Raw genomic sequence first — 72,089 nt, forward strand, 5'->3', positions numbered from 1 at the left:
AAACAGAATAACATCTTTAAAACAGCACAGGAGCCTCAAGCAGCCCTGGAGGTCACCTAGTGCAAATGTCCCTGGGAACAAGCCATACATCACAGAGTCCGCCATGATGCATGAGGTAGGAATCCAGGCCTAAAGCTCCGTGCCTAGGGCCTTCAGCAGGTCCTGTGCGTACATGCACTCCCAGAAGAGATGGTATGTCATCTCATCCATGGTGACCCCTCTTGGGCAGGACTTGTATCAGTTGAGTCCTCTTGCCTGCATGAAGGCTCTCATGGGAAATCCTCTTTAAATGGCCATCCAGGCGATGTCTTTGTGCTGGTTTGTCAGGTGCTTAGATGTGACATTTCCCCACAAGTGGTCCGTTGTGGCAGAGGGGAGGGCGATGATCGGCTCGCTGATATTCCTTTCATGTATCTTGCCTTGGACAAACCTTGGGCTCCATGTGGCGGGGGCAGCAGCCTCGAACCTGAGCTCCTTCACAAACTTCTCCACTTTCTTGTAGAACCACGGGGTCTTCCAGTTGTACGGGATGGCGCTCACCCACTCTGCCCATCCGAGGCGCATCCACATTGGCAACAGGAAGAAACGTACCATCAGAAAGCTGACATGGCTCTCATGTTCGGTCCTCAGGGTGTTCCTCACGGAGTGACAAACGAAGATTCCCCTCAGGATGGTGGCAATGTCTGGCACTCCCTTGCGTCCCTTGTCATGGGCCTTGAACATCACCGCCCTCTTCGCTCTGTCCACCTTCGAGCTCCAGATGAAGTAGAAGATCATTTTCATAATGGCCTTGGCTGCGCGGTCTGCACAGGCCCCACTTGAGCGACATACGTGAGCACTGGCAGGGTCTCGTTCCACAGGACCAAAGACATCCTTTCAATTGTTAGCTTCTGGAGGCTCTAGAGTCCCAGCTTCTGCCTCGTCTTCTCCAGTCTTTCTTCCCATGTCTTCTCCGCTGCACCTTCTCTGCCAAACCAGACTCCAAGGATATTGACCATAAAGGAAATCACACTCCCAGCTGTAAAATGAAAGCACCAGCTATGAAAGATTTTAAATGCCTAAGATAAAGCTGGGGAGGGGATGATTTTAGGGTCCTCCCCAACTTAGGATGAGGACCGAGAAGTTGATTTGAAAAACAAGAGAATGTGATGCTGAACATTTTGGTGGTGGTCCCATCATCCTAGGACCCCCCTCAGGCAAAGATATGGGCAACATCCTTTTTTAATAAAAGGCCCTTGTGACGGGGCGGTTCGAAAGACCGAGGGACAGACCCCTGAGTCAGACTGGTGGACAGTGGCCCCGCTTTTACCTGCTTCTGTCCCTTCTCTGCAGCAGCCCAATCCGTATCTCTGGGAGGACTGGCTAGAAGAAGATGACGATAACCATTGGCAACATGAGGAATTGGGACCTGGTGCCTTTAACTGGGAGGATACTTGTGGTGAGGACCCGCCCTAGCCCGCGTCACTACCCGAACCACATCAAAAGGAGGAGGGACCCCGGAACCGACGGACGGCGTTTCCCAGGAAGAGAGAGTGCTACATTGCGGAGAGAGGAGTTGGAGAGGATCGAGCGAGGAAGCGGAGAAGTACGAGACGGACGCGAAGTGGTAACCTAGAGGTGACCCGGAGAAGCCAGGAGGCCACCGACTTCACGAGTCGCCCCGCCACGCTCCCGTGGGAGGAGCGTGGCTCCAACAGGTACGGGGCAAAGTAGCGGGTTTGGTGGGACGGCGTGTCCAACCTTTGGAGTAACCAGTACATTGTGTAAAGCCCCCTTTATAGTCTCGTAAATACCCCCCTCCTCGTGAGCACTAGCGAATCACTTATACCAAGGGTTTAAAGCACTTGTGCACTTGGTTTCCCTCACACCGGGCCCGAAGTCTCCAGAGCCCAAACCTTTCCTAACCCGACCATATTTATTTTCCTTCTCTCCTGGTACCCGTACCTGACAGAGAACTGTTCCACTCGTCTAAAGACATCCTGGATCCTCTAAGGAAGCCCGCAACAGACCCGGCAGCCTTTGCCCGAGAACGAATCACCAGCAGAAAAAGGAGATCCTATATAAAAATAAAACCCTCTTTGAAATCTGTACTAAAAGCTTCCGACTCCATCTCTTCGGCCCCGGCTACCCCTGTACAGCCCTGCAAAGCATTATGGGGCGAGTTTCTGTGGTGCAGTGAATTTTAGAGCAGCGACTCTCCCACTGTTCTGGGGCAAGCAGTAAAGAGGTTTTTCTTTGTTTTTTCCCTATTTTGCTACAGCTTAAAGTCTCGGTTTAATTTTTCTTCGGGGTGCTTTAACAATATTAAAGCAAAAAAGGATTGCAGATTAAGTGATTTGTCCAGAATTACAAGATGTTAAACCAGCACCGCAACTGGAACCTGGTTCTTGTGCTCCAAGTTCGGCAACACTGGCCGTTATGCCTATGCATCATGCCCCCGTGCGCTGAACGCACTCCCTTCCCTCCTCGTTTGGCATGTTATCGTCGCATCCAGCGTTTTCACCATCGAGCTGCATGTTTTCCTCACTACACTCCACTCAAGCTACCTTGCTTTGGCCAATTCGCACCACCCGTGTTTGTACTCACCGCACTCGGCGTCTTCCTCGGCACTTCCACAAACACCAGTGGAAATTGCTCTTGACCTCGATACACACTATGCAGGTTCTTTCAACCACCGCTTTATTATCATTAAACCTGAATGTTGCCCTGATTCTTACCGGCTAAATCACGGTACTCGCGTTTTCATCTCCCACACCCGGCAATGTGTCCTTTATATGACCTGCAAACAAAGGACTTTATGATTGACATGCTGTACGACTTCCTGTTTGTAATTCCCTATTATAACCACCCATCTCTCCCGCCCCTTTTTTCCCCCTTCTTTCCCCCATTTCTTTATGTGTTAAGTATATTGTTGGTGTTGTACATATTGTTATCTCAGGCTTACAGTATCACTGTCCTGATGATGATCCCAGTTACCTATTGAATGGGATCGAAACGTCGTCGACCTTAAAAACAGCGTGCACAAAAATAATTGTATTTTAATGTATCACGTCTTTTGCTACATATCATGCTTGTCGCTTTATGTATAATTATGAACAAGCAACCTTTCTGTTTCGCCTGAATGTTTTGAATTTTGCTTTGGTTTCCTCATGATTTTTTATGTTTATATTGTTACCTTGTCACCTTTTCACACCTGTTTCTGTATTGCCTTGGATACAGGACTGTATCCGACTGGACATTGCAACTGTCCCGTGACAGAAAATTAATTTATTTGTATTAAATTCTCTATCCGGCTGGATAGATCATATAGATTCGACTGTGTTCTATATTTATCGTCTGTTTTTTAATTGGTTGCTTTAACAAGGACCATTGTTCTATACATTTTTCTAGGTCACTTAGCGTCACTTTTATTCTGGAGGTAGGAACATGGATGATCAATTTACATTTTTATAGGGTTGATTCGTGATGATGATGGTGTCTGGAGGTAGAAAATATAACTGAACTTTTATAGATGCTTCATAATATCTTCAGGGTGATGAAAGTATAGATCTGAAAAAAATGATCTGCCTGGGAATGAGCTACTTGCCTAGTACTACATCAAGTAACTTAGATGACACTGAAAAGTTCATCATATCTGTTTCGCTGAATGAATGAGCGCTGCATTGAACAGTGCATCTGATACATTTTGATAAGAAGTAGAGATCAAGGGCTCGATTTGATGAATTTTGATGGGTTAGATGAAGGAGAGAAGGGAAGTGGTTGTGTTATCAGAAAGAGAGTTACAGGTTCGTCGGGCATTGCATGAAAATGCTTGATTTGCAGATATGAATATTTTTGTACTGCAAATTTCCAAATTTAAGCTTCATTTACATCTAGTCTAAGACACTTAGGGCATCATTAGGATGGCAGGGGGGCCATCCTCGTGGTAAAAGGGACCGCCGACCATAAGGGCGGTGGTCCCATGGGGGCAATTAGGATGCGCCCACAACAGTGGCGGGTGCATCCTGTATTTTTAACATTGCGGCGGTCGATGCTGAAATCACCGCCCGCCGCAATGCTAAAAATACATGTTGTGTTTTCCAAAACATAACGTGACAGGCACCGCGCGGTGCTTGCCATGTTGTTCTTTGAAAAGGCAGGGGGGACCCATAGGTACCCCCATGTGTACCCCCCAACCCCCGGAGTCCATGGGGCCCGCAACGGGCCCCCCGGTCGACATGTCAACTGGGCGGAAAAGCGGCAGACGGTCTTTCCGTCCGCCGCGGACCCCCCAGCCATTATAATATGGCGGGGGGTCTTTTCTACAGGCATGGCAGGTGGATTGCCCCCGCCGGGCCAGCGTTGACTACCGCCGGCTCGGCGGGGGCAATCCGCCCGCCATCCAAATGGGGCCTATACTCTCAAACAGGAGATGTTACTTGGTGGTGGTAAGCCCTGTGCTTAAAAAGGGCTTCCTCTCCTTATCATATTTTGCAACAACTAAGTGTAACTTAGATAATTGCTAAAAACTTGTCCCACTAATTCTGGATGCAATATTACTTTCTCTTTCCAATAAGCTTGGAAGGTGCTTGAAAGATGATACCAGAAAAACAGAAATTAAACAAATTCTTGAGAGAATAAATCTCTGCCTTTTTCAGGTTAACGTTTCATCCATGTTTTCATGCAGTCATCCCACTTGAACAAAGACAAAGAACTACATCTGCTTACAAAATGTGACACCCGACAGCCCTTTCAGTGTCACAGTGATGGCTGTCAGCAGCTCTTATGGCCGCTATCATCATTTTTTTGGGAAATGGAAGGGGTGAATTTTACATTAGGTATTACAGAAATGTAAATACAGCCCCCCCCCCCCCCCCTCCAAAGTGGAATGGGAAGTCAATGTTGGCTCAGGTACATGGTAAAAAAAAGCGGCAGTGTTGGGTTCTTTTTTTTTTTATCAGTGAACACGTGTGGGGCCTAAATAAGCAGGGGGTGGAGTGAAGGCGTTTGCTTCATGCAACAGGGAGAGGGGGTGAGGGGGTGTTCCGATGGCTGCAGGCCCGAGTGCATGTGAGGGTTAAGTGCAGCCCTGGAAACAGATGACCTCACGCAGCCTCAGTTTCTTTATCCAACTTCGCTTCCAACTTATTAAAGAGCACACCCATGTTTGCTGAGGTCTGTTTTCTTTCAGCGATGAAACAAGGTAGTAATTAGGTTCCGCCTCTTTAAGAAAAGATGTTTTCCATCCCAATGATAGTCAGGTACAAGTGATAACACTGTTAAATGTAGTGCCTCGTAAATCCTGGGGGGAAAGCTACCAAATAAATGTAGGCAATAAGAGTGATCAACAATAAATTAAGTCCAGGGGACAAGGAATGTACAGCATTATTTTTAACTGCACTGCCCCATCAGGTTTCCATTACCCAGCGTGTCCCACACACCTGGACTTTATTAGAGTGGAACATGAGCTGAACAGTCCCTGGGAGAGGCCACTGAACGGGCTCAGAATAAAACAATGTACAAGTTTAATAGTGGTAACCGACTGCATTTTTCTTAACTCTGCTTTGCTCAAAAATAGAGCTCCAAGATCTGCAGGCAGCTGGGGTAAGTGAAGGCAGCAGGGCTACACCACTGGGATGAACAAAAACTGGACTGCGGACGAGGATGGCTGGACCGTCCAGAGGGCCCATAATCCATGCCAGCGCTGTGTGGTCTCCAGATTCCCCCTGGCTTCCAAAGCAGAAGCCCTGTTTAGCACATTTGTTTTGGGTTCATGTCTTAAAATGTTGTGGAAAAAGAATGTCCAATGGGGCTCATATTTATAGATTTATTTAGCGTAGCTTATCACCCGCGAGAGTATATAAGAGCTATCCATAGGCACGGGGACATTAAGCAATGTGCCCAGAATCACAGGATGTTGCGCCGACGCCGAGATTCAAACCTGGATCCCCAGCTCTCACAGCGGCAGCCCTGGCCTTTGCATCACATCCTCTCCCATCATCCCATCTGCCACTGAGTAGCCTCACCTCATCTTGACCACCCTCAACTCCCAGATCAAGTGACAATTCCAAAACACACATGTATACCCTGCTGCGAACATACGGTCAAGGCCATGAAACATTCACATATTAGGGGTAACCAACAACTCTACAACCCAATACCAATGGCAAAAGCCAGCATCCCTCCAGGAAGAGGGGATTCAGAGTTTAATCTGCACAACATTGCAACATACAATTGCAAAGCACTTACATAAACTAAATCCTATGGTCTGATGGTGTGGGACAGGGTTGGAAATATTTCCTTTTCTAGATCCTGATAAACATTATGGATCCAGTTACATACATTTCCCTAGTTGTTGTAACTTGCACAACACTGCTGAGCAGCATTGCACTTCGAATTGGGATAGTATGCTATCTACTATATTGTGGCATCTCTTTTTATGCATTGGTTATTGCTGGTTATTGCTGTTTTACTTCAGCCTGGTGGTGTGACTGGTGCAGCCGCACTTGACACTGAACTCAGGCAGGAAGGGTAGAGGGCGCCATGTTTCGAAAAAACTTATAGGTTTTAAAGAACCTGCTGAAGAGTTCCTTGCATGTCCAGCAGTTTTCTGACAAAAATCAAAATGTCAAGATAACTGTAATGATTAATGTACCTATTGGAGAGAGATTGGAGTTGTGTTTTGTGCCAGTTGTGACTTTTCATAAATTAGCACAGAGGGTTAATGTGCCTACTGCAAGAACATGTACCCTGCAGATCACAGAACTGTATTTTATGTGGATAGCTTAGTGGGTTATTGCTTTTGTCACAGAGATCTTCTTGTTATTGTGCAGCTTACAAATTACAATCCTAATACAGCTCAGTGACCTATGAAATGTCATCGAACAGCTGCATGCAAACTGCATGGCATAGGTTAGAACGTAATGCTTTTTCCCAGTCTTAGAAATGCATTCTTATCAGTAAAGCCAACCCCAAACACTGTGGTACGTTTTAAATCCTGAGCTTGTGCTTCTCTGGACCAAACAGTATTAAAATATACTGCCTACTAGCATGGATGACACGTGATTCCTGCACCTTGTAATCCTAATCGTTCTATGTAACATTTCCTGTAGACTGATTTACACATGCTTGACTCATTGTCTCTATAATGCGTGGGTGATGTAAAGTGTTTTGACACCCTACACTGGCATCAGTATAGCTATTAAAAAACATGAAATGCATGTGAGAAAGGGGCTATGGAGGGATGAAGGGAATTGTTGTAGGGTGGTAGTGATTAAATCCGTGGAAGAGGAGATCATGGGGGGGGGGGTTGTCACACCTGGCGACGCAAGCTCTAAAACATGGCCCTGTGCTTCAATAAAAAAACAATGTGCACAACGGTATGGGGAGAAATGTTAATTCATAATGAAATTTAAATATAGTTCTTTTATTCGATGTCCCATGTTAAGCGTTTTAACTTTCCACCCTGTGTTTCTTTTTTTCTATTTACCATTAAATATGTAGGAAGTCTGTAATAAGGGTCTCTGGCCAATCTATTTTTATAATAATGCTGTTAATGTGTTTCACATCTCTAAGGAGAATAATGCCAGATGTATGTGACCATAGCTTTCTCCTGAAAAACATAAGGCAACGCACAGATGATTTCTAACATGACTGATTCTTGTAAAATCTCTGGCTACAGTTTCCTCTGTAGTGCTATGGTGCACTTGAACTCGTTGAAATGTCAGTACTTTTTAAAGTCTCTACAGGTTCGCCCAATCATCTTTCTGTCAACATTCTGGGACTGTAGCTGTACAACCATTACCCTATTTTCTTAACATTTTCTCATATTGCCTTCAAGTCCTTTAACCACTCTTCTCTTTAATCTGTTACCTTTAGATCTCAGACTTAAGTTATAGCTTCTATATTCTACTAACACAAGTGCTTATTGAGGGTGTTGGTCTTTTTAGGTCTAGCTACAGACTGCTTTTACCTGTCTGCCAGGGCAGCATCATATGACAACAAGAAAGGCTAATGCAGATATGGGCTTTCAGTATTGATTTGCACATGTATGCATTTTCATCATAGTTAAATACGGTGCAGAAATACGGGATAAACATGAACATTTCCAGGCGCTATGCTTCCCCGCACATCAATTATCCCCCAGTGTGCTTGTGCATAATATAACATGAAACTCTAGCATTCATCATACTTCCAGCAACCCCCGCTTCCCCCATGTGTTCACACACTACCATCCAAACTAAAACATTGTCTAGACTCAAGACACCCGACCTTTTAACCCCACAATGGCCTACATTAGAATTCCTTCCTTGAATACCAAAAGTCTCTCCCACCCTGTCAAACAGAAAACAATATCAGACTACTGTAATAAACTGAGGGGGGTGTCATACCCATACAAGAAACTCATATCGAGTCAATTAAAGATGCCAGATTCTATTGCCCCTGGGTCGCTGATACCCTAATGTCACCAGCCAATGCCAAGAAAAATGGGGTCCAGATGAGAAAAAATAATGCCTTGGGATAAAAAACCACACCATAGTAGGTTGAAGAGATACTTCAATTAACTCTTCCTCTAGATACTAATCTCTGGAAAATCTTGCTATTTAAAAAGAATCAATAGCCAAAGGTTATTCCAAACAACTTTCAAATACTCTTGATTGCAAAGTACTTCTCAGTATTTATTATTACTTTTTTCTTTCCAGCTATTTGCGTTTTAATAAAGACACAAAAAGAATATGTTACTCTTATTTTCACATATATACAAACATTTACATTACATGAACATATATATACACAATATTTACACACAAACACCCAAAGTGTATGATTTACTTTTTGTTTCTCGTTGCCCTAGAAAAATGGGGTCATCACCTTAATTGCAAAAGAGGATAACTGTCCTTTCACACAGACATGATAACTAGAGACTCTGGCTAATCACAAGGATACTATCGGGGAACAACGAGTTTAGGGTGATACACATTTCTGCATCCAATGATAACTCTGTCTCATTCTGGCAAGACCTAGATAAACGCATCTCAGAAATCCCTGATAATGTCAGAGTCATTTTGGGGGTGACTTCAACCTCACTATGATTGGTGTACTTGACAGAATGTCGGTATACAAATTACGGGGCATCAGATCTCACAAACAGATGAGACTCTGCTGCAAAAACAATAATCTAACTGACATATGGAGACTATTCAACTCAAATGGTAGCGAATACACCTTTTATTCAGCAACACACCACTCCTTCACAAGAATTGACTGCATTTTTATAGATAAATCCTTAATCTCGACAACACAAAACCCTAAGATTGAACCTATACTAATTAGTGACCATGCCTGTGTCTCACTTGACCTTTTGACCACAGACTCATCCCTCCCTCCCTCCCAAACATTGGCACCTCAATGAGGCAATCCTAGAAGAAGAACCTTCTAACATCCAAATCAAGGAGACAATCCAGGAATTTCTAGTAGAGAACAACGAAGGGGATAACTCAGATGCAGTTAAATGGGACGCAATGAAAGCATCTCTAAGGGGAACTTTGTTATCACTAACGGCTAAGAGGAATAGAACCTTAATTCCATCAAGGCTGAGACTAGATCACTAAAGGTATCAATCGGATATTCCACAACGACATCCCCAAACTGCTCAAAGTACAATATGAATTCAACCAAAATACTAAGCATATATGCACAGAAATGGGTAGAAAAGGTAAATGCAAAACAATCTACCTCTAGCAACAAGGCTGTTTAAAATACTCTAAAAACAAAACTAGAACTTTTGCCATTAGGAATAACTCAGGCCTCACAATAACCTCTCACAGGGAGATCCTAGAAGTATTCCACAACTAATACTCCGATATTTACACCACAAACAAACAAACTAGCCCACTTGACTGCATATCATATTTGGACTCTTCTTCTTTTCCTTTGGATTCCTCATCAAACAGAGCCCTACTTAATGTCCCAATTTCCCCAGATAAAATCCAAGCAGCAATTAAATCACTTACCCTTGGCACAGCCCCTCGCCCCAACGGGTACCCTTTATCCTTCTACAAAATTTCCCCTCCACCCTTACTGAACCACTTTTTGCCTTATTTCAATCGTTTTCCTCTACTGGCAGTATCTCTGGCTCAGCCTCCGAGTCCACAAAAGGGAAAGACACACTTGATGTCAAAAATTACAGGCTGATATCACTAATTATAAACAACAACTAGCCTGACCCACAGTACACCTGATACTAAAAATGCAACACTTGAAGGGTTTCCAATACTTTCCAATTCCCTAGAGTGTATTCCCTATCTCTACTCAGAGTGTCGTGGTGTATAAAATTTAGAATGTCATAAAACCATCATAAAGCATATCCCACCCAGAAGTGACCAGAAAAAGTGTGGGAATGGAGAGAGAGCACCTCACGGTAGTAACACCAAGGGGGCAGCTGGCTGGTACTCGCCGGCATACCCACTTATCATCATAGGTTGCTCTCTCTCCATGCAGAAAAAGAAAATGTGTGTATTCTTTTGAAGAAATCTCAAAGCCAGTGAAGTAAGAAAAGATAGTAAAACTCAAATATAAATGAACTATCAGTGCCTAATATCTTTGCAAGTGCCCATTGGACCCCTGTGAGAATATAGAAGTATAATTCTCACCATTAAAAACCGGTGAAGCTTACTGGCTCAACTTAACCTTATTAGGTGCTGTAAGCTTCCCCAATTAAAAATGGTTTTGGTCAAACCATAATCAATTCTCGAAAGCCAACATGTTTCGTTGCTGAACCGTCATGCAACTTCTTGAGGGCTGTTGGGGTTCCAAATATCAACTTCACGTGAGATTCACCAATCGGTTACGACGTCTCCTCGTACCTGCAACCGTCTTAAACTGGCACACGCATCCTCCGATCACGTGCCCCTGGGGTGACTGCCCAATGTCTAGTGCCCCCAGCCGCGCCCCACCGGCGTGTGTGAAGCTCCGTCTGTGAAATCACTAATTAACATTGACTGCAAGATCAATACCAACATTCCGGCACAGAGACTGTAGAAAGTACTGCAAAAACTCAATGCCCCAACACAGACAGGTTTCCTGAAGGGTAGGCTGGCCGACGACAACATCCACATCTTCTGCCATGCCCTTGAAAATGCTTGTTATGCAACTTCAACCGACATGCCTTTGACACTCAAAGTGGAAAAAGCTTTAGATAATGTTTCTTGGACTTTCCTACACTAAACACTACGCAAATTCAATCTAGGCGAGAACTTTATCCGCACGGCGATGGCCCTCTATGGTACCTAAACAGCAAAAGTCAGAATAAACGCCCAACTGTCCAACCCATTTCCATTAGCCCAAGGCACAAGGCAAGGCTGTCCCGTATACCCCTCCTATTCTTATTAGCTATTGAACCCCTCTTATACTGCCTAACGGCAAACAGCAACTTCAGTGGAATTTACATTCACTCGGGCAAACACCTAGTTGCAGCCTATGCCTGATGATGTTTTGATTTTCACTGAAGGCGCTGATGAAGGCATACCACTAATCATGACCAAAATCAATGACTACTCAAAAGTATCTTTCTATATCCTAAAGCGTTAAAAAACAGAAATCTTCCACATGAACATCCTCTACTGTTCTGGGCAATTTGAGCCTGAAATAGCAATCGGAAGCGCTCAAATACTAAGGTATTTGGTTTGGCAAAGACCTCCACGAAACCATAGCGATCAATGAAAACAAAACACTATCCAAAATGAATGACCTTCTATCATCATGGTCTCCCAAACTATTAACCTGGTAGAGCAGGGTTGACACGTCAAAAATAATGATTGCGCCACTTGTCAACTTAATTTCAAGCATGTTGCCTAAAATCTATCCACTCAATTCTTCAAGTCTGCAGACAAAGCCAATATAAAATTTATTTGGCAAGGAAAGAGGGCTAAAATAGCAGGCCCTACCCTAAAATGAAGCAAAAATAGGGGGGGGGGGCTTTAATATACCTGACTTCCATATATATCAACAATCCTTCTTAGCAGCACAAGGCAACTGGTGGTTTAGTGAACCCTCTGACTCCTCACTCCCCCGGCTGCAAATTGAGAAACACTTACTCTGCCCGTTCCCACTACAATCAACCCTAATGATCCATGGTATCAAAAAAGAACCTATCTCCCACTCCTACCCCATAATAGGTGACACAGTAGCAGCACTCTGACGCATTGACAAAACACTTCCTAATCGGCTTGCTGACTGTATTATGGCTTCCTTACGGCACAACCATAAATCACCACCCCCTTTTGTACCACAACCATAAATTCAAGATAGATGGCAAAACCCTATTTTTGAAAACATAGGCAAAAAAAGGTACTAATTGCATTGTCGATCTGTGCTTTACGTTAAACCTCATTACCTTTACTGACTTGAGTTTGCTCTACAACCTCTTACCAATTGAGTTTTATAACTTCTTAAAACTTAAAATATCAACCAGGTTCCTCCCGAAACCCCACAAACCAGACTAGCCTGTCCTTTTGGGGAAACTTAAAAGAATAGGTCACATCACATCCCACAGCTACAAACTTTTAGAACACCAAAACTCAGAACTCACCGTAAAAAGGCTTTGAAAAATGGTCTACCCAAATCCCCGAAACCCTGCCTTCACATTTTCCAGGTCCTACTTGGCATAGAATCTGGCATTCCCCCTTCCAATCATAAATTACACCATTGATTGCTCATTCTAGACTCTTAGGGCCATAAGTAGGTAGCCCAATACCGGTTGGTAACGGTGAAATTCGTTACATTTCACTGTTACCGACCGGTATTTAGGCATTTGAGATGTAGGGAGGATTCGGTATTAAGGAATCGGTAAATACCGATTCCTTAATACCGATTCCTTATGGCCTTGCATTTAAGGAATTGGTAATACCGATTCCTTAAATGCAATGTAGGTAGCACATAAAACAGTGCACCTCATCCTTAAGGAATCGCTATTTACCACCAACTCCAAGTTGGTGGTAAATAGTGATTTCCTTTCAAAAAGCACTTTTTTGCTTTTTGAAATGTGCCATGTGGCACACATCCATGCCCATAGGGCATGCATGTGTGCCACATGTGCACACATGCACATCTCAGGGGTGCAACAGGGTCTCCTTTGGACACCCTGGCACCCTTGAAATACCTGCCGGTATTACCGATTCGGTAATACCGAATCGGTAATACAGAATGTCTTCACATTCATTCCTATGGGCCTCCATGCCCATAGGAATGAATGGGTAGGTATTCATTATTACCAAATCTCAATTACCGATTCAGTAATAAGGAATATTAAGAATTTGGTATTTTTTACCGAATTCTTACCTACATCTGAAATACCGATTCCTAAATACCGAATCAGTAAAATGCGGTATTTAGGAATCGGTATTTCCAAGTTACCTACATCTAGCCCTTAGACTCTAATCTATTCTCAAATGCCACTGGACTGCCTCTAGGCTCCACAAACTGGGGGTATGTCAATCTGACAAACATTGGCGTTATGAGGATTCTACCGGATCAACCAAGCATATGTTTCTAACTTGCAAAATGGTCCAACCTCTATGGGCCAAGATAAAAAAAAAGATATCCAGAGCATCTTCAACATTCACTCCACCCCAACTCTACTGACAGCAGGGCTTGGTCTTGCCACACATCACCTTATCCCACCAACACTCACTTTTACTCCACCTTATACTAGCTCTCTGCACCAAAACAATCCTGATGGACTGGAAATCGACTACAGAAATTTCCTAAGAGAGATGGTGAAACACCCTATGTGCCACTAGAGGTGGCGACAATAACATGTCCAAAAATGCACACAAGGCTTATGGGACTCACTTGGCCTTTACCTTCAGAAGGTCGACCCCCATGTAAGGACAAATACCGTATGCACATACCCTGGACCTTGCTGACCTGCTTCCTCCGAATCCCTTATGGTTTTGACTACAAATCAGGGGACCACACCTTCCCTTCCTCTCCCCCTTTCTCGACTCCTTTCTTTTCTCTCTATCCTTGAGTTCTTCTTCACTTGCACATTCTACCAATTCACTCTATAATCAGCATATGTACCCCAATAGATTGCACATGTGCCCAACTTCTTCAATGCCACCCCATGAACCCCCAATAATTAGCCCGTAATTTCCACCTTTGTTATTATTAAAATACCCTGCAAAACCACATCTCACGAATTGCAATGCTACTCTACAACAATTTTAGGCATCACACAATGGAACTAATTAATGCCAGGCTATGTAAATTAGTTGTTGATCCAAAACTGTAACCAAACTCTGCCATGTTACATACCTTGTAGTGGCCAAGCGTCCTTTACTTTGATTCTGTTTACTGCTTATCTGCCTCTTTTTTATCTATTCCTTAAGAATAAAACAATAAAATGAACACAAAAAATAATTTCAAAATATTGAAATATTGGAAAAGAATTTTGCTTATTACTGATGCTCAAAGACCCTATTGAAAGACCCCCAACTGATACACAATGTTTTACGGGAGGTGGATGAACTCTTTGGAATGAATAGTGATTGGGCTTCCACTCTGCAGATCTGATTCCCATGCTGTATGTGGGATAACATGTATCCCACATACAGCATCCCAAAAATTGACAAAAATAGATACCCTATACTAAAGAGAGCACTGTAGTGATACATATTGGGGCCGATTCCGATCCGGTAAAATGCGCTCCGAATCGTCGTACGGAGAGTTTTTCCCCCATACGAATCGTACCCGTAGACGTCCCGTACGTACGACGAAGTACGATCCGTACCAGGTGCCAAACTCCGTACGAGTCGTACAGGACTCCGTACGACTCAAATCTCCGTACGAGTCTGTAAGCGTGGGAGGGGTACTAGGAGCAGTTTCCGGTATCGGAACAGGGGTTACAGCAGTAAGAGGCTGACCAGTGTACTTCTTTAAACTGGGTTTTATTTTTATGGTACGACGTGTTCTATACGTAAGTCTCTCCCTCGCAAACACTGAGTTATCCGTGTTGTTGGTCTTCTTGGTCTTTCTAGTGTCCCGGGTTACTGGTCTCCCTCCTGGATCGTCTCTCACCGCCGTGAGGTCTCAGGACTCCGGTCATAGAAAGAGAAGAAGGAGAAAGGGACGCCGTTAGCTACTACTGTCCTTATCGCGTTTGCCCAAAAGGAACCCGGTGTTTGTGCAGGGACACCCGTACTAACTAACGTGCTCTGAGGAGGGAGGATACGTGTGAGGTACAGGGGTACGGGAAACAGGGTAGCAGGTACGGGTAGCGGAAAGAGGGGGGGAAAAGATGTGGTCAGACGCGCACAGACTTAAGAATCTTTTACGCTAGCAATAGGGGGACCCTTCCCCAACCAGCCCGCCAAACGCCGGCGTACCTGGCTAAGCCATACTCCTCCCTCGGGAGTATGGCACGGCGGAGCGTGAAAACGTTGGCCTCCTGGCTTTCCTCCACAGTCGGTCCCTTCGGTTTCTCTGTCCTCAGCTCGCGTCTCCGTTCTCCTCGCCTCGCCTGCGCCGGTCCTTCCTGTCCCGGTGTCGTCACACGCCGTGTAGAGGACTTCCCCCGTATTCATCCATCCGGGAGAGGAGACGTCATCAGGAGGCGGGGATTCCTCTTCGTTGCAATACGCCCACTTAAAGGAGCCCGAGGACGCTTCTTCGCTCTCCTCCTCCTGAAGCTCCCATGCATCCCTCGTTCTTCCAGTCTGTAGAGTAGAAGGGGAAATACCATCAGGTGTCCACCAGTCCTCCCGGCCACCCTTCCCGACCTTGTTACAGAGTCTCACTCGGAACCGGCTGTACGCGACATCACTACGGTTCGCGGCTGGTTTTTACGACCCAGCAAGTACGATTCGTGTCGGGTACGCGCCGTACGACCCTTTTCCTACGGGAGCCGAAAACAGTCGTAAACGCAGAGTTCGCGCCGAAAAAGGTACGGAACGCCCCCCCCGGGTACGGCACGTACCCCCCATCATCGCAGGGGTACGCGCCGTACCCCTGTGATCATGCGGGGTACGCGCCGTACACCCAGCGTACATGGGATACGCACCGTACCCCATGTACGGTGGGTGTACGGCATGTACCCCATGTACGCTGGATGTACGGCACGTACCCGCATGATCACAGGGGTACGGCGCGTACCCCTGCGATCATGGGGGGTACGCGCCATACGGTGTGTAGGTGATCGTGCGCTTTTCCGTACGAATCGACGTGTACCGTACGAATCGCGTCCGAGGCCGGCCGATCGGGATCGGAATCGTCCGGTCGTACGGCGTCCGTACGAGTCGTACGGAAACGGCTCCGGATACGATTCGTACGGACGGGGATTTTACCGGATCGGAATCGGCCCCATTGTGTTTAACTTTGAAGTTCGATAAAATGCTTTCATCTTTAGAAAGTGCCTATTCCGTGAAAACGCGTTGGGTGTAGCAATTGAGATCATAAAAAGCAAATATGTGGAGGAATTACAATAATAAAAATGAACTGATTTATGAAGTTTAAGAAAGAAAAAATATTCCAGTTTCACAAATTTGCGTCTTTCATTTTTTTTTTCCAAATCATCTCATGAATGCTGGCCTTTGATGGCATTTTGCACGGTGTTTTGCATTGTGGAAATCATTCTACAGTGCTTAAGATGGGGTGACAGTTGGCTGTATTCGAAGCCTTTGCTGGAGGTCCTGGGCTGTACAAAAGAAATCTTTTAGTCAAGTCATCAAAGATGTTTTTCTCATTGGTCGTATAAACCTTTGATAGCTAACGTGAAGCAGTGAAACTGAGAAAGCATCAACAATATAATTTTAACATGTGACTCCATAATGAGGACCAAAAATCGCTAAATATTATTTAAATATTTTATTTGTTTAACCAATCAATCGAGTAAAGAGGCATGCCAAATACAAATACAATAAGTACAATTAGTACAATAGGCAAAGTGAAATATCTCAGTTGGTTTAGACGCAATAGAATGAGATACCAAATTTCGACAGCCACAATAAAACAATAACAAATAAAAGTGAACAGATGTTCCATAAAGAAATGTCCCTTCTCTACTCATGAGTCAAATATTTATTCATCTATCAAGGGTCTCTAATTCAGTAGCATAGAAGAAGAAGGTGTCAGCATGATCAGACTTAAGTAGAAGTCTAAAGGAACAGGAAATAATTGCTTAGCATAAGGCCTCACATTTGCAAGATTAGGGCAAGCAGACAGGCGTGTACTTCTCTAGGTCTAAAGGGATCTCTCCTAACTCAAACTCCGGGAACACCAATATAAAAGTAACAGGAGATTTGGAAACGTCTCATCTCCCTCACACCACCAAGAACCAATCAGAGCACAATTGAATGTATCTGCAACATAGCTTTGTATTCCCAACGCATTGAACTGAGGCTGTTGTTCTCAGCCTTGAACATCTTGCCATCCTTGTACACGATGAACAGAAAGCTTCTTTCGACCATTGTTCTTCCATGTTCACTGCCAAGTCTCTTTCAAGCCTCTCTACCAGTCTTCTAATACAGACAATACACCTTTCTCAAACTAAATAAATAATACACCTGCAAGCAAAGAAAAGTATGCTGGCAAGGAAAATATATTTCAACTGAGGCCTGTTGTCAGGTTAACTTAAATTAACATTTAATATGCACTTCCAATACATGGTTATACATGCAAATGTGTAACTTTAAAAGGACTGCAACCGTGAGCAAAATAATACATTTTTACATGTGCAAGTATAACTTGAAGTGTTAGTGTAAAACATGAATAAACCATACATGATTCATGTTTAAACTGAAAATGAGTGCACATGCATATACATCTCTAGATTCTACAGTGAATACATTTCAGAAGTGCATTTAATGTTTCACACATGTTAATAAAGTAAAGACACACAGTGAGCATACCATCAGATGCATGTTTATAATTGCATTTCTGTGATTTGTAAAGGCGGGGTCTAAATTGCCCTGCTCCAATCCCCCCTCTGATGGTGAATTTATTCATTACAATCAACATATGAATCTTATCAGATGAGACCAAATCAGAACCTCAAGGCTTTCATCATTTCTCGTCTGGAGTTCTCCAAGAACTTCATTTCATCATAACATCTACAATGACTTTCCTCTAGCTCCACATCTTTTCTCTTTCTCTTATTTCCCTCCTTTCCTGTACCTCCTTCTTCATGTACTTGTATTCCTTAAAAATTACAAACAGACATTGTGCACACAAAGCAATTATCACAAGGGGTGTCAGAATGGTACCAAATATTCCACTTCCAAGGTTTCCAAACCATTTGCCTACTTCAGAAAATCCATTACCAAGTGCTTCCTAAGCACCTGTAGCTTCTGACGTCTGTAAATCCCCCTTTACGTCTGTAATGTTTTTAATATATTTCTTAAATTCTTCACTCTTGTCCACTATATAGGTGCAGCATTGCTGAATTTTCAGCATCTTGCAGACTCTACCCTCCTTTGCGTGAAGGATGTCTAAAGCAAGGCGATTCTGCATTACCGTGGACATTACAGTTATAATTTCAGTGTCCACAGCTAACAATGAACTTGCAGTCCTAGTAGATAACTCATCAACTATAGTGGACAACTTTCTAATTTTGAAATCATTCAAAACTACTCCTACTGAAAGAATCAAAGCACTAAATATGTTTCCAACTATTTCAGTACCACTACTGCTCCATTTGGTTCTAGTATGGGACCTCCATACAGGATCATCTAAATGCTCTATATGATAAAAACTTCAGGAAGGCTATTGGCAAGTAACATGAGCCAAACCAACCTCAGGGTAATGTAAAATATGCATGGCCTCCACATACATAAAAAACTCCAGGAATGACGGGATCTTGACCTCCCATGAATAATGGTAATTTTCCCCCCATATTCAAAAATGTGATCACAGTCACTTTTGTATAGTGAATTTAGTCTGAATTATGGATTTGCGCATATGTAACACAAAATTTCTTCTTATGATTCCAATCTAAAGTTAGTTCAGCCATAGTTCCTGAATCTTGAAGCTCTACATCTTCTTTAGCCCACTTGTCTCTATACTGTTGGTCTTTCCCATCTTTCCAATTTTTAGTATCAATTACTCTTCTCCTACCTATAATCAAATCTAAAAATGTATTTTCAACATCTGTCAAAAAACAAGTCAGGTTGTTCTTCTGAGCATAAGCAGTATCTAATGTCATTGTGGGTTTAAAGAAACAATCAGATGTATCCATCTCTGTGACACTGGGGCGACAATTTAAATGCTTAAACATGGAGACTTCTGAAATAACTAAATCATATTTAAAAAAATTATACTGAAAATGATCAATCCATACAATAGGTTAAACTGAAGGCTACAAATAACACCATAGGTAGGGGAAATGTGATGATAAGTGATACCCTCTGCAGCTGATGCAGGTAACTGCATACAGATATAGCAGCCCTTTGCATCTATAGTATCAATGTATTTGAGGAAAAGTCTCCTCTTGACAAATCTTTATGCAGTGTCGTAAAATCAAATGTATGAAAGCTATTGTCATTGCAAATTGGGATTTTACGGGGTAGGTCTAGATCTAATCTCAACTGAATTGGAAAGTGTAGGTGACTATAATACTACGCAAAACAATTAATGCTACAATCACAGCTATGAATACACCTACTAATATGAACCTAAATCTATTAGAATTACTAGTTTCCACAACTTCTCTAAAATCAGACTATTGGGCAAAATATACAGCAAGCATATTTCTTCTGTATTCCATACATAAAAGCAAAGGTGCACAACACAATTCAATCAAAACACGGGTTTTTGCAGCAAAAACCTGTGTTTTGATTGTACACCCTTTTAGAATAAAGAAAATCACAACCAAGAAAATCTACGTCTGTGATTATTAGAATTGTAGTTTAAGAATTGTGTTGTGCACCTTTGCTTTTATGTATGGATTACTTAAGTTCTTTGATGAACTAGCACTGTGACAGTGGGTGTCAGCCAGTGTGCACACACTTCACCCATACAAACTATTGGGGGCAACTTACAATAGGGAGTGACTTGGGTTAGGTGCTATGAGTCAGGAAGGTTCCACTGTCTCCCTCTCGTTTTGAAAATATTTCTTCTGTATGTTGCTATTCATGCAGAGGGTAAACAAAGACCATACATTATGTGATGACATTATTTACAAAGTCTTTATGAGTCTCCCTAGCCCTACTCTGTCTTCTTCCAAATTACACCCTTAAGCTCCTTCTGCAGTTGTAGGCCTAGGGAATCTTCTTAATTCTTTTTAACAAAGTCTATTTAATTGTCTCTGGTAAAAGAGCAGATCAGAATTCAGTAAGAGATCATGCCAATGACAAATCACATCAGTATATTCAGCGGTAATTCAAATACAAGATACAGCCACAAGCTTTAGTTCACTGAGGTTCCACTGGAATTACTGTGTTATCCTTCAAATTCCAAAGTTCTCTCTCTCTGTCATATGCAGCAAAGTATGTTCATTCAGGGGATGAATACCTCTGACAGCATTCCATAGCTCTTTTGGTACTGTGGTGTATAGATGTTTTGTCTTCACCGTCATTTAGACCAGAATCCTCAGTGTTGTCTGGGATAGTGTGGTTCACATGTTCTGCAGGCAGACTCGGTATCTCTCTCCTGCCTTCTCTTCCAACAGTCTGTAGCTCCCACTCACCTTGTCACAGCAACTAGGCCCTTTAACAGGGTCTGAATCTGACTCAGTCAGCACCACAGGACAAGACTCTTCAGTCTCAACCTCAACTGTTGGCTCATTAATATCCACCTCAAGCCGAGCATGTGCTGTTTCAAGTTCTTGCTAATTTTCTGTGACTCACTCAACCTCCTAACACTACCTTTTAGTTCTAGCTTGCATTTCTGTGAGAGGTATTGTTACATCATCAAGGGGACACTCAATCTGTGAGTGTGGGCCACATGGATCCAGTTGGGGAGACCTCCACACTTAACAGCAGTGTTTGTGATGAGTATGAGCTGGTAAAGAAGACACCATTGTGGTTCCAGACACGTTTTCCAAAACGTTTTCTTCACCATTACCGAGTTACCGGGACTGAGATCATGAGACTTCTCCTATTGTGGTGAGACGGTGTCGCAATCACGTGTAATGCAGGGCAGATTAAGGGTCGATCCTCTACACACTACAAGTCCCAGAAGGCCAAAGGACATAGCAGAGCAGTCAGGAAACCCTTTGTTGTGGCCCGCCATCTATATAATTAGTTCCGGGGCAAGGGGCCGGTGCTTGAAAATCTGGCCCTTTTCTTGAGTGCAAGCGGACACTTTCCTTCCCGCTAGGATTTTGGGTTTATTTCTTCATTCCATGCATGCTGAGAGGACTTCAAAAGACCCCCGCGGTTCCTTCACGGGAGCGCTAGTGTTTCTGTTTCTGCGCTCCGCTATCCACCCTCGGCAGGATTCATTGTTTGGCGGCGGTGGCAGTTCAAACCCTTTTTTTGAACCCGTGTGACGTTCCTGGATAACGCGAACAGCTGTGCTTCTTAGGAAATTAACCAGCGAAGACGCGGGGGTGCCGAACAGAGCTGCGCTGCTTCAGGCGGAACTAGAGTCTCCTGGCTAGGGGATTTCAGGTACCTTTTTTTGTCCAATCCAGTATATTAGGAAGCGCTTCCTAGGGATTTTTCTGCTTCGGGAGTACTTTAAAGCGCTCTGGTATTATTTCTCCTATATTCTCTACAAGGTACGTTTTGTAGACGATGCATGTTTTGTTCCTATCCCTGGTGAAGACAACCAATAGGAGGAACTTGGCGAGCAGTGCTTTTTTACTGTTCTAAATCTAGTGCAAACTATAATACACTTCCAGGACTACGTGGTGAAACCGCTATCACTAACTGTGCTGAAACAGTTTAGTGATAGTAATTCCTGACCAGTGATTTGGAGGGTTCCTGTATTTCTGGCAGTTGCTTTTCATTCCCTGCGATGTCTTGCTTACCTGCTGGTAATTCCTGTTTGATTGGCATTCCGCTGTTGACTTTTATTGTTTATTTCTGTTCTATGCCTAGACTGTGTGTAATTGTCTTCTGTTCTATTTTTACATACAGTGTATCTGATTACCTAACTAGACCAGACCTAGGAAGAAAGAAGGCCCAGCAGGATTTATTATTTTGTCCCCTTCCCTTTTCCCTTGGGTGTTATTTTTCCTAAGTGTGTGTAGTCGCACTGGGAGGGGTAGCGCTCAGGCGAAGAGGGAGGATTCTCTACACGACATCATTCCCGCTGGCTGCCAGGCAGAGGTTAGTGGCAGTTCAATCGCTCTTGCGCTGCTGACATCCCCGACAGACGGTAGCAGCTCCAACTTGATGAGACACAGAATGCATAACACACATCAGCTAGTCCTTTGCAGTAATCAAGAATCATGTCATCTGTAACGATCACAAGTGCATTTGCAGATACAGCTGGCAGTCTCATTGCTCTACCCATGGTGATCTGTCCTTCGCTCAGGAATGCTGTGAAGACTCATTAACACAAGGGGCAAAGTATCTGGACATTTCAGAGATGTTGAAGCACAGACTTTGGCCTATCTGGATTTTATAGTGTCATGTATTTGCTCAACTATGCCTGAAGCCTTAGGCCGGTAACTGCAATGTTGTCTTTGCTACACTTGTAATACTGCACACAACATTTTCAGGACCTCAATATTGAAATAAGTCCCTTGGTCTGACTCCAGTGAAGTTGGTAAACCAAACCTCGGTATGAGCTCCCGCAACAACAATTTAGCTGCTCTGAGACTATCATTTCTTCTGCTAGGGTAAGCTTCAACCCAACGTGAGAAGATAGACACAATCACCCGGACACATAGGCATCTTCATGAAGTCCACTTGCATCCTGCTGAATGGCCCACCTGATCTTCCTTTGTGGCTCAGTGGCTCTGCAGTCCTATTCCATACGTTCATCTGTTGGCACACAAGACATCTGTGGCACAATCCTTCAGTGATAAGTCTAAATCGGGGGTTAAACAAATTCTGTCAAAAAAATCTGACCATTGCATCCAACCCAACATGTATGGAAACATGAAAATGTATTGCCATTGGAGACAGCAAACTATCTGGGAATACAGGTCTTCCGTCTGCTGAAACCCCTATGTCATCATCTCTTTTGACACAACCTGCACTGACCCAAATCTACTGTTATGCCTCTGGTATTTCCTCCTGTCACATTTTCCCTTCCTCCCAAGTATCAGCTGTTGTTAGCTAAAGGTTGTAATTGGTCTCATCTTCAGACTTATTTACATATTCATTATTGAATGTTGGGGCCCCTTGGGCATAATATCTTACAACCTCATCAGCATTTTGGTTGCCAACTGTCACATAGTCATTGCCGCTGAAATAGGCAGAACATTTTACAACTGCAATATTGGTAGGCAATGGCAATGCTTTCAACAATCTCATGACATGTGCACCATTACAGACTGGAGATTCTATTGAAGTCATGAATCCCCTCTGTGGCCATAGCTGACCAAAGACATGAACAGCACCAAAGCCAGACTGACGATCAGTGAAAATCGTCACTTTCAGCTGTTCAGAAACACAGCATGCCCTTGTATGAGCGAACAATTCAGCCAATTCAGCCAATTCAGACACTCCTTGAAGCCAGGAGGCTTCAACTAATCCTGTGACTGTATAGACTGCATTGGCAACTCTTAGGGTTCCTTCATCATCTCTCAGGCTGGACCCATGAACAAACAATATGAGATCAGACTCAGTCAGTGGTTCATCTTGTATATCTATTCTTGGGTTGGTGCATAGTTCAGTGACATTGAGAGAGTATTGCTCTACTTCTCTTTCATCACCCTCAATTTCAGGTAGTGATAAAAAGGCTGCAGGATTCAACTTAGCACATCTTTTAAGTGACAGTTTCTCAGCTGCAAGACAAATCTGTTCATACTTATTCAAACGGGTCAGATGTTGATTGTGTGTACGAGTCAACAACATATACACTGAATGGGGCACAAATATAGTAAGGGGATGAGCCATGACAATACTTTCACACCGTTCTCTGCTGACACCAACCACTGCCACTGCTTTAAGGCATCCAGGCAGCACTGCTGCTATAGCATCAAGGACCACAGAAAAATAAACCACAGGTCTTCGAGCATTTCCATGCATTTGTGTAAGCAATGAGAGAGTCCAGACTTCCCACTCACTGCAGAAAAGAGCAAATGTTTTGTTATAATCAGTCATTCTCAGTGCCTTTCTCTCAGTTCTAGGATGCCAATCAAGAAATCCTTATCCCAGGGTACCAAATCCTAAACATCATTGTGTGTCATCCTCTGTAACGGTTTGGCCACTAGGGAAAAATTGTGTATCCACTGATGACAGTAGCTCATCATTCCTCAAAACATCCTGCCTTCTCTCTGAGTGGTTGGTGGATTCATTTTCAGAATGGCCGAGATTCTTTCTTGCGACCCCATCCTTGCTCCCTTCTCAATGTGATGTCCAAGATACAGAACTTATTTTTTGACAATACTGCAACTTACTCTGGACACTTTATGTCCATTCTCAGCCAAATGATTCATCAATGCAACTGTGTTCCGTTTACAAGCTTCCTGTGTATCTGATGCGACCAGGAGGTTATCAATGTACTGCATTAGGACTAAATGACAGGGCATTTTATAAGGATACCAGATTCTTTTTAAGGATCTGATTAACAATTGAAGGACTTTCTGTATACCCCTATGGGGCTATGCACCTCACCAAAGGATGGTTCTGGATCCGGAAGTCGAAAAGGTGCTGACAGTCCTCGTGTTGGGGAAAAGAAAAAATGCCTAACACAAATTAATCACAGTGAACCACTCATCCTAAAATACAATTTGACATAAAATCACAGCAGGATTTAGTACCACAGGACAACAGGGAACAATCATGTCATTAATCTTTCTTAAATCTTGGACTGTGTGATACTTACCGCTAGGCTACTGCAAGCCCATAATGCATGAGATACATGGACTCCCCATTATCTCTTTCAACATGCCTTGTTGTATCATTGACTCAGCCACTGGTGTAATACCAGCAATCGTTTCGGGAGTCAAATTGTATTGAGGGGTGCACGGTACTCAGCATTGGGCTTAAAATTAATATGGAGAGGCTCAACTCCTTTTATGCGACCTATGTCCTTTCCTGATATGTTCCAAACTTCAGGTTTCAAAGTATCTCTGAGATCTGGTATTAAATCATCATTTGTCTTCAAAGGGTACAATCCAATGTTTGGACCTTGACTCACCAATTCAAAATCGACGTCCTCATTATGGGTCTGGAACTCCACACCGTTTGGCATTCAATAAATGGTGCAATTTAACTTGCACAACAAAGAACGTACTAAAAGAATACAGGACTAGAATCGACCACCATGAACTGCTGGTTCTCTTCAAAGGACCTTATTTTACCAGGCACTTCTTGTGGTACTGGATTTGTCATTTATTTATCTGCAACTCCTACAACGTGGATTCTTTTTCCCGAGAGGGGTAGGTTTGGAACTTCCACTGTTCTAACAGTGAAACGGGTAGCACTGCCATCAATCAAGAATGATACTGGGTGGCCATTCAGCTCTATGAATGAACCACTCTGGTCTACCTCTAAGACTGCACCAAGCATGGAATCAGCCTCCCCCTCGGACACTGTCATAGTGACTTATCTGTGCCATAACCTGGAGTGTGTCAAACACAGGAAACTGCTGAAATGGGTTTTGGTTCTGGAAGGAATTCTGATGAAAATTCAGGACCTGAGTAGAATTAAATCTGGGACCATTTGTATTTTGCTCTGGAATCGGGGCTTGAGGAACATACATCACTGGAACTTGTTATAAATTAAGGCTTTGCATTCTTTGTCTCAGCACATTTTGTTGTTGCACAGAGTTATTAACCTGTGTCTGTACAAGCCCTGAATGTTGAACTTGATTCTCATTCATTACTCTGTTGGGATTAAGATGAGCTTCCCTCTTCCAGTACCCAAGCTTGTTACAATAATCTCAAGGATTAGATTTCTTTAATGTAGCAACATCAATTCCAGTACTCGGGTCAATCAGGACACCTTGTCCTTCACCCTCTTGTGGATGACCATTTCCACCTTGCATCATAGGAACTCTATGCAGATATACACCTTGCATAACTCCAAACATTTTGTATATAATGTTGACTCTAACTTCCTCTCTATGCTGCTTTCATCTGGACCAGCATCAACTTCTTCGTCACCTGCTTCTGGTCAATTTCCAATTCATCACTGAAATATTTTGCGTACCTCAAAATATCATCAGTTGACTTATTCTGCAACAAGTTAAATGGTGTTGAATCACCACACTAACTTCAGGTCTCAATTCCTTCACAAACTAGGACACAAAACTTCCCTTATTTTTGGATTTAAGATTCTTCATTCTACTCTGCTGCTTAAACACTTGCAACAATCTCTCATAACAATAATGCACCATCTCCTTAGGCAATTGAGTTATTCTGTCAATCTTAACCCAATCCATGTTTTTTTTGTTTTTTGGGGGAGTTTTATGTAGCGCGAACTAGACCCAAGAAATCGGGTATCAGAGCGCTTTACATAGCACCAGTTTTGTTACACAATGACACATTAAATTTCTTAGGCAGGGGGAGATAAAGTGATTTGCCCAGAATCACAGGATGTTGAGCGTCGTAGCCGAGACTAAAACCCTGTTCCCCAGCTTTAACGGTGACGGCTCTAGCCGTAAGGCTACATCCTCTCTCCAATGTCTTTCAACTGTATCTTTCCTTTCAAAAAGGTAATCACATGTTTGTACTTTTTCATAACCAAAGGCAAAGGGCATGAGAAATCGGATTTCTCTGTGGCTCCTTCTCTGGCCACTGTACAGCTACTTTACATTCTGCCACACATTACTCTGTACCACAATGTAGAAAAGGGTGTTCAAAGCTATCCTGAATACCTGTGAAATCTTCACAAATCGATCAATCTGGGTGTACCACTCCATTGGCTTATCTCTTAATTTGGGGAATTCATTGGTGAATGACGCAAGATCACTTCTACTCCACAGTACATCAACATAACCTCCACCAGGCACTTCGCCATCTACCAAAGATGGAGGCAGATCTCTGTTTATTTTCTTTGGTTCCTTTGACTAATTTGCAATTTCATTCCTGATGTGCTCATACTGTTTATGTCATTTTCATCAAAACATACAGGGTAACTTTTCTGCAAGCATTTGGTCCTACTTAAATCTGCATCATACATTCAAGCTAATTCAGGCAGCTTATCATGAGCTTGTCCTGCACGTTTAGTGACTACTTTGCACATGTATATAGGTTTGTTGTCTTGATAGGTATTCAATCTGGTAGAATCAAGATTTCCTGAAATCATCTCATCCAATTCTAACTCTAATTTGACCACATCTATAGCATTCTCCCTTCCTGGACTTTGGATGTCTCTGCTCAATCTTGAACTCCCAGCTTCTCATGGAGACTCATTAAAAAACCGAATCAAATTGCCAAGTTCTCGTGAATTAACACCATTTTGGATTCTAGAAATATTGGGTGTAACCACTTCCTGAGGTCTACTGCTTATAATACACCGAGCTGAATTCCAAATGGACAATTGAGAGTTTTGCGATCTCTGTGAGAGCTCCCCTACAGGGGAATATCCTGTCTGATTTAATATTGATAATACAGGAGCAACATATGGTGAAGTCACAATATTCTAGACCAAAGGAGTTCTTCTCGTGCTTCCCCATCCAGGAGCAACAGGAACAGTAGTTGACATATTTATTCCAGTAGGAACCATCAAAGGATGTGTTGTGGCTCCTGAAATCTCGGGTTTAACCAAAGAAACTGCAGCACCAATAGTAAACAGAACAGTTACTGTATCTGGGGCATTAGAAACATTAGCGTGAGCAGGTGCACACATTCCTGAACTCTCTCCCACAGGGTTCTTACTCATATTAACTGTGGCAGTGACTCCTTCTGAGCTTCCACCGGTAACAACATCACTCATTCCTTCAGGTTGGGTCTCAATATAAGGAAGTGGATGTGCTGACAACAACACATTCAAGAAGACATCACTAGAATCACTATGACTATCTTCGCTTGTTCATTCTGCACTCTCTACTTTATCCTACTTTTTAATTGTCTTTTTCTCCTTCTGAGGTTCCTCACTCATCAAATCATGGTATAAATCTGCTCCTTCAATCATGTCAGTTCTCCATTTTTGCTATTCTGCATCCCATCTAGTTTCGGCACAGGTGTGTACTGCCTTTCTGACTCTAACCCGATATTTCTATTTCTCTTTGAAATGAGCTACATGCTTCAAGGCATTAACGGCCACATGTACAAAAGTTTGAAATAGCGAGCTCCTATTTGCGATTTTTTGCAAATCTCAATTAGGAAATCGCTATTTCAAATGTATGAAACTCTTGAATTTCATTTGCAAATACCAGTGGGTTGCAAATAGACCTACCTCATGAATATTAATGAGGTAGGTCTTGGTTGGGAATCGCTAAAATCTCAGGGATGGTGGCCTGCTGGTGTCAGCAGACCACCATGTCTGTGATTTCTTTTCAATAAAGCAATCTTTTTTTTTTTAAATGCAGTCTGTTTTCCTTAAAGAAAAATGGGATGTTTTCCAAAAACAAAAATTAAAAGTTTTCTTTTCATTTTTTATAAGCAGGCAGTGGTCCAGGGGACCACTGCCGGCTCTTAAAACACGCTTTTACAAACATTCACAAAGGTAAAGGGGTCCCTGGGGGACACCTTAATATTTGCAAATGGGCTACCATTAAATTAAATTTGGTGCTAAAATGCAAATCTTTTGAGACCGCATTTCAGTTGCAAAACATGCATACATATCAATGCAATCTGGTATTAGGAAGGGATGCCCTAAACACACCCCTTCCTAATGCCGAATTGCAAACCCAAATTGGGATTTCGTAACAGGATACCAAATCGCTCTTAGAGTTTGATGCATGTCAAAATGCCTTTTTGCATTCACAAACTAAAGACCTCAAAAAGGCCTCATACATGTGCCCCTAAGTGCCTTGTACTAGGCTGGTCTAATCAGTGGCTTCATCTCAACAATTCTCTTTTCTAATTTGTAATAATTCTCAAATTAAATATGCCATAGCGTGGAAACATTAATGCGCCCTCTTTTTCAGTAATCTTATGCCATTGACTCAACCAAAGGCACGTGTGGAGTCCCACATTTATGGTCACAAAATAACCTTCCGTGCCTTCTGGCGGTGCCTCTTCTCCTTAACTAACAGGGACTCTTACAGCTCCCCTAAACAGATCTCCTATAGCCTTGAAAATTTTTATTTTTCAGAAAGATTATCAACGATTACAAGTACAATTTTCATCTCAAACCAGGGACTAATTTCTTTACCCACAGTTTTTGTTCAGCCCGAACAACCAATCGCAGTGTGACACTCAGTGACGTACCAACCAATCACAGCGCAGTACAAAAGCCAATTGCCCAGTCTCAGCATGGCACACTAAGACGTAGTTCTCACTCCTAGCATTGGTTTACCCTCCTTTACAGTTTTCACAAGCACACTCTTTTCTCAACATAAATATCCACATTTGTAAAGCGCACAATCACCCGTTAGGGTCTCTAGGCGCTGGGGGCCGTCGGGAAGATTAAGCAAGCTATTGCCCAGAGTCACATGGTGCTGGGCTAATCTGCCGCCGGTGCCGGGGATCGAACCGTGATCCCCAGATTCCGAAGTCAGTCGCCCTGGCCGCGGCGCCACACCTCTTCCATAAACCAAACAAAAACAAAAAGTAAAGCGATTTCAACAAATAACTTTTTTCTGCTCCATGAAAGAAATCAAAGTATTCAATCAAGCATGAAATTGTCTTAAGAGATACTTTCCAACCCACTCAAACACACACTCGAGTGAAACCTTGATCAGAGGGAATCTCCCAGATTAGTGCAGCTTCTCCATTGTGCAACAGGATCCACTACACCAACAACCCCTTACTCTCACACAAAAATGCATGTCCCTATCTCAATTGTGCAGCTGACGACACCTCATGACTAGCACCATAAAACTTAGCAGACTAATTACATTACAGTGTATTCCACACTTTATATCTATATCCCAGGATCTTAGGTTACATCGAACCTTATAGCAACTTCAAAAGCCTAGCATTAAAGACTTTCACATCTGTACCACAACTAAATCATCATCTCATCACACCACACAATCTCAGCTAAATACCACAAGCTTGATATCAACAATTACAATGCACAATTCTATTAATACTCACTCCTCTTCTGTTACAACTTTTTTCCGAATTGCTGGCACGCCTCTGATCCTCTTAATCTGGACGTGCAATTTAAAGGTTAGGGCTCAGGTTGAACACGTCTAGAATTTCTCCAAGATATACACCAACTCCGTTTGCTTTGGTAGCTAACCATCCGACACGCTACCATCCTGGGACTTACAAATATAATGTCTTAGTTGAGATTTTTTACCCATTGGTCGTATCATTTGATAGCTGACATGTAGTATTGCAAGGGAGAAAACATCAACAATATAAGTTTAACTTGTGAAGCCCATGTGACTCCACAATGAGGACCAAGAATAACTATATATGACGTAAGAATTTTATTTGGATTAACAATCAATCCAGTAAATAGGCATGCCACGTGCAAATTCAATAAGTACATTAGTACAATAGGCAAAGTGAAATATCTCAGTTGGTTGAGATGCAAAAGAGTATGGTGCTGAATTGTGACAGCCAAAATTATACAATATCAAAAGTGAACAAGTGTTCCATAAAGAAACTTCCCATCTCTACTCATAAACATGAGCCAAATATGGGTCTCTAATTCAGGAGCATAGAAGAAGGTGTCAGCATGATCAGACTCTAGTAGAAGTCTAAAGTAAATATGTGGTTAGCATAAATCCTCACACTTGCAAGAATAGGGCAAGCTGAGAGGTCTCTACCTCTCTAAGTCTAAAGGGAATCTCTCTTAACTCAAACCATTTGAACACCAATATTAAAGGAACAGAAAATTCAAAAAACCCTCACACCAACAGGAGCCAATAAGAGCACCACTTGATTGTATCTGCAACATAGCGCTGAATTTCGAATGCATCAAATTGAGGCTGCTGGTCTCAGCCTGGAACATATTGCCATAAACAGTTCTTTGAGTAAGTACTCCTCCATATTTATTCAAAAAGGGCAAGAAAGAGGAAGAAAATTCAGATCCTTTTTTGAGACAGTTAATTATGTTCATTTTCTATGCATCTTCTTTGGAGAGTGCAAGTGATTCAAAAACTCTCATAGAAACAAAGGATGTCAGCCGACACGTGTTTGGCCCGTTGGGTCAATTCGACCTGGGCTTTTTCAAGGAGGAAACAATATTGATAAGTCATAGTTATATGATGTTGTATCGAAATGATAAGAGTCACCAGAGACCCAGTGAAGAGTCACTTCAGGATAGTCCGGTAAAATCCCAAACGTGTCGTGATATTCGTACACCCCAGTGCAGTGAGGTTCCTTGTGCAAAGTGTGGTAGTTTGTGAGGGATTAAAAACAAGGAAACGAGAAGAAGGTGTGAAAGAAAGAAGAGAAAAGACATGAGAGAAAGAGAAAAGAGAAGGAGAAGGAAGAGAAATAAATGAGAACGAAAAGATGGGCAGGCCCACTGTGATACGGCAGGCAGCTTTAAACAGGAATATTTTAAAGCAAGTAAGAATGATGGAATAAGAATGCCATTCAGAATGTGACAACTATAGAATTGTTTATCACATCAACTAACGTTCAAACCAAAAAAGACCAAAGAGAGAATATGGCAAATTACGATAATAGAGGAGAAAGCAGAAATGTCACACTGGAAGAAATATTTGACCCCACAGGTGCAGGCACATCACGACAACTGAATACTACCAACCCCCAATCCTCAAAAAGTACCTTTCAAGCGCTAGAGAAAGCGTTAAAAAAGGAAACATCAAAATGGTGGGAAGGAACCTCACTTAAAAAATACCTGGAGCATAATCTGATACCTAGGGGACTTAGAATCCTCATCTTCCCCCCAATGGAGACAACTGCCCCTGAAAAATTACAACTATGGGAGGACAACTTGCGAACAGCATCAAACAACATGCTACAACAACTGACTGATATAGATCAGGAAGAGTATGAAAAACATAAAATGGAAGTTGATACTTTATCCAAAAGAATAGAAGAAGCCAACTGGGGTGACATAACATCAAAAGATTATGGGATATTAAACTCAGTCTTGGATGATTATGAGGAGGACATCATACAAAGGAAAAAACGGAAGTTCAGACGAGATATGAAAGATTACCATCTTGACACAGTTTACACCTTGGCGAAAAAATATGACAAAATCAAAACTACTGCTCCACCAACTCAATCAAATAACTCATCAGAAACTGTTCCATCTTCAGAGGCAGAATCCGCAGGAGACTCTGCCACAACTATGAGCACAAGACCAAAAGTCAATTTTCACGAGGAAGTACGAAGACACCGTCTGGGAAACGCACAAGACAATCAGACCAGACCACCAGGTACAAACACACCAAATCAAAATACTATGTGAGTACAAACAAGAGCCAGGAAGAAGGAGTTAACCAAGCCAACATCCCAGGAACAGAAATAACCTCGAATACACTAGTGATTAATCTTTCAAATAAAACCTTGACGGAAACACATCACCAGATATTGAATAAAGGGCTGTCATTCTGTCCAACGACACATTGGGATTTGGTACAGACCAAAATTGACTTGTTCAAGTTCACAAGGAAACTGAAACTCCGGTCTTTCTTTTCTGACCAAACACAAAGGCCAAGAACAGGGGAGAATCCCCTAGCTACAAGTGACCTTTCTATGCAAGACTTAGAGCACATCAATCTACTCACACATCTATCAATGGATGGGGCCACAGAGGGGTTGGAATCCCTGACCACAACGACAGAAGAACTTGGAATAGATATCTATCATTGTAAATCGACTTCTTTAAAGAAAAAATCGAACTTCACACGAATACTGCCATCTGTAAATACAATTGACATCTTTTTCTCTGCTGTAATCAAGGATCTAGAGCTCGAACACCAAAAATACCTGACTAAATAAAAATACTTGACAAAGAACATCACATGGAGGGAAAGGAAAGCCCTGACGGAACTTCAGAATGACCTCTCTCTGTCAGACTATCAAAGGATACTTCTTGCGTAGCTGCACAGGAACAGAGATGCTAGCTCCCGAATCCACCCAGGGCAATTACCCAGAGCTTAGTACTCAAGTCTCTGAATAAATACCTCAGGGGGGAGGGGGAAATTGGATAAAATAATAAACAACAAAAGAAGAGACTTTCTTGGCTGGTTCCTATCGTCAGTCCGACCTGCAGACCGCTACTTTCCTTGAACCTTGAAGGAAAAAATAACCAGTAGTCTCAACTCTAAAACCCTTCTCTTCCTATTCTACCCACTCCTCCTGACTTACACCTACCATTTACTTCCAAGAGTTTCACCTTCTCTTCTGTGCCTTTTTCTGACATGTAGTGACAGCGTTTCTCTTTTATGACTTCTCCTGTAATACAGAAAACATTCTCTCCTTATTAATGTGTTTCTATTCTACAATTCTACCCTTAATTCTGATTCCCTCTATTATTCACTGTTCAATCTGTCCATTAGTTTCCTTCTCCTAGATGCCTTTTTAAGTTTTCTCTGTCTTCTATTTCCTGTAAGAATTGTAATTACACCAGGGGGATTATTATTGTAATTTATCCTCTCTACCTCTTAGTTATTATATTCTATTAACTCTAACTTACGTTTTCCTCTAGCCTGTTCTCTTGTAAATATCGAGGTCATCATGTATTCTTTGTTTATCTTTTCTTCTCTTTACTTTCAGATTATGAGGAGGCTGAATTCCTACTCCTTAATGCTATGAGGCGTTAATTTCTAGTCTTAACTATTTACACGGTAAGCTCAACTGTATGATTAAGTCTGCTCAGCTTTCTTTCAACAATATCAAGGCTTTAAATTGCTTTTTCACTTATCGTTTTTCTTCTCTTTTCTTCCTCAGGTATTTTTGCATGCGTGCGTTTCCGTTGACGTGCTCGCCGCTCTTCTTCTCCTGACGAGATGCAGCTGTTTCGTATTCGTCGAGGTGAGTTCTATGGGCTTAGCTCTCTTAGACACGGAGTCTCTTCAGACAAGCGTTTCCTACAGAAAACGCTCCAGGGTCATTTCTTAGCCATGAAAACACTCCGCCGGATTCAAACGCGGTCGTTTCTAAATTAAGCTACGAAGGGCAACTTCCTCATAACGGGACTACTAAAATGAAGGGAAGTTGTAATTTTTAAACTATGGCCTTATCTTTGTTTTTACGGACTATGACGAGACACTACCTAGCCGGGCAAATTCTCTGGTGAAGTGCGCAGATCTTGGTCAGCGCGCGCTCCTAACAGGCTCGGCTGGTGATGAGCCCAAAAACACAAGACCGCAAACGTGGACTCCAGACTGGCGGCCAGCCTGGCGGCCATCTTGGAGTTCCGCGTTCTCACTCTTTCGGTCAATGAACTTCCAGTTTGCTGCTGAGTTGGATTCTGGTTCCTCAGGTGGGCTATTACGGCTAATTGAGAACCTGGGGTCCTGATAGTACCCCCCAACAAGGTATGTCCTCTCCGTCTTGGTTTTGAAGGATGCCGTTGATGAAAGGATTTGATCAATCTCGGAGCATGGACGTCCTCCTCTCGCTCCCAAGACCGTTCTTCCGGACCATAACCCTTCCAGCCCACTAAATAGAACAGTTGCCCCCCCTTGAGCATTTCGAGTCCAATATTTCCTTAACTTCATACTCTGTTCCCGTTTCTAGGTTCAGAGGTTTCGGGGGTAGTGTTTTTCACAGGTTTTATGGAGCGTTCTTCAACAATGAAATATGAAAAACTGGGTGAATCTTAAGTCTTGATGGTAAGACGTGTCGATAAGTCACCTGGTTAATCTTTTTCTCTACTGGATAAGGACCTATGAACCGCGGTTGGAATTTTCAATCTTAGATTCTTGGTGTTTAACCAGACCTCGTCTCCTTCTACCAAGATTGGACCTTCTCGCCTCTTTTTGTCTGCATAAGCCTTGTACCTTTCCTTTGCTACCTTCAAGCTTGCAGTTGCCTGTTGGTGTACCTGCTCTAGGTGAGACACTACATCTCTAACTGCTGGGACTGTGATGTCAGTTTGTCTGGGGGTGGAATTTGGATGTCTCCCATAATTCATGTAGAAGGGAGAGAAACCCGTGGACACATTCATGGCATTATTGTAAGCAAACTCTGCTGCCCATAAATATTCTGACCAGTTTCCATCCTGCTTCAAAAGGAACAGTCTTAAATATTGTTCCAACTCTTGGTTAACTCTTTCGGTTTGACTATCAGTCTCTGGATGGTAACTGGTAGAAAATCTCACTTCGGTTCCTAAACTTTCCATAAAAGATTTCCAAAAATGAAAAATGAACTGTGGACCTCTGTCAGAAATCACGACTTTAGGAATTCCATGAATCTTGACTATTTCTGTACTAAAGTGTGTGGCTAGCTGTTTAGCTGAAGGAAGCCCTCATAATGCTGTGAAATGTGCCATTTATGAGAGAGAATCCACTACCACTAATATTGTATCATAGTCCTGACTGAGTGGCAAATCTACAATGAGGTCTAAGGTAATTGTGTGCCAAGGATAAGGTGGTGTTGGCAAAGGCTGTAACAATCCCTTCGGGGCCTGCCGTTCAGATTTTCCCTGAGCGCAAATCTCCCAAGTCTTAACGTATTCCTCAATGTCTTTAACCATCCCTGGCCACCAGTAGTGACGCTTAATCAGCTCCATGGTCTTGGCTTCTCTTTTGTGCCCCACCAATTTTGTATCGTGACATTCTTGCATGACTTGTTGCTGCAACTCCTTAGTAGGGATGTACAAATGATAGTAAGGAAGTTGATGAATAATTTCTCTACCTTCCTTATCCTCGATCCACTCTTGCATGGCCTCAGGACTCATCACTTCAGAAATGCCCTTTTCCAAACAGACCGAAGTAGTGACACCTATTTTCTTCTCCTCTGGAATGATTGATTGATTTTCTAAAGGCATCTTTTGATTCTCTGTGTCGATTCTAGACAAGGCGTCTGCTTTTCCATTCTGTGTTCCTGGTCGATAGGTAATTACAAAGTCATAATCAGCGAAATACAGTGACCATCGCAGCTGTCTTGGGGTCAATATTCTGGCTGTTTTTAGAAATTTTAGGTTTCGATGGTCCGTAAATACTGTCACCTGATGCTGGGCTCCCATGAGATGATGCCTCCATTCATTAAAGGCGTCCTTTATCGCCAACAGCTCCTTCTTGGTGATGGTATAGTTACATTCCGCCGGAGACAGTTTTCTAGATCGGTAAGCTACTGGATGCAATTGTCCAGTGATCTTATTCCGTTGGGACAAGACTCCACCAACTGCTTGGTCAGAAGCATCAGTTTCAACATAAAAGGGTTTGGTTGGGTCAGCATGTTGAAGTATCGGAGCCGACGTGAAATCTTGCTTCAACAAATTGAACGCCTTCTCAGTTTCTTCGGTCCATTCAAACTGAATTCCCTTCTTAAGCAGTTTCGTGAGTGGCATAATCTTGTGAGAGAACTCATTGATAAATCTTCGGTAAAGGTTTGCGAAGCCTATGAAACTCTGAACTTCCTTGACACTCACTGGAGATTTCCAATTAACCACTGCTTCAATTTTTCGCTGATCCATCAGTATGCCAGTTGGAGAGATGACGAAACCAAAAAATTCCACTTGGGTAACATTAAATGCACACTTTTCCAACTTAACAAACAACCGGTTATCTCGCAATTTCTGCAGGACTCCACGGACTTGATCCTGATGTCTCTCCTTGCAGAATAAATAAGAATATCATCAATATAGACGATAGCACACTGATCAATATATTCCTTTAGTACATCGTTGATGAAATGTTGAAATGCTGCCGGGGCGTTGCAGAGGCCGTAATGCATAACCTGGTATTCGAACAATCCAAATCGTGTTCTGAAGGCCGTCTTCCATTCGTCGCCTTCTCGCATTCTGACCAAATGGTACGCTACCCTCAGGTCAAGTTTGGTATAGATCTGAGACCCTTTTACTTGGTCTAATAACACAGATATAAGAGGCAACGGGTACCTGGTCTTCTTGGTAATTCGATTGATTGCTCTATAGTCTATACAGGGCCGCAAATCTCCCTCCTTCTTTGGTACAAAAAATAAAGGTGACGAGACCGGAGATTGCGAGGGCCGGATGAATCCATTTGCAAAGTATTTGTCCAGATATTCCTTTAAGTGGTTATGTTCCTTTTCAGTTACTGCAAACTCCCGACTGCAGGGCAGATTGGAGCCAGGCTCTATCTCGATTTTACAGTCATATGCCCTGTGTGGGGGTAGCCGTTCCGCTTCCACCTCATTGAACACGTCCTGGAATTCCGCATATTCGGCTGGGCTTTCTGGTGCATTTATCACACAAATTGATCCTCCGTTGTGGCACAACAAATGGGCTTGGTTGACTTCTTGCATCTTTTCTTTGTTTCCAAAACAGTTTTCCATACAATACTTGGAATCCATTTTTATAGTTCTGTTACTCCAATTGATTGTTGGATTATGCTCGATGAGCCAGGGCAGACCAAGGATTAACTCGAACTGGGGGGCGTCAATTAGGTTAAACTGGATTCTTTCTTCATGACCATTGTTTGAGATAAGATGGATGACTTCAGTATGGCTCACGATTGGACCTGAAGATAGATTGGTTCCATCCACTGCTCTCACGGGTTCACTCTTGTTCTTCATTATAGCTTGTATTCCCACTTTTCGTGCAAATTTTAAATCACAAAAGTTTCCCGTGGCTCCAGAGTCTATCATTACCGAAACTCCAGTCAAGGTTAAGCGTCTGAACCTAATTTCCATTGATAAACTTAAGTGAGGAGCCGCAGACTGTAGAGTGTTGGCCACTCTATGTTCATCAGGAGTCTTTTCTAAGATCGCACCCACCTGTTCAACTCCTCCAACAGGTGGTGCCATTAGTTTTCCTTCGGCTTGTAACTGGTTTTTGGTTTCTTGGGACAATTTCTGACAAAATGACCCCCCGCTCCACAATACATGCACAAGTTACTACTCCGCCTCTTCTCCTTCTCTTCTTTTGACAGCGGTCCACGTATTGTTCCGATTTGCATGGGTTCTATTCCCAAGGATCCTTCATTACCTCGACTATTTTCTGATTTGACGCGATCAAATCTTGGAACTGATGGTCTGAAATCCTTTCTTTTTTCTCCTTTCCTTTCTCCCTGCCGAAAGTCTATTTCTAACACAAGATCCAGCAATGCCGAAATTTCGGTGGGTCGGTTAGGAATTCCAGCCAAGGCATTTTTTAGCTCGTCCTTCAATCCCCTGTAGAAGACTGCTGCCCGCTTACTCTCTGGCCAATCAGTTTCCACAACTAGCTTATTGAATTGTGCCAAGTACGAGACCAGGTCTCGATTTCCCTGTTTCAAATCTAGCAATTCATTGTCGACCACTTGAGATATTCTCCTCCTATCAAAAATCCGTAGAAATTCTTTGTTAAAAATTCTCGTAATTTCTTAGAATCGGGTCGTTCCTGGTTATGAGCGGCAAGGACCAAGCCGCTGCGTCACCGCTCAAATAGGATAAGGCAAAAGCGACCTTGGATTGCGCATCAGGAAAAATTGAAGGGCGGCACATGTAATGTAAAAGAACATTGGGTGATGAATATTTGAGCCTTCTGGGGATCCCCACTAAATGGCTCTGGGGCCGCTAAGGGAATAACCGGGGACAAGGAATGGATCACTTGGGTGGTCATTCTATTTGCACTCTCGGTTAAAGGATTTTGAGCATCCTGTCCTGAACCAAAAGGTTGTCTAAATCTCTGTACTAAATCTGCGGTTTCTTTTCTGGAATTCACTATCTCCATTTTTAAGTTTAGATTTTCCTCCCAAACTGCACTTAACTCCTTCTGGATTGTATCTAAAATTACTCCTAACCCTTGCAGGTCTATTCCTTCTGCCATCTCTGTTCGGGTGCAAGGTGCGACTTGGGCACTTCACTCTGTCAGACTATGAAAGGATACTTCTTGCGTAGCTGCACAGGAACAGAGATGCTAGCTCCCGAATCCACCCAGGGCAATTACCCAGAGCTTTTACTCAAGTCTCTGAATAAATACCTCAGGGGGAAGGGGGAAATTGGATAAAATAATAAACAACAAAAGAAGAGACTTTCTTGGCTTGTTCCTATCGTCAGTCCGACCTGCAGACCGCTACTTTCCTTGAACCCTGAAGGAAAAAATAACCATTAGTCTCAACTCTAAAACCCTTCACTTCCTATTCTACCCACTCCTCCTGACTTACACCTACCATTTACTTCCAAGAGTTTAACCCTCTCTTCTGTGCCTTTTTCTGACATGTAGTGACAGAGTTTCTCTTTTATGACTTCTCCTGTAATACAGAAAACATTCTCTCCTTATTATTAATGTGTTTCTATTCTACAATTCTACCCTTAATTCTGATTCCCTCTATTACTCACTGTTTAATCTGTCCATTAGTTTCCTTCTCCTAGATGCCTTTTTTAGTTTTCTCTGTCTTCTATTTCCTGTAAGAATTGTAATTACACCAGGGGGATTATTATTGTAATTTATCCTCTCTACCTCTTAGTTATTATATTCTATTAACTCTAACTTACGTTTTCCTCTAACCTGTCATCATGTGTTCTTTGTTTATCTTTTCTTCTCTTTACTTTCAGATTATGAGGAGGCTGAATTCCTACTCCTTAATGCTATGAGGCGTTAATTTCTAGTCTTAACTATTTACACGGTAAGCTCAACTGTATGATTAAGTCTGCTCAGCTTTCTTTCAACAATATCAAGGCTTTACATTGCTTTTTCACTTATCGTTTTTCTTCTCTTTTCTTCCTCAGGTATTTCGGCATGCGTGCGATTCCGTTGACATGCTAGCCGCTCTTCCTCTCCTGACGAGAAGCAGCTGTTTCGTATTCGTCGAGGTGAGTTCTACGGGCTTAGCTCTCTTAGACACGGAGTCTCTTCAGACAAGCGTTTCCTACAGAAAACGCTCCAGGGTCATTTCTTAGCCATGAAAACACTCCGCCGGATTCATACCCGGTCGTTTCTAAATTAAGCTACGAAGGGCAACTTCCTCATAACGGGACTACTAAAACAAAGGGAAGTTGTAATTTTTAAACTATGGCCTTATCTTTGTTTTTACGGACTATGACGTGACACTACTTAACAGGGCAAATTCTCTGGTGAAGTGCGCAGATCTTGGTCAGCGCGCGCTCCTAACAGGCTCGGCTGGTGATGAGCCCAAAAACACTAGACCGCAAACGTGGACTCCAGACTGGCGGCCAGATTGGCGGCCATCTTGGAGTTCCGCGTTCTCACTCTATCGGTCCATGAACTTCCAGTTTGCTGCTGAGTTGGATTCTGGTTCCTCAGGTGGGCTATTACGGCTAATTGAGAACCTGGGGTCCTGACACTCTCTGACGATCAAGGAAGCTGACAAAGGGGGGAATATCGTTCTCCTTGATACCCCGGTCTACCTCCAAGAAGCTTACCGACAACTAGGGGACCCTGGGTGCTACATAAAGCTAAATCACAACCACACCAAAGAAATACAGGATAAACTAGGTCAACTCCTTAATAAATGGTATGAAAAGGGTTTACTAACCCCTGAGGAGAAACACCTGCTGTTCATAGAGAATCCAGTAATTCCAACTCTATACCTGCTTCCAAAGGTTCATAAACCTGGCATACCACCTAAAGGGAGACCAATCATTGCGGGCATTGACTCTATTTGTTCGAAGTTAGGCTCCTATATTGATGAGGAACTTCAGCCCTTGATGAAGGATCTTCCATCTTTTCTAAAATATACCAAAGATGTCCTCCTGAAACTGCAAAATATAACATGGCAACCTGACTTCCTACTAGCATTAATAGATGCTGTTAGCCCGTATACATCCATAAAACATCCAGATGGTCTAGCAGCCATAAGGAAATGCCTTCAAACCAGATCCGTGTACTTAACGGCCAGAAACAACATGATATTGGTACTGCTAGAGTTCTGCCTGTACACGGCGTTTGCAAATCGCAAACGGCCTTTTGGTATGTAGGTGGCACTTAGCAAAATAAGGAATCGCAAAAATTGCGATTCCTTATTTTGCTCAAGCATTTAAGGAATTGTAATTTTGCGATTCCTGAAATGCTATGTAGGGGTGCCTTTAAAATTGCGATTTTGGCTTAAGGAATCGCAGATTACCACCTACTTCAAGTAGATGGTATTTCACGATTTCTTGTCAAAATGCATTTTTTTTAAAAATTCAAAGTGCCATGTGGCACACATACATGCCCTTAGGGCATGTATGTGTGCCACATGTACTTACAGGCACATTCCAGGGGTGCAACAGGTGTCCTTTGGACAACCTGCCACCCTTGGAATTGCAATTCTCAAATTGCAATTTTCTCATAGAAAATCGCAATTTGAGAATGTATCCACATTCATTCCTACATAGGAATGAATGGGAGAGTCATTCCTTAATTGCTAATCGCAATTAGCTAATCGCAATTAAGGAATGTTAGAGATTCGCAAAAAATTGCGAATTATTACCTACATTCCATTTTGCAATTCTCAAATAGCGATTCCTTAAAAATCGCTATTTGAGAATCGCAAAATGGAAATTACCTACATATGCCCCTGTGTCTTCAATGGCGAATATTATTTACAATTGCTGGGCACAGCGATGGGGTCACAATTTGCTCCCCCCTACGCCTGTATCCTCATGGGAGAAGTGGAACGCCATTGGATCTGGAATGAAAAAGCAGCAAGTCTCTCCAATAACATAATTATGTGGGGGAGATTTATTGACGACATCCTTTTGATTTGGCAAGGACCAGATACACGGTTAAAAGAGTTTGTAAAAACCTTAACCCCTAACAAATTGGGGATAGACATAACTTACACTATCTCAAAGACAGAAATTGAATTTCTTGACCTATCAATCTATATCAAACACAACACGCTACACGCCAAAATTCACAGAAAAAGCACGGCTGCCAACTCTATTCTGCAGGCATCTAGCAGCCAATCGCATCATACTATCAGAAACATTCCATCAGGGGAATTCCGGAGAGGTTGTATGAACTGTAGTGCAGACGAGGACTTCAACACCAAATCGCAGGAGATTACAAAAAGACTGCAACTAAGAGGATATAACCAGCGACATCTGAAAGAAACACAACTCCGCTACTCTCTGCAAGATCGTAACAGTCTTTTACATGCTACCAAGTCAGAACATCAGCATCCGACCATTTGGTTCCTGACTAAATACAACAATGGACACCAACATGTACGAAAGTCCCTAAAAACACTGTAATCTTCTAACACAGAATTCTACAATACCCAATAGCATTAAGGATTACCCACAACTGAGTTTCACAAGAAGTAAAAACCTTCGGGACACGCTATGTTCCTCATTTATTCAAATGAAACAACACCCTAAAACCTTTCTACAACAACCGAGTGGCTTCTTCACATGCTCAAATTGCTCCATATGCAAACTGGGAAAGTCCAAAACCCAAAACATCACGGTAAATGGGCATTTCTTCAAGATTAAGGATTTTATAAACTGCGAGACTCGAAATGTCATTTACCTCATTACGTGTCCTTGTGGAAAACACTACGTAGGGAGTACTATTCGTCCACTAAAAACACGTATCCAAGAACATGTCAGAAATATTTACAAAGCAGACCAAAGACAACCACTAGTGGAACACTTTGAAATCAACCATCCACACAATCGAAAATTCTCCTTCTGCGGTTTTGAAAAAGTGAAACAACATGCAAGTGGTGGCAATTTGGAGCTCCGACTACGTCAAAAAGAAAGTGCCCTTATCATCAGGTTTGGTACAGTGAAGCACGGCCTGAACAAAGAAAACTAATGGCATTACTGGCTATGATACGCCTTAATGGGTTGAAATGTGTATGCCCTGGACTATTAAGGTGACAGGCCAATTGTAAATAATTAATGTGGAAAAATATGGCCGAGACACTCATCACTCTGATGCAGAACTGTTTGTCGTCTGATATGACCACGATTGGAAGTCGTGCTATATGTTTTATCTATTTCCTAAAGTCTGTACTCTTGTAAGTTTGTGCCCTCCTCCAACCACTAGTCCAGTTAGACACCTGACTATGCCTGAAGACCTAGAATGTGGCAGCCTTAGCCTGGACATTCAAGAATATTCCTTACTAGGTATTGGACGCAAAAACTCTTCACAGTAGTCCCCACAGACGCATTAATACCCTTGGACCCACCATGAATATGAGATATATTTTCTATAACTAGGTTAGCAAACAGGCTAAGAAATTAGAGGGAAACATGAAGTCATTACAAATACCTATACCCCTTATTTTAATCTCACAAAAATGTTTTTACTCTTGTCGTGTAGTCACCTGTCCCCTTTCCCTTTCTTTTTCTTTTGAGATCATTCTCTAACATTTTCTTACAAACGAGCCTGGCCATCCTGTATGCAGGCTCTGGGACGGAGACACACAGGCAATTGTGGAACCAGGACAAAAACTGGTTTGACGTGGCACATTTGTCTTTAGTTTATGCTTTTAAATTAATGACTTATCAGGCACGAAAGTCGTCAAAAAAATAAAAATAATAATAAATAAAAATAAAAACAAACTCACGCTTTTAGACCCTAAAATATTTAAAGGTCACTGCCGTTAAACTAGATCACAATTCTCTGAAACTATGGAGAAGAGGTGCAGTGCCTTTGATGCCCGTTTAAACCAAGTAATCCGAATCCACTTAAAGATGGCGCCCTCACCTCATCATAGTCAGGAATATAAACTGTGCAGGCAACAGAAGAGATGTCGGGGGACCAAGGATTAAGGGGCAGACAGACCACCTTTATCACCTGGAATGTCAATGGTATGAGGTGTCCCCGTAGACAGAGATTAATCCTTATATTTTTGGAATTGTCAAGTGCTCAAATCTGTCTATTGCAGGAGACCCATTTGAGCCTAATAGAAAGTCGGCTAATGTTCTCCAAAGCCCATTGGATAAAACACTTTACTGTGTCCCATCAGACTTCACACAGTAGAGGTATAGCATACTGGTAAAACAAGGTACTTAATGCTCCATTAAGGGGATTCAAACAGATACATCTGAGAGATGGTTAGTGGTCAAAATGACACTAAATAATGTAGACATAACATGTGCTTCATTCTATGGCCCCAACATTGACGACCCCTCATATTTGCTCAAATTACAATCTATATTGACGTTGGAGTCGCCGCCTTACATTCTCATGGGAGATTTCAATGTATTATTGAATCCTGTAAATGATAGGTCTAACTTGAGCCACTTTATAGGGTCTCCTAAGATACGTCAAACGCTATTAAATCTGATCCACGATTTAGACTTAGTGGATGTTTGGAGAGCTAAGGAAGGTGCCCGACAGGGCTTTACATTTTACAGTAAGAAATTCGGGCATTCTTCCAGGATCGACTATGTCTTTACAGATAGACAATCTCTTATTAATATCAAGAAGATAGTTGTCAAGCCTAGTCATCTCTCGGATCACGCTCCCCTGCAGTTCGCTCTCCTGAGCAGAAGTTTGCAGGTACAGTCCAGATGGACGTTGAAAAGAGCCATGCTTCTTAACACGGATGTAATTGAATCCATCAAGTCCTTTTCTCTAGAATTCTTTCCACAAAATATTGGGTCTTCAACCTTGGATTTTATCTGGGATGCCTATAATGCCTGTTTAAGGTGGAGATTACACAGCATCATTTGTGCTAAGAATAGGGCAGAGGCTAAGATATTGAAGGACATTGAGGGGAAAATTAGTCAGCTAGAATTGGACAGAATCGGCCTGAATAGAGAAGACTCGGAATTACTTTTGCAAAATCTGCAGGAACTGGTCGAGGCAGGACAGCGGAATAGAGGAAAACTAGAAGCAAGATGTAAAGCTCAATGGGATTCCAGGAATATGGAACATTTTGAGTATGGGGAGAAGGCAGGAGCATTATTGGCTTGGAAAGCCAGAGTAGATCGAGCTAAGAATGATATTAAAGAACTAATCGTAAATAGCAATGGGGATACATCGAGTAAAGATGAGGACATGCAAACCTGCCTTCTCTCACTCTTCACAGATTTATATAAAGAAAATACTGCCCCATCCCTCGAAAATATATGCATATGGCTTAGCAATAAAACACTGCCAACCCTGTCTGAGGAGGGCAGGAACAGTTTAGATGCCCCAATCACCCTGGATGAGATAACTGAGCAGATTAAGAAATCGAAAAACAAAAAAGCTGCAGGCTCGGATTCGCTTCCAAGTGAAGTTTATAAACATCTAGTAGAAGAACTGTCCCCTATGTTGGGCACAATCTTCAATTCAGTTTATTCTCCTGCAGGAAGAGTGCCCAACTTATGGAAAGAGGCAATAATTGATTTGTTTTTTGAAGCCAGATAAGAACCCCTTACAGGCGGACTCGTACCGGCCAATCTATTTGCTGAATGCTGACTATAAGATCTTTATGGGTGTTCTAGCTGGGAGATTGGCCAAACTGGCTCCCAGGTTGATTCACACAGACCAGAAGGGGTTTGTGGCCGGAAGGCATATTGAAGATCAGACTCACTTCTTGATTGGGAATATAGATCTAGCCATACAAAGATCGGATCCCTTGGCCGTAGTCACACTGGACGCAGCTTAGGCGTTCGATAGAGTCTGCTGGGTGTACCTCTGGGCAGTCCTAGAGATAATGGGGTTCGGCCCTGTATTCATTCAGACTTTACAGAATTGCTACAGGGGTGCTTCTGCGCGGATTCTCCTCAATGGCCTATTAACATCTAGCTTTAGCATACAGTGTGGAACCAGACAGGGGTGCCCTATTTCCCCGTTACTATTTAACCTATATATCGAGCCCTTAGCTCAAGCCATAAGGTTAAAAGAATCAATTGCCCCATTCCAGTCTGGGACCTATAGCTCCAAATTGGCCTTATACGCAGATGACCTGATCCTATATACAAGTGATCCGGTTGCGGCGATACCTCAGATTGAGGAGTTGCTGGTAGAAATCGGGTCTATGTCAGGCTATGAGGTTAACAGATTAAAAACGGAGGTCATGTGCTGGAACTTGGATCATTGGAGGGGCACAGTGAGTTCTAAGTTCAGATACTTGGGGTATATATTGTGAAGGAACTGGACAAAATCCCCCAGCTAAACCTAAACAGGGTGACCAGAGAAATTGACCGTCTATTTAGTAGAAGGAGGAATCTTCCATTAACCATCTATGGTAAAATTAACCTTGTGAAAAAGGTCATTCTTCCCAAGCTTACCTTTCTATTTTCTACTATACCGTTACCCTTTCCAAAAAAGAACATCAGTAAGGTGCAGAGCAAGATAGGAAGCTTTGTATGGGGGGACAAAGGGGTTTGTTTGACCTGGAAAAAGCTTAGACGAAGACTGCTTAAAGGAGGGTTGGCTCTTCCCGACATTAACCTGTATGCAGTGGCATTTCAGTTTAAGAGTATTCGGATGCTACTTATTAAACCAGACGGGTCAACTTGGGGCAGTGTGTTGGGTGAGATGGTGAGAGCAGAAGGAGGAGGTAGAGGAGAGGCCTTCTTGTATAAGTTTGGATCCCCGAGATTTTTCAAGCGGGTTCGCCTGAAGGTTCTAAGGGCAGCCCTTGAGGTGTGGTATAGGGTAAGGATCAGCTGGGGGATCGGCTACTATTCAGATCTCGCTCCTGTTTGGGACTCGCCCGGAACCCCGGAATGTCTGAGAGATACCCTGACAGCACCAATAAAGAGGGCTGGAATTACTACTTGGACAGAATTGACTGATGATGAAGGGGTATATCCATGGGAATGTCTGAGGGCAAAGGTAGGGACTGGATTATCAAGATTTAAATACCTCCAGTTAGTTTCCTGGTTTGCTGCAGAGCGGGGTGAGATAAAAGGAAACTGAGAAATTGAGAGGCTGTGTCAATCCATTCTACCAGTTAAGAAGGAAATATCCATTTGGTATAATCATTTATTAAAGACTGAAGATCTTGGGATCCCAGCTTCAGAGGCGACATGGAGCCAATCCCCCATGGCACTGCAGGCAGAGACCCTCTTTGAACCATCTTTAAAGACATTATATAAGTTTATAAAACCTGCCTGCTTGAAAAAGAACCACGTTTTTGTCATCAATAGACTCTATTATACGCCTTATAAAATAGCAAAATTTGCCCCAACACCTCCACCCAAATGTCCAAGATGTCATACTTTATTAGCTAATAACATCCATATTTTTTATGAATGTACAGAGTTCAGTTGGAACTCTTTTGGGAAGGGGTTGGGGACACCCTGTCGGGAGTTTTCAAGACCAGAGTGGAGGTAAATCTCCCCTTGATCTTATTTCGGGATGATGGTCTTTTTTGTCAGACTGCTTCCCGGCAGGATAAAGGTCTGTTATTATATATGATCCTACTAGCAAGGAGAGAAATCTGCAGGAGATGGAAAGACCCCCTTTCCCGAAAAAAGAGGACTGGCTCAAAGCAGCTTTCACCATGGCCCGGTTGGAGTATGAGGGTGTAGAGGATAAGCCATCTAACATCTGGCATAATCTAATGAGTTGGGGACGAAATCTAAGACTCATCCAGTTGGTCCAATGATTACACCATGTCCTCGTACTAAAAGGGGAAAGGTCAGGTGACCCAAGTGAATGCGGTAAGCCTTGTGGTCCCCAGCTAGAGTATAAGGCTGTACAATTTCCGCAACGACTTGACAAGGTGAGATGAGGACCAAAAAAAAAAAGATGGCGCCCGTGTAAAACTAGTCAATATGACACGTGACCGGACCCGGCCTTTGCCTTAAAAAATGGCCCTGGTTCACAACGCTGACAGCCTAAGCATTGAGACGGGATTGAGCCCAGGACCGTGCATTATTGTTTCAGCCAACAAAAATAAGTACATTATAGATACCAAGCAATTTGCTCGTTGAAAATTGCAAATTGAAGTTACAGCTAATACGCTATCTGGTATTCCTGCGGACTGCCTAAACTACTCGCTGTCCGCAATCTTCTGCCATTGACTATTTTCTGCTATATAAGGGGATCAGTAATGTTTTACGGACACTTAGTTAGATGATGCCTTTTCCACATAAACAGTGCTACTGCCACTTGGTTTGGTGTGCCAAAAAACACGAGACGGCAACCTGTGTTTAAAATAAATCAAAACTTACGCTTCTTATGGCATTAATGACTAGACTTAAGCGGCATTTGTCGACCTTTGTATTTGTCTCTCTGACTTCATCATTCCCCGGAGTGCCTGACCGCTAACGTTAGAATAATCCTTGTAGGGTTGTCCAATCTATAGAAATTAATTTTGGCTTGTATCCTCTCTCTGTTTATCCACCTTCTAGAGAATAATTTGCTCAAGAAATGTTTGAAACCTGAGGTAACAAGACCCATTTGAAAATATGTATCATTCTTCATGATGCACATCTATATCATACTTGGAGGTACTTTAAAATACAACTCAAAGTAAAAACGTAAATGCTATGTATCTATAGTAAATGACATGAATGTTTGAATTATGGTAAAACATATGATGCATACAAAATCGGTACAAAAATATGAATAACAACTACAAAGCATGATTAGACTATATTGTGCATGTTGTAGAGATACCTTGTTCTTCCTAAAGTAGCCTACATAAACAACTCAAGAATGCAACTGTAGAACAAAATCAGCTTTTTACTAGCAATGACCACTGCAACACTTACTAACTTTCAAGATGTTTTCCTTTGTGCTTTAAAACTTTGTTCATCTTCTGTCGGCTAGGATATAGATAAAAAAGCTTGCTTTAAAATATTCCTGTTTAAAGCTGCCTGCCGTATCACAGTGGGGCCTGCCAACCTTATTGTTCTTATTTATTTCTCTTCCTTCTCCTTCTCTTTTCTCTTTCTCTCATGTCTTTTCTCTTCTTTCTTTCACACCTTCTTCTTGTTTCCTTGTTTTTAATCCCTCACAAACTACCACACTTTGCACAAGGAACCTCACTGCACTGGGGTGTACGAATATCACAACACTTTTTGGATTTTACCGGACTATCCTGAAGTCACTCTTCACTGGGTCTCTGGTGACTCTTATCATTTCGATACTACATCATATAACTTTGACTTATCAATATTGTTTCAGCCTTGAAAAAGCCCAGGTCGAATTGACCCAATGGGCGAAACAGGTGTCGGCTGACATCCTTTGTTTCAATTAGAGTTTTTGAAACACTTGGACTCTCCAAAGTAGATGAATATAAAATAAACACAATAAACTGTCTCAAAAAAGGATCTGAATTGTCTTCCTCTTTCTTGCCCTTTTTGAATAAATATACTTACTCAAAGAACTGTTTATACCAATTATTCTTGAGGCTCAAAGGTCCCAAGCCTCGAGTAAACCTCCTCCGAAACTAATTTCTGGAAAACATTTGGGCAATACTATCCAGCACTGGGATCCAAGGACCTTTTAAATTTAACACTTGTTTAAACATCTTGTCATCCTGGTATACAATGAACAGAAAGCTTATGTCGACCATTGTTTCTCCACGTTCCCTGCTGAGTCTCTCTCGAGCCTTTCTCTAGCTAATGAAATAATAAACCTGTAAGAAAAGAAAAGTATGCTAGTAAGCAAAATACATTACAACTGAGGCCTGTGGTCAGGCCAACTTAAGTTGGCACTTAATGTGCACTTCGAATACATGGTTATACATGTACAAGTGTAACTTTAAAGTAACTGCAAATATGAGCAAAAGAATACATGCTTACACATGCAAGTATAACGAAGCATAAGTGTAAAACATGAATAAAACATATATGATTCATGTTTAAACTGAACATTAGGCACATGGATATACATTTCTAGATTCTGCAGTGAATACATTTCAGTAATGCGTTTAAATGTTTTGTACATGGTAATAAAGTTAAGGCACCCAGTGAATATAACGTTAGATGCACATATATAATTGCATTTGTGTGTTGTGTAAGGGTGGAGTCTAAATTATGCTGCTCCACCTACCCCTAACACCCTCTAGCCCAACACTACCAATGAGCTTCCAACAATTTGTGATGGCTGCTGTCTCAATGGCTCGTAGTGTCCTCAGTTAATCCTCTTCATGAGTTAGCTGATCTGTTTGAGGACTTCTTGCATCTTGCAGCTACAGCTTTTCATCTTCTTCCTTTTTTTGTGTCTTTTCATAGATGCTGATCACTGGCTTCTGAGTCAAGGTCTGCCCATGAGCTGGATTTTAACTGACACCACTACTGTATCTGCTGCTGCTGTATGCTTCATGGATGACCTAAATATCACTCTGAATTTTGGGGGCACCTATTAGAAGAACATTAAAACATCCCAGTTCCAGGCATCTCCTAAAGACTTGGCTGACCACCCAAGCATTCACATTTCCTGTCTGTCACATTCCAGCCTCTTCTTCTAGCTTAAGGATAGATAGATAGATATACAGATAGATAGATAGATAGATAGATAGATAGATAGATAGATAGATAGATAGATAGATAGATAGATAGATAGATATATAGATAGATAGACAGATACTTTGATTGATTAGTTAACAGGATGATTTTTCAGCCATATTGTTATGGATAGATGGACGTACAGAACAGGGTCATATGGCTGGATGTATTTACAAATGGATAGTAGTCTACTATTTTCATCTGCTGTAATTACATGCAAAATATTAATATCATAGCAAATTGTTCTTGAAGTGACAAGCTTGATTCCATATTTGGACAATGTACAGTGTTTTCACTTATTGTATCCTTCAGTTATTCTGAATCTCTGCTTAGTGTACAGGAATTCACACGGCTAGCCCAAGATATTGTGACCAACCTTAAAGTGATAGGAGTGGTTTGAATTTTCCTAGCTGACAGGGCTTGGCCTACTTTGAATGTCAATAAAGCAAAATTGCAATCAAGAGGTCAGTAGGATGAAACCAAATACCAGGAATGGGCAAAGCTAGCTGGAGACATTACAACCAGCCTTAAAGTAGGGGTTGTTTCATATTTCTCATACAGGGCCACGGTTTGTAGATGAACACTGCAAGCTAAGGATCTGTTTTCCCAGGTAATCCTGAGCTACAGCATCCAATGCTGCACACTTAGGACATATGGTGGCAGCTGTGGTAAGTGAAAATTATTAAAATTGTTGTATGCGTGCTTGTGGGTGAGAGTGTGTTTAATTAAGAAAGAGCGTGCATGTGTGTGAGAAAATGTTTCGGTATGTGAAAGCATGTGTGTGTGTGAAGGAAAGTGAATAAGAAACAATTGACAGGGAGTGAATGAGATTGTGTGACATTGAGGCCTAGATTTACTATTCTTCGATGTACGACAATGCTGCACCAAAGTTGATGAGTTTCCTTATGTCACATGGAGCACTTTCTTCTTTTTGCCCACGTTTGGGAACTACGGGCCAATGCACGTACCCTTGTTCCAGACTGCAAGGTGTGTGCATTCTTTGAAGCAAAGTTTTTCTTTTGGAAGGGGCCCCCTACAGAACAAAAACTATGCTTTGAGGTGTTTCCCACTTCGTATGTCAGCTGTGCAATACAGCACATATGCAAAGGAGGAAAAACAAGAAGAAATGAAACACTTTCTCTCCCTTACACCTGCCTCGCAGAGGCATAAGATTTTGGTGCAAAATCCTCTCTACCAATGTTTGCAGATATGGATTTGCATCAAAACCCATGGGTGGTGGCATGGGAACCTCCACGCACCATCCATGGAACGACCACCTGATACAAAATAATGCAAAGCAGCAGATAGTGTTACTTTGTGATACCATCTAGTTAAAATCCTCATTTGTTGTTACATTAGGTCATGCGACATGCCTTCTTGGAAAAGAATCAGAGTCAGAGGTGATATGATGCCACTTCCTGTGATGTGATTCATGTCAAACAGTATGTGGCGTCACTTCCGCTACCCGTGGAATTTTGGTGAATCATCACCCATGCACCTACTGGCTACTATGTTTCAGATCAAAGCACCTGACAGAGGCGATTGGAAGGAAAGTTACCTATACAAAGACACTATTAGATCCTGTCATGTTAATTCACTCCAGCATTTCAGTCGCTATTTTTCCAAACACTCTTCTTTATCATGGGAAGCATTAAAGGAACCTTTGTGAGATATTAGCCACCATCTTTGGCAGTACTATGGGGCAGAGTACCTAAAAAGCCTCGGTGCTGCGAATTTGGACCTACGTGTTATTCAGCACAGTATTTCATAGCATAACTGTGTCATAATATAATCTCTCTCTTTTTGTGGCGGTCAGTGTGGATAAGCAGCAGAAAACTCCAAATTCATCTTTCTCTTCGTAAACAAATGTAAATACAAAATACAAACATGTATGTTTTGCTGCCACCCAAAAACACGGACCACAGCAAAAATAAATGGAGCTAAATAGCACATCTTTAAAATATCTTCAACATAGCAGCACTATGCTCCGTTTTCTTTTGTGTTCTTTTCTAACACAAATATATTGCAGTTCTCGTACATAAAATTCCAAAACAAAGATTTTTTTCTTCCACTAAACAGCACTGACTACAACAGGAAGAGATGTGGTGAAAAACACAGCACACGGTTACAGTGTGTAATTTGGGGTTAAATAGCACCTCGGTGTAAACTAGTTTCACCTGTACGCTTTAAGTGGTCCAGGCCCCAAGTGTTAATTTCTAGGGCCTGGCACATTTGTATATCAAAATACCCCGGCAATTCACGTATTATCATCACATTTGTTTCGAGTTGTTCTTATTGATATTGATCTGTTTTTTATGTTTTTCATTTTAAAGCTTCTTCAAAAGCCAAGACTCGGTTCCATGCCAAATCTCTTCTCAGGGTGGTTTAAATAAAATATGTTCTGCATCAATTCCACAAAAGCACATAAATTCAGTTCTTGCATTTATAGTGTCTAACCATGTATCTTAAAATGTCTGAGAAACAAAGGGAAGAATCATTCTGATGTCGCCACAGTACTAAATGTTTAATATCTAAGCGTTCCACAGGATGCACATTTCAACAGAATAAATCTAAAAAAGGTAATCACAATAAGCATAAACAGGCTTAAACGATGAGCACTACACATTTGATTAATTGTGTGTGCCATATAAACCTTCACAAGGACTAAAAAGGCAAAGACAAAGATATCAATGAAAAGAAAATGTTCTAATACCAAACATATTCATAGGATGTTTAAAATGGAAACTGTCTCAAAGTGGCCTCTCTAGAAGTACATTTTTGGTTGGCACACATTGAACCACAGATAAATCTTAAGGGGTCAACTACAAAGGTCAATGACCATGGTTAAAAAGGGTCGACAAAGCCCTTTGTCATTTTAGCAGCAAGGTTTTTAAGCTTTGTGTGGATTGCCCTAGCTAATCCTATGCTTAAAGACTTTGCTGTACAATTATTTAACAAGAGCCATTGGATATAATGCACCTGTAATATGGTGAACGGGGTATCAGTTACCTTTATAGCAGAGTAACCCGCCCACTGTACCCTAAATCAGGCCCTTTCTCACTTTTCTAGCTTGGTGTGAATGGCAGTATGCTAATAATGTGCTTAAAAATTCTGCAAGAAAAAAAGACATCTGAGTGAACAGTTTTTGAGTGTCGGTTGTATTGTACAGTCTTCCATATAACAGAGCTGTTCGCCACCTAAAACTTGGGAACTACCCATGGTTCCTGTCTTCCTTTTTTGCATAATTTATGAGGCACTCTAAACCTAAAAGGCTATTTTTGTGATAGTTATAGTTATGTCAGAGTTTTCATAGGAAGAGTATTTTTAGTTTTGCTAATAACTTTGGTACGAGTTGATGAATCTTCATGAAACTTTCTCAAAATACGTCCATCAGCCACAGCTCCTTCCTGAAAAGTTTTGCACTGATCCCTCAGTTGCGGGTCAAGAAAAAGGGACAGATCCCAAAACATTAATTTCCCATATTAACTTTCATGAGCCATTTTGCTTACTGATACAGAAAACAAATGGCTAAACTGACTTACAACACATTTGGCAGAAAGTTCGAACCTTATTCAGAAAAAGTTCTTTTTGTGATTTGGTGTAAATCCATTCAGTCGTTTTCAAGAAATCGGCACATGCACATCAGGGGGAGGGTAAAGGTTAGCAAGCTGACCTCTGAGGACAGTAGGCAAGGTGAGGGGCAGTGCAGCAGACAACAGAGGGCAGGTGTTAGGGGCAGGGACATCACCAGGACCACAGAGGGCAGGCCAGTGGGTGAGGGGCAGCAAGATGACGTCAAACGGCATGGCAGGTGGGTGTGGTAGGGGCAGTACAACTGGCTAAGTAGGGCAGGCAGGAGGGACAGGGCCAACACAATGGGCCGCGTGAGGGGCAGCAAACTGACATCAGAGAGCAGGCAGGAGGAGAAAGGAACAGCATAAATAGATCATGGAGGTCTGGCAGTAGAGGACAGGGGCAGAATAAAGGACTACAAAGGCCAGGCAGGAGAGGCAGGGGCAGTAAGATGACTTCAGAGGGCAGGCGGGAGGGGCAGGTACAGAACAATGGACCATGGAGAGTAGGCAGGAGGGCTGGATAAGCACACAGAACACTGAGGACAGGCAAGAGGGGCAGGGGCAGCATGCAGACAATGTAGGATAGACTGGAAAGGCAAAGACACCAAGCTGAAACAGAGGGAGTGTAGGACGAGCTGGGACAGCAGACCCTGCTCTGACCCAGCACTGTCTGTGTGCAGCGGGGGACTGGGCATCCTTGGGGGTTTGGGACCAGGGCCGACCATCTGCGGCACATAGCTAAAGGATGCAGGGGTGTTGGGTGAATATGACAAACCAAGAAGCAGAAATTTGCTGAAAATGCCAAAGGTCAAAGAAACATTATATTTAGGTGTGTTAATATGATTTTCCCTTACATTAATAAAAGCCAGAAATCCAGATTTAACAAAGGTTAAAGTGATGCTATTGCTAGCTTAAGTTGAAAAAACTGTTGAAATTCCCTGAAAGAAACAAAGATTACACTGTCACACTTCATAACATAACGCAGCATAATATAACATCTAAAAACAGAAATGCCACTAACTTGCCAGATATAGTTCAGTGAGCTAACTATAACTTGTGCCCTCACCATGCACTGTTTATGACCTCACACTTTACATCACTCATTACATGTTAAAATACATCATTAATGGCATCACTGATGACATCTCAAATGACATGGGCGGCCAAGACCCCACTGCTGGCCACACCCATGGTCTTGCAGCACTACAAGACCCATCCTTTTTTGCTGAGTATAGCTGAAACTGGCATGCATAGTGATGCCATCAGTGAATCAATCAATAATATCATATTTATTTATTTATTTGAAAAGTTTTATATAGCGCTGCAGAGCACTTTCCATGAGCATTAAAATTCCAGTTGGTACAGTAGATTCAGCGGGATCAAAAAATATACAGACATTGCACATTAGAAAACACTTCTTTTTAAAAAAAAATATTTATTCCAAAAAACCTTTATTGCTCCATTCGTTGATAACATCTTGCCATACGCCTACAACCCGGAGGCCGGCGGCATTAGAGTAGATGGATAGGACTCAGAGTTGCACTTTCAACACAGCCGTTTAGCAGACAACCCTGGGGTCCGGCGGCGGGTCAAACTTACTGCCATGCATCTATCACTTCGTTATCAAATATAGAATGTAGGTCCTCTCCTCTCCTGCGAATTACGTCGATACCTGATTTCCCTCCCCGCCCCTATCCAAAACTATGTCTATCTTCCCGCAGTCTCCTGGCTGGACACGTTGTCATGTTGTGAGTGAGCAAACTGAAACCCTCCCCCCCTACCCCAATCCGCACACACACTGCCCCCCCTCCCACCGACCTCTAATGTAGCAGCCACAGCCTAAGCGATTCAAACATGGTGGTGGCAACCGGCAAACTAGTACCCTAAGTCTCTGCCGTGCCAGTACGTGGCCCGAACCTGGTCACTCATCAATCCGAGTGTCTTGAAGCTGCTATGAAGATCCACAGGAGTATCACACACCCAGCATCGACACTCCACTCCCCACCTCCGCTTATTCCCCAGGGTTCCTTTGGGTCTCATGTCAGGCATGCCTCCCCATAAAGTGATGTCTAGTGAGGTCCTGAAGCATTCGATTCCCCGGGCAGCGACTCTAAATCCAGAGTTTCTTCCACCTCAGTGGTCCCAGCGTCATCCGCCCTCAGCCGTGTCTGGTACAAGGCCCAAAAGTTCTTTGGCCTGCTGGTCGGGGGCAACAGCACACTATAATTCTCAGATTGCGTGCAGCAGTACAGCAAATCACGCGTCCACCTCTTAACAGTCGGGAGTGGGCCTCTCATCCAGCAGCATGCCACTACACGTCTAGCTATTAACATCCCCATGTCTACAAGCCATCTAACTGCCACCTGTAGGCCCCTAGAGTGGCCCAGCAGCGCCAGCGCTGGGTCCAGGGTCAATTTAAGGTCCAATGTTGCATTTACTGCTGTGAATATACTGTCCCAGTATTGCTGTATCCCAGGGCAGTGCCAGGCGAGGTGCATAAAGTCGGCTACTGGTTCGTGGCACCTCTCACATTGAGCCGACTGTCTGAGGCCATACCTATGGAGTCTCTCGGGGGTGTAGTACACTCTCTGTAGGAATTTAGAATGCACTAAGCTCTGCCTTCCATTCAGAGAGATCATTTTAGTACTGGTGCAGCAATACTTCCACATGGTGTCGTCTATCGGGACCTGCAGGTCACTTTGCCAGGCCGTTCTGGCTTTCATGACCTGTTGCTGTCGGTGCATCAATGCCAATTTGTATAAGTTAGTTATTAGTTTTCGGGGCATCTCTGTTTTGACTACATACGAGAGTTCCGGAACCTCGGGTGGCTCCGCCATATCTGGCCCTAGCAGGTCGGTAAGGGCACTTCGCACCCTATGGTATTGGAACCGGAGCAGCAGTGTGTCTGGTGTTCCTTCTGCAGCTGTCTGGTCCCAGGTCTTCACCTTGCCATTTAAGAATAAGTCGCCGGCTAATAGCATTCCCATTGCGTGAAGAGCTTTTACCACCCCCCTTTCTCTAACCGGTAGTAGCCAAAGGGCCCACTCCAGGGGCATGCTTGGCGAGTATAACAGAGCACCCTTCTGCGCCTGCAATAGAGAGTGCCATGCATGATTTGTGGCTGTGATGGAGTCCAGTATGCCTGTCCTTCGGTCCACTGGCCTGAGGACCGTGACTGGGAGAGGAAGCGGGTCCGCGAATACCCGTTCCAAACGCACATGGGGGATATTTGCATCTCCATGTATCCAAGTGTGGAGATGTGTGGCCTGCGCCACCCTGTAATAAGTCTCAAGATCTGGAGCTCCCAGTCCGCCCGCGCTGCACGGCAGAGTGAGGGTCTTCCATTTCACCCTAGGTTGTTTGCATGCCCACGCCAACTTAATCATGAGTTGTGTCAAAGTTTGGAAGAAGGCTTTCGACAGCACCATCAGAATGGCGCTAAATAGGATTAGGAATCTGGGCAGGACCACCATTTTCATGATAGCTATGCGTCCCATAAGGGATAGTGGTAGTCTGCTCCATACCCCCACATCATCTTCCAGCCTGCTGAATGCGACCCCATTGTTTTCTCTGAGTAGAGTGTCCGAGTCCGGGTGTAATTGCACTCCTAAGCACCTTACCGGTTCCGTGGTCCACTGTAATGGGAATTCCATCTCAAATCTGCTGGTCGCTGGCGTTAGGGGGAAGGCAACTGACTTCAACCAGTTGACCCGAAGACCGGATAGTGCTCCGAATCGGACAACTTCGCGTAGCATAGAAGACAAGTTATTCTCTGGGTCTCTAACGTACAGCAGGGTATCATCAGCGTATGTTGAGACCACTATTATATACGTTGGGAAGCTCACACCCTCGTTACTATGATATTCCGGCAGCGCGCATGCGAGCGGCTCTGCGACCAAAGCGTACAGTAAGGGGGATAACGGGCACCCCTGTCTGGTACCCCTACATATTGGGAAGGGTTCCGTCACTAAGTTGCCCAGGCGGAGTCTGGCCGTTGGTTTATGGTATAGGGCACCCAGCATCTGCATAAACGGTTCTACCAGACACATGCGCCGCAGCACCTGACTCATGAAGGGCCATTCAACAGAGGCGAAGGCCTTCTCCATATCAAGGAAGACCGCGATAGCTTTCGTGTCCTGTTTAACGTGCTGCAGAGTTCCTAGGATTGTTCGTATGTTATATGTCAAGTTTCTGCTGGGAATGAAGCAACCAGCTTGGGCGCCAGTAAAGCCAGACGAGTCGCCAGTACCTTGGCATATATTTTGGCATCCACATTGAGGAGTGAAAGTGGCCTATACGAGCTACACACGTGATGTGCCTTATCAGGTTTGAGGATTGTAACTATAAGGGCCTCCCTCATGGACCGCGGCATACTGCCCTCCTCGCAAATGTCGTCGAACAGTGTGGAAAAATGTGGGATGAGTTTGTCCTGGAATGCTTTGTAAAATCCCACCGTGAGTCCATCAGCCCCCGGCGTGCTCCCTGAGCGCATGCTCGCCAGTGCCTCCACGATTTTGTCTCTCTCTATAGGTTGCATCAGGAACTCACGGTGGGCGTTCATCAGCATAGGCAGGTCTATATGCTCCAGATAATTTATGATTTCCTCCGCCGCTGTGCCACTCCTCGAGGAGTATAGTTCTGTGTAATATCTTCTAAACTCATGTGCTACGTCAGTGTCATCAGTAACCACGTGGCCATCTAATCTCCTCAACTCTGTGATGTGGGACTGTCTCCTATTACCCCGTAGTAGTCTAGCTAGAAACGAACTTGATCGGTCCCCCTCTCCGTAAGTGCGTGCCGTAGCGTATTTTCCCATGTGCTGCACTTCCCTGTCCGCCTCCTCGTTGTTTTCTATTACCAGGGACTTTATTTCCTCAGCTATTGTCGTGTCTGGGGAGTTCTGCTGCTGCTGCTCCAGTATCGCTAGTTGCTTCTCTAACATTGTCAGTCTCTGTCAAATCGCTTTAAGTACACTACAGTGCTTTGACATTGCAATACCCCTGATGTATACCTTAAAGGCTTCCCAGACCGTTTGAAAGCTGTCCACGGTCCCCATGTTAGTCTCGAAAAAGGTGTCAATCGCCTCCGCCAGCTCACCCCTGAGCAGTGGGTCGAGCAATGAATATGGGGGGAAGGGCCAACTGAACGGCGGGATTCTCTTCGAGGGGCCCTTTAGGGTCAAGAGGAGTGGGGAATGGTCATATAGAGTGCGAGTCAGGACTGCGCAGTCCTGTATGCGTCCCAACAAGGAGGTAGAGGCTAGCCAGTAATCAATTCTGGTGTGGATGTCATGGAATGTCGAGTAGTGCGTGTAACCTCCCAGTGTGGGGTGCCTGTGTCTCCATACATCCGCCAGTTCCATACCGGTGAGTTCTGCCAGAAACACCTGCGCAGCTGCCGAGGGCCTACGCGGCGGGCCGGATGACCTGTCCAGCGCCGGGTTAAGCACTAGATTGAAGTCTCCCCCCCATAATATCTGTGCAGTGGAATAGGTGTGTGTGAGTGACGCCAGTTCACTATAGAACTCCGAGGAGTCGTAGTTCGGGCCATACACGTTTACAACTACTAGATCAAACCCCATCCCCACACAGCGCGATATCAATAACCTACCCCCCTGATCCGCTCTAAGCAGCGTCAGCGCCAGTTTCGATCGCAGGTTGACCAACGTGAGCACACCTCTGGAGTGTGTAGTGAATCCTGCCGCTGTAGAGTTGCCCAACAATCCCCTACTCAGCAACATCTTACTTGTGAGTGGAAGGTGGGTCTCCTGTAGAAGGGCTAAGTCTACTCTCTGCCTTTGTAAATAGTGTAGTACCTTTCGGAGTTTACGGTGGTCATTTAGGCCCCGTACGTTCCATGTGAGAGCTCTAAGCGCAGCAGGTGGAGCACGCACTGTCGGCTCGTCTCGTGTATCTATATCAGTTTAGTTCGCCATCTGTATACAATTTGGGAAATTCAAGTGTAAGGCCAGTGCGCAGGTCTAGGGTTAGCAGTGTGTGCAAACAATGAGTCAACCATCTCCCCCCCTCTTCCCCCAAACAGCAACAACCAGAACAGACCCACCCCCTCTCACAGCAGACCGCCCCCAACCTGGCCTCGCCGGACCCAATCCCAACCCCCACCCACTCGAACCCCCCTCAAACAGTTCAAACTCCTGAGAGTCAAATGGGAGCATTGTGCGCAGGGGCCGAGGTTGCCATGCTATCAACAATGAGTGCAAGTGCGCACTGCACCGGAGTCATGGAACCCACCTTCCGCTGCGATTTATATTATGCATCAACAGCCCTGGGGAGAACGCGCCATCTGAGCTCGCACCAGATAAGCACTGAGGAAATTCTCGATGCTTATTACTAGAACCCCCTATCACTTAAAACAAACATAACATTCCTACAGCATTGTACTACGTTCCAAACCCCACAGAAGCGGTTCTACGCCCGCGGGCATAGGACTAATCTCAGAGCATGAATCGTACGTAACCTCTATAGTAAACACACTGTTAACGTTAGCATTTCAACTATGCATTTCGGGTTTCACCGGCATTCTGGGAAACGACTTACCCCCATCCCCTACAGGTAATATGAATCAGAGCATGCAGTTCAGTCCCTTTACCTCACCACAAACAAGGACCATTCCTGTTCGTCAAGCCAACTGCTTCCCCCGGCCTCAGCTTCCAGCCCCCCAGCCTTCCTGCAGCTATCTCTAGACCAATCCTTCAGAGCCTGCCGCAAAGCTCGGGGGTCCGTGAAAAGGTGGGAGTGGCCATGTCTATTCACTCTGAGTTTGGCAGGATATAGCATAGCGTAGTCCAAGCCTAGGTCCCTGAGCTGCTTCTTGTGAGGGGCAAAGAGTTTGCGGGCTTCCTGCACTTTGGCTGTGAAATCCGGGTATAGGGAGATGTCCAATCCTTCGTAACGGAGCACTTTCTTGTCCCTGGCCTGTCGTAGAGCAGCATCTCTATCCCTTTAGTTGAGTACTTTGGCGATGATCGGGCGCGGGGGGCGCCCGGCTTTGGTTGTGGTCCCAGGGAACGGTGCGCTCGCTCAATCACGAACATTGAAGAGAAAGTTTCTTCTCCACGACAGCTAAGCTAGGCGGCCCGCAACCTCTTATGTTAAGCAGGCAATCAAACCTGCCACCGCAGCGCGCACGCGGCTGGGGCCCGCACTTCAAGCTTCTGTGCTCTACGGATAGATAGACGCAGGAGCGGCCGTGCCCTTACACCCCAGCCCCGTCCATCTGTGAGTTTAGGGCAGGGGCTGCCGATAAGGTTGTGTGTGGGCCGCAACGCCAGATGTATCTCCTCAATGCGCACCAACGCGCCCCAGCGTGGTCTCCCCCGTCACACCATCCCCATAGGGGTAGAGCCAAGGCCGCATGGGAATAATCTGTGGCCTTACGGTCATTCCGCCGCCCCCACAGGCACCACCTTGCTTCACTGGCTCCAGCACCCCGTTCCGATAAACAACCTTTGCAACGCAACTTTTACAACGTAGTGCCTTTACAACGCGGTATTTACAACGCAAACCAGGGACCCAGAACCGGCCCAGCGCCGGCAAGTTCGCTCCACAAGCCGCCGGTGTTCACAGGACGGGGGATCGCATTAACTGCGTCGTAACTGCTGCAGATGCAAGATAAATTTAGGATGTTGTAAATCGCCGAGCGGAGCTACGGGCTCATGCGGCCATTTTCGTTGCCGACAAGCTCCGCCCCCCCAGAACACTTCTTAAATGAATAAATAGGCTAATAGTTATGGCCATGAGGAGAACAAAAATGTGGCGACAGACAGTTAACACAGAAACAATAAAAAAGGTAAGGGAGCTAAAGAAGGGTTGTTTACTCTGGAAAGGGCTTTCGTATATGCAGTTAAAGGGATAGGGTTGAGCATATAAACAGTGTCAGAAACATGCATCTCAGCTCACATTGGGGGAGGGGGAGAGGGAAAAATTGGGGCTTTTCAATGAGGAAGAGAAGAAAAAAATAGAGTGAAAATAGGGTGGGAGGGAGCAAAAAAGAGGGAAATGGAAGTAGCGGGTTTGAGGGAGATTGAGGAGGATCTAGAGGTAAAGGTTAAGAGGGGGGTGGTATTAGAGTGGAGAAAAACGTCTAGGAGAGAGAGAGAGGGAAGGGGAAAAGAGTTGGACAGAAAAGACTGTCAAGGGTGGTATGAATAATGGGGAATGAATAAAGGGTTGGATGCAGTGATTAAGGACCCCAGTATTTGGAGAGAAGGTGGGATGTGACAAGGTCTTTTTTAAAGCTGTGGTACTAGGCGTTGCAGCGCAGGTCTCTGGGGAGGGCGTTCCAGATGATCGGGGCGTTTCCCGAAAAGGAGCGGGATTGTGTGGTGCTCCCATTTGATAGGGGGGGGACGAGAAGTAGGACATTTGAGCTTCTTGTCTGCCGGGACCAGAAAGCTTTTTCAAGTTTGTCGGAGAGATACAACGGGGTTTGTTGTTGGAGGGCTTTGTGTGTTATGCAGGCAGTCTTGTATGCAGATCTTCCCTCAACGGGTAGCCAGTTTAGGGCCTTGAGGGCTGGGGAGATGTGGTTGAAGCATTTGCAGTCGGTGATTAGCCTGGTGGCTGAGTTGAGCACAGATCTGATGGGGGGCAAGGTGTGTTTTGGGGATTCCAGTGAGGATAGCATTACCTTAGTCTATTTTGGAGAGGGCTAGGGACAACCCATTTAAAGTCCTCAGCAGGAATGAAGGGTTTGAGTTTTTTAAGATGTCGGAGTGTGCAGAGAGCTCTTTTTGCCGCATTTTTGATGTGGTTGTTAAGAGTGGGTTTGTTGTCGATGCTGAAGCCAAGTGATTTTGCTGAGTTAGATAAGGAGAGCGAACAGTTAAGGGCATTGAGGTCTGGGAGCCAGCCTTGGATAGGGTGCTTGTTGTTTTTAGGAGAGAAGAGAATGATTTCAGTTTTATTGGGGTTAAGTTTGAGGTGATTGGAGAAGAACCAGGATTGGATCATGCTCAGGGCATTGTTAAGGTGAATAATATCAGCGTGGAATTTGATGTTGTAGTACATTTGGGTGTCGTCCGTGTCGAGATTGTCGTTAATTCCTGCTTGTTTCAGAATGAGGGTAAGGGGCTCCATAAAGAGGTTGCAGAGGAAGGGAGAGAGAATTGAGCCCTGGGGTATGCCAAGGGAGACCAGAGTGGGGTTGGAGAGGCAGTCTTTGATTTTGATTTGTTGTGTTCTGTGTTGGAGAAAGGAGGAAAACCATTTGAGGGCTATACCTTTGATGCCAAAATGGGTTTTGAGTGAGTTAAGTAGAGAGACGTGGTTAACTGTTTCGAAGGCAGCGGAGAGTTCAAGGAGAATGAGAAGGCAGGACTCTTCATTGTCAAGGGATCGGTGGAGGTCGTCGACAATCTTGAGCATGGCTGTTTCCGTGGTGCATCCTTTTCTGAAACCGGATTACAGCGGGTCAAGTAGGTTGAAATTGTAGATGTGATTGTCGAGTTGTCTGAAAGCACATTTTTCCAGTACTTTAGATAGCAGAGGGAGGTTCGAAATGGGGCGAATGTTGTTAGGGTCATTTAGGTCGGCCGATGGGTTTTTGAGGATGGGTGTGATTTGACAGAGCTGGAGAGAGTCAGGGACACACCCCATGGCAAAAGAGGAGTTAATGATTGAAGTTCAGTAAGGGGCAATAATGAGTTTGAGGTCATGGACGAGGCTGGAAGGGAGAGGATCTTTGGAGTGCGCAGTGGGCTTAAGTTTGGAGATGATGTTGAGGACTTCATGTTCAGTAACTGGATGAAAACTTAGCCAAGATGCATTATTTTTCAGATGTAAGATCGAGGGGATGGAATCAGGAGCGGTAGAAACAGGACAATGTGTTGGAATGTTGGGGTGACAAGGCTGGGTCGACATGGGCGGCAGCAGGTTGAAGGGAAGGCAAAGCCTGGGTAGGGAGGAAAGATAGCTCGATGTTGAGGATTTTTTCAGAGAAGAAGTTAGCAAGTTCTGCACATCTCTCAGAAGAGGCCTTCAGCTCAGTGGGGGCAGATGATGCTTGTTTTCAAACAATATTGAAAAGTTCTCAAGGCCGATTTTTGGCACAATCAAGTTTTGCTCGGTAAAAACTGGCCTTTTCCTTGAAGATGTGCTTCTTGTATTTCGATCTTGCTGATATGAGGAGGGCTAGATGGGAGGGAGAGGGGTGTAATCTCCATGTTCTTTCAGTCTGTCTAAGAGAGTGTCTTTTATTATTCAGATCAGAGTTGAAACATGATTTGGTTGGGATATTTCTTTGTTTTTTTGGTTTGGGAGGAGCTAAGTGATCCAGCACCTCTTTGACTGTCTTGTTAAAATGCTCAGTGAGCTCGTTGGCATTGTGGGAGAGATGGGTGAGAAGGAGTTGGGCTTTGACTAAGGTTTCTGGTCCATTTTAAGGGTTTGGAGATTTTTGTAGGGGGAGCGGAATTAGTTACGATCTTAAAAAGAATGAGGTGATGGTCCGACCAGTCAGTGGGGGTGATGCTGGAAAGGGACACAAGGTCATTGCTAGAAATGATAGCGTCAAGGGTTGCTCCTTTGATGTGGGTTGGATGTTGACATAGTTGTTTGAGATCATTAATCTCTAGGAGGTTCATGAGACTCATGACTATGGGATCCTCAATATTGTTTCAATGAATGTTAAAATCTCCTAGGAAGAGATTTTTGGAGTTGGAAAGAGAGGATAGTGAGATGAAGTCAGACAGTTCATCTGCAAAGAAAGGAGGTTCGCTCGGAGGGTGGTAGATGTTGTGTAGTCGGATGGGGGCGCGCCCTGTGTCAAGAATTCAGCATCAAGGTATTCATAGGTTTGGTGGTCAGAGTCTATTAGAAGGGAGAGATTAAGAATGTTTTTATGTATTATAGCTAGACCGGCACCTTTCCTTATGGGCCTATCTTTCCTGAGGATAGACAAGCCGGGTGGGATGATGAGGTCCAGAAAAGCTGTCAAGTGGTCCTTCAACCAGGTTTCTGTCAGGAAGGCGATGTCAATGTCTTTGCTGAACATTGTTTCGGATAATTCGGTTGCATGTCTGACCGCCGAGCGGCAGTTCACAAGCATGCAGGCGAGGGTATTGGGGCTGTCTAATGTAGCATTGCATTGGATGGTGGTGAGTTGAACAAGGAGACGGGAATGTTGGCATGTGGGGGGGGGGGGTAGGGATCCGACAGATTAGGAAGGTAGGAAGTACAGAGGTCCCAGAGGTCAGAAGAGGATAAGTCGCTTTCATTGTGGAAAGGCCTATGCACTCGGTCACGGAAGGGAGTAGTTCTCCACTTGTTGGGCAGGTGCATGCTTCAGGCACAGGGGTTGTCCTTGTAATTAGGGAGGACCAGGGATTTGAGGGTGTTATAGTCCTTTCTGAGCCTTGAAAGTTCGGCGGTCACAATTGAGAGATTGCGCTCGATGTTGGTAAGCGTCTGTGTTAGAAGAATAGGGGGTGGTTTGGTTGTAAGGGTTAGGAGTCCTAACTTTACTACTCCTAAACTGACAAAAATCCTAACTTTAAGACTTTCAGTATTCACAGAAGGCATTTAGGAGTCCTAAAGTTAGGAGTCCTAACTTTACTACTCCTAAACTAAGAAAAATCCTAACTTTAAGGCTTTTGGTATTCACAGAAGGCATTTAAAGTTAGAACTCCTAACATCTGTGAATACCAAAATAAGTAAGCGCGATTTTGTGAATAGCAAAATGAGTAAGTGCCTTCTGTGAATACCAAAATGGTAGTAAGTTCAGGATTTTGTCTTAAGTTAGTTCTGTGAATAGGGCCCCTTGTGTTTGCTTTGTTCGCCCTAAGTTGACAAGGTATGCTGAGACGTGGGTCCCATGCTCACCTTACCACTGGATTCAAGCTAGCCTGGCTGATGAGGGCTGTTAGCCTGAAACCGGTTCCAGGAAGCTTGTTTGTGTTCCATGGAAGATTTGCATATAACTGTGTCTGAACTGGGGTGGGGAAGTGAGCTAAAGAACGATGATGGATTTACCCCAGATCTGTGACTGGGGTGAGTGTCTGAAAAATTCAGCGGTCCGTCCATCATCTCCTTGTGTTTACTTTGTTCACCCTAAGTTGGCCGGGTATGCTCAGACGTGGGTCCCTTGCTCACTTTGCCAATAGATTCAAGCTAGCCTGGCTGATAAGGGCTGTTAACCCGAAACCAGTCACAGGATGCTTGTTTCCGTTTCCAGGGAAGACATGGCTTGGCAGTTTGGGCTGGACTGTTCCCATGAGGCACAGAGTCAAGACTGATTTGCATATAGCTGTGTCTGAACTGGGGTGGCGAAGTGAGCTAAAGAACAATGATGGATTAATCCCAGATCTGTGTCTGGAGGTGAGTGTCTGAAAAAAATCTGTGCTCTGTCCATCATCTCCTTGTGTTTGCTTGAATCTGATATTGCAGCCATATGACTTGGGAGAAAAAAGGCAACCCACATGTACAATATGTCTCTGTTATTCACAGGGCAGAGACAAGTCAGCCCAAAACTAAGAAAAAGGTGAAATCCCCAGAATAAACACCAGCCAACTTTTGCATCTATCAACATGGATAACAGCGACTTTAATGCTGTCACTACAGAGTTCCCAGAGTCACCACCAATGCCTTAAACATGAAAAGGGCTAACTGAAGGAATAGAGAGTGCAACCACAATGAACTCTTCATTCAAATATCCTACCCAAAAAACTTCTCTACAGTCCCCAAAACACTCTGATCATAGCCCGTTCGAAACCTATGTATAATTTATGACTCCAATGTCTCTGCAGCCTAAAAGAATCCCAAAAGTAACAGGGCAACAGCTCTAGCATAATTATAGGGGGACTAAGCCTGTAAGATCAATCAATAAACTTTCCTACTTTTGCCTTTGCAGGTCTGTCCGGCAGAATCAACTAGCAAGTGAATAAAAACCGCAAAGGAACTTGAGTAATTAGAAACTGCTTCGAACGATCTTTCAGACTGGTGTCACTGCTACCTAGCAGAAGACAATAGGTAATTTCAGATGAAAATAGAAGCAGCCACAATATCTCTCAACACACTGAAAACCATTTAACTAGAAATATGTTTTTGTAACACCTATGCTTCCATGAGTTGCAAGAGAGATGCGAGAAAATGCTGGGCAGTGAAGTAGCAAGAGGGGGGAGTCCACCCCAGGCAGCACGAGTTTTGGGGATGGTGGCCACCCCTCAGATCTTACTTGCCGTCTCGTGCATCAATCGCACCCGCTCTTCAATGCGCGTGGCAACAACAGTCCGCAGATTCGGAACGCCCCCGCTCTTCAATGCAGCCGCTGTGGAGCGGCAGGTGCAGGGACCGTCCTGGACGGTCTGAGGGCTAGCTACGCCACAGACGCTGGCCCAGAAAGCTCCATCTCAGAGTTAAATACACGCCTACTAAAGGTCACATCATTTGCTCTGCAAACATATTAGCACCTTTGATACAGGGAGACTACCAACCACTGTGAGCTAATACCTAGGGCCTCACAGCTCTGTCCAGAGAACAGTTTCTGCATTGCTCTCATAGGAATGCTTCCTGTAGGTGGAAAACTCCCTGGCCTAGAACCTTAGGAATCCCTTACAGGGACAAAAACCACTTAACTTGTAATCAAGTCCATAATAAAATGTCTGGAAGACATCAAGGGAAAATAGCAGTGTTGCAAATCTGCACAAGCTTACCATATAATGCCAACCTTAGGAAATCAAGATCATCATCTCAGGAATTAGAAGTAGGCCTTTGACTAACCCAGACATTCCAGAACCTTTATGGGCTAATCATCTGGCGAGTGCCCAACATGACGAATGCTAGAACTGGCATCAATTACAAGAACTAGAACCAGGTGAAAATGTATTATGTATATGTGTTTTCATTATTTTTCTTTTATATTTATGTATGTAATTTTTAAAGTATGTGATTACCCCTCAGGATGTCCTGCACTAGGTAGGGCAGAAACAGTTATAGTGAGTAAAGAGGTTTTGAGATGTTTTCTGAAATCAAACTGATTGACAGCCAAACAAATGTATTTGGCCAGGTATCACAAGTGGTGGGAGCGAGAAAGCCGAAAGACCAGCCCCTCTTGTAGGTACAAGTATACGGAAGATCTTTAGAACAACAATGAACTAGGAAATAGCCAAATAAACAGTCTGTATGGACCTGTATATAGCAGCAGTGTTGTAATGATCTCAGAGCTCTGACCAAAAGTCTAACTTTACTAGTAGTAAAGTTAGACTTTTGGTCAGAGCTCTGACCAAAAGTCTAACTACTAGTAAAGTTAGACTTTTGGTCAAAGTTTAGACCAAAGGTCTAAAGTTAGACCAAAAGTCTAACTTTAGTAGTAGTAAAGTTAGACTTTTGGTCTCAGTTAGAATTTTGGTCTAAACTTGGACCAAAAGACTAACTTTAGTAGTAGTAAAGTTAGACTTTTGGTCTAAACGTAGACCAAAAGTCTAACTTTACTAGTAGTAAAGTTAGACTTTAGGTCTAAAATTAGACTTCAGGTCTAAACTCAGACTTTTGGTCTAAGTTTACCTTTGTGAATCAGGCCCGGAGTGTCTGGTAATGGATTAAAGACAACTGGCCTTGATTTTTGATGCGCCTTTTAATTGTACCAGCCGAGGGCTTCAGGGCAGAGCTTTGGCACCAGCACTCTTTTAAATCATTAAGGTGATGGGATAAATAGACGCTATACAGATGGCTGAGCTAAAGTCGACCTGGTGTGTTCTACACTAACCAAAGCTAATGAAGTTGACATTAAGGTAGATCAAGATAACATGTAAAACTGTAATATAAGATAGAGCCATCAAATGTCTGTATAACAGAAAAGTATACGACCATAAGAAAATAATGGAAGAATGTTCTGAAGTGCCCTAAAAACATGTCGAGGAGCCTTTACCCATCTGGGCAGAACAGCTGAGATGCTCATTGAAGATGAATCTCCTGCATAGGTCATGAAATCAACGTTGTACAATCTAATAAGTTTGACCAGGTACATATTAAAAAGAGATGGGCTGATAGACGAGCCCTGGTGGGAACTGCTGTTAAGTGAACTGAGGGAGGATACTGTTAGTAGCTGGGTGCAATAATCACACAGTCTTCTTTTGTTGAACCTGCCAGAAGTAAGGTTGACACCTTTTCTGTGGACACTGTGTTGCTTAACACTTAGGAATATCACATGTAAGAAACAGGTGTTGCCTTGAGTGGTCATTCTTTGGAGGAAAAAGCCAACCAGCATAAACAAAACCTACAGGCAGATAGAATATCCAAGGTAGGGAATTGTGGAGGGAACTGTCACGTCACAAAATCTGTAAAGGTGTAGATGCTGACTGAATCCAGCAAGATTCCAGGAGGTGGAGCAGGATTTTAAGAGCAAGTAATCAGAATGGAAAATCCCACCTTCATATTTAACGGAGAGTGTGGTACTTCAACTACTAATTCCCCCGAAATGGACCCTGGAAGGATCGCAAGGAACGAGGAGGCCTGATTTAAAACTAGACCATGATTGGTCATTAGCATCCAATGTCAGCAAACCATTCAGAAAGGGACACTGGACCCTCGCTCATGAGAGGTTGCACAGGGGAGGAGACAACACACTGTACAGCTCACAACCCAGATACACTTTGGAAAGGGTACACTTAGAGATCCATGGTTTGTTCACAGACCTGCCAACATCGTGGCACAACAGGTGGAAATGGAGGAAGAGTGACAGCTGAAATACAACCTTCCAAGAAAGAGGAGAACCCAGCAAGCCCTTTGTTCTGGGTATCGGTCACCTGCATCCTAGAGATGAAGACTGCCTGTGAGACAGTATCGAACGCAGCTGAGAGAACCAATAGCAAAAGTGTGGCACTAGTACTCTGCTCCTGGATAAGTCAAGTCACAACTAGGAAACCTAATACATGCCAATCAAGAAGCAGCTACAGTATTCAGAAATGCATAGAGTTTCCACCACATCACCTCAAAAGGTAAGGGTCTTCAAAGTGAACGATAAAAAGGAAAATGTAGATTCAAACCTAACTATTAAAGCTGGCATCCATTTCAATACAATTGAGCACTTTCAAACAATTTGCAAACAAGCCTGTAGATTTGAGCTAATGTTTTTCTTATCAACTCCTTTGAATTAGTCATATAAAATCCATCTCCGTTTACTGAACTGTAGAGAGAATCCATATTGCTAATGCCCATTTCCTCAATTTCCATAGCAACAATTAATCCATACCAAGTATCCAGGGCAGGTGGTTGTGGATTCCCTAGGTGATGTCTCCTCTCCCAGCTGGAAGACTAGCAGTCCTTGGCCCTCAGTCCTGGTCACAGACAGAGCTCTTGCAGACCTTTTCCTCCTCACACTGACTGCTTAATGGCTCACAATTTTGGGTGTCTCAGGCTCTTCTTCTTATGTCCATGTCCAGACACTAAATGTGATTTAGAGCCTGTGACTTTGAAGTGTATTTATGGTGGGGTCTGCTTCCTTTTGAAGTGGCCTCTCCTCTGCTTTCTCTTCCTTCAGAAAGCAGATTGGCTGGTTTGACACAAAGCTAATAGCCCCACTGCCCAGGCAATGGGAGTGGTTATCATTCACACCAGGGTGTCAGCCACAGTGATATGTGCATTAAAATGTTAGCCCAGGGCATCAGCCCTACTCTTTATGATTCTCTTATCAGCCCCATATCCTTCCTGAGATGTGCCCAGGCCTCTTTCTTTTGATCTTTCTCTGAATCAAAGAGTACACTTCGAAGTACTCCTGAGGAGCTTGTCTCTCCCTTCCCTAGTTACAGAAATGCAGCAATCCACAAATCTGCCTGGGCAGATCGCCCTACCTCCTCATGTTTCACAATGCAGCCCTGGGTCTCCCAAAATAGAACCCAAAGTCAGCTATATATGGTACTATTCACAGGCACACATACTCCCATCACATGTATACAGCAGACACATACTGCAATACATCCTTAATCCATGGTACCACTCACAGGTTCACGTACACCCAGCACATGCATGTATCATATATACACTGCTCAGTACTGCATTAGCCATTTATTGTACCCTTCAGAGGCACATGCATACATCTAGCACATGTAAACCACACGTGCACTGCGCAGCACTACACACAGGAAACCGATTTAGGCCAAAGTTGAGCTAAGCACCCAGCAGCTGATCTTTAAATGAGGCAGCCTGTATGCTTCACTCCAGTGGCACAGTAAAAAAGACCTGTACATTTCTACTGATCACTACACAGTATGCTGCTAACACTGTGCTCATGCTGGTGAACTCTGGGTATAGGTAGTAGCCATCACCATTATGATATTGTGCTTTGTGCACCCCGCCAGTGCAACAAGACTGCGATCAGTGAGACAGACCTTTGTCACAGCGCACACACATGATCCATGTTTGCCTATGACATAAAAATCAAAAATCAGCATTAGGGGTCCAGAAATCAGGACAGTTGGGGGACTCATGGCAAGGAGGCAACTCCTTTACCATGTGAAGGACTTTTCCATCCCAGCAGACAGCCTATGGTGTCTAAGTGTGGGCAGCTTGGCTATAAACCTAAGAAAGTCAATGTATGGTTGAACCGTACCGCCCTTCTTCTCATTTATGACTACAGCTCTACTTGTGATTACGGCTCCTCCCACCACCAAGCCAGGCTCTACCTTAGGAGACATAATATATCAGAAGTGTTCAATTATCATGACTAAAGGCAAGAGTGCTACTAAATCTGAGCTTTGGGTAACACCTTTTTGTAGCCTGCTGAGGTACCTCCCTCCCCAGCCATCAAAGTAAAGAGTAGGATTACATCTCCATTATCTGTGCCAGGTGTTTGAAATCTAGTGGTTGGTTTTTGTGATGGTGCATATAAAGTGGAACATGCTCTGAATTTAAAAACTGGGTTGCAGCTTCCCCTTACCTTGGCTGCCTCAGGCAACCCAGTCACCACCCAAGTACAACGTTTTATCACTGATGGTC

Source organism: Lissotriton helveticus, chromosome 5_1 (genome assembly GCF_964261635.1).
Source record: "Lissotriton helveticus chromosome 5_1, aLisHel1.1, whole genome shotgun sequence".
NCBI lineage: Eukaryota > Metazoa > Chordata > Amphibia > Caudata > Salamandridae > Lissotriton > Lissotriton helveticus.